This window comes from Lactuca saligna, chromosome 8, assembly GCF_052625555.1.
Source record: "Lactuca saligna cultivar CGN05327 chromosome 8, ASM5262555v1, whole genome shotgun sequence".
Classification (NCBI taxonomy): Eukaryota; Viridiplantae; Streptophyta; class Magnoliopsida; order Asterales; family Asteraceae; genus Lactuca; species Lactuca saligna.
This window is the reverse complement of record NC_136424.1, coordinates 237,735,347-237,807,435: the sequence shown is the minus strand read 5'-3', so window position 1 is coordinate 237,807,435 and position 72,089 is coordinate 237,735,347. Positions and strand designations below refer to the sequence as shown.

At 38.4% G+C, this 72,089-nt stretch overlaps 2 protein-coding genes across 3 annotated transcripts; one reads left to right on the top strand and one right to left on the bottom strand.

Annotated features, from left to right (window-relative positions):
- Positions 1-47,765: 47,765 nt before the first annotated feature.
- Positions 47,766-51,889, bottom strand: LOC145011168 (uncharacterized). The gene is made up of 6 exons (XM_078969808.1): positions 51,766-51,889; positions 49,718-49,973; positions 49,527-49,575; positions 49,116-49,223; positions 48,953-49,008; positions 47,766-48,874 (listed from the first exon to the last, which is right to left on the bottom strand). Exons 2-6 carry the CDS (start codon positions 49,843-49,845, stop codon positions 48,769-48,771), a joined length of 447 nt encoding a protein of 148 aa, XP_078825934.1. The 5' UTR covers positions 49,846-49,973; positions 51,766-51,889; the 3' UTR covers positions 47,766-48,768.
- LOC145011167 (ELMO/CED-12 family protein) lies at positions 51,819-54,864 on the top strand. Of its 2 annotated transcripts, none has more exons than XM_078969807.1 (8): positions 51,819-52,081; positions 52,561-52,674; positions 52,800-52,864; positions 53,057-53,227; positions 53,323-53,446; positions 53,592-53,639; positions 54,304-54,398; positions 54,667-54,864. In XM_078969807.1, the coding sequence occupies exons 1-8, from the start codon at positions 51,934-51,936 to the stop codon at positions 54,763-54,765; spliced, it is 864 nt and encodes a 287-aa protein (XP_078825933.1). In that variant the 5' UTR covers positions 51,819-51,933; the 3' UTR covers positions 54,766-54,864. The 2 variants fall into 2 exon arrangements, with proteins under 2 accessions (XP_078825933.1, XP_078825932.1); XM_078969806.1 differs by having other exon boundaries at positions 51,821-52,081; positions 52,561-52,670; positions 52,796-52,864.
- Positions 54,865-72,089: the final 17,225 nt, after the last annotated feature.

Here is a 72,089-nt window from a genome sequence, read left to right as displayed (position 1 = left end):
CTCAAGCCATATTGGCAATAAGACATGAAGATGGAAAGTTTGTGTGTACATACGTCTTAAAGATGAAGTCACACATTGACAAGATTGTTAGGTGTCGATGTCTCAAGGAAGTTGGCTGTTGACATGGTTTTTTAGTGACTTCCCGAATCATATGGTAAGTTCGTTAGAGAATACTATATGATGGACCACGACATGACCTTATTGATTTGACTCATTTGCTTATTGCTGCTGAATCAGAAATGATTTTTGCGCACTGGTCGAGCAAATTTTGTCTGATAAATCAATATCCCAACCTTCTACGGGAAATGGCAACATTGGAAGTCCAGAAAAGTTTTCTCTACGCAAGAGAAAGGTTGAGTCTGAGATAGTCATGTGTACCATTTTAGAAGAATCCATGTGTTTATACTGCCAAAAGAAGGGGTATTGGTTACGAAGCTGCCCTCACAACCTAAAAGATCTAAGAGATGGGAGAGTCAAGATGTATGACTCTGCTTTAGCTAAAATTCACTATCTAACTCCATTAAGTTCCTATTTGGAGATTCTTAATACATGATGTGATAAGATTACATTTCGATGTTTTGAAGGATTGAAGAAAAGAAAGGAAGCTTAAAGGAAGGAGCGAGTTGGGTATGATCGCGAAGAAATGGATTACGATTGCATAGATTTGAAGATCGAATTTTTTAGCTGCTTCTTAGAGTTATGGTAGATTGCTTAGGAATATGAAATAGCGTAGTTTTCATTTACATTGTAAGGATATATATATATATATATATATATATATATATATATATATATATATATATATATATATATATATATATATATATATATATCGCAATAAAATAAATTTTGATATTGTCTTATTTATATTTCCTTGTATTGGCAATTGTGAAAATTGATGTTTGTATGTTTCTATTATAAGCAATATAAAGTGGATGTGATTCTTAGTTATGTTATTTTCTAAGTAAGGAAAGATTCTCATCGCCTAAGTTTCAATTGTACAAAAGCATGCAATCATATGATTTGAATCATGTGATGTATGGAAATCTTGGTACTTAGAAATTTTAAGGCTAATTCCTTGACAAAGAGTCAAGTGAAAGACTAGGAGACCGAGTTCACAATGTTGTGCACTAGTCAAGTCCACCATAAATAACAACAAGATTATTTGTCATGATTTACTAAAAGTCTAGTAAATATGATTATGCTTACAAGATTAAGTGTAATTCTAAATCATTGAAAAGTTTCAATGAATGGCAGAACGAATAAGAAGAATCAATTAGGCAGAAAGATAAAAGTTTCTCCAATCTAAGAAGAAGGGAGAGTACTTTTGTATCATGTTTTATGACCATCTTAAGAACCATATTACAATTCATCCTCTAATGACACCTTAGTGCACTAGTATGGCTAAGAAGAGGAGTCGGTAATTGTCAAAATGGGTTAAGTCAATAAGATGAATCGAACTTCGTTCCAAGATCAAGTCTTAGAATCAAACTCCAAGATTGTGACTTGAGTGATAAAATATTAAGTAGGAATGTTCTTATTTTTTCACATTTTGGTGAGTTGTGATGTGTAGAATAAGAAAAAGACCAACTAGTACCAAATTGTGTGTAGGCTTTGTCTTGATAAAGACACACACTAACTCTTGAATATTTGTTTTGTCAAGGAATGTTTCTTGACAAGAGAATCTTATATGTCAAGAGGTCAGTGGGAGTCTACATGATATTGAATAGGTTCAAGAATTAATCAAGAGTAAACCTATTATTAAACACTAGCACACGACTTGAGGTTTCTAACCTATCGTGTTGATAGATTTTTGTTTTTGTGCCATTCCAGTTTGCTCAACTATGAATATGAGTTCTATGAGCTCTCAACAGATTGCATAGGGGCAAGGAACCTTGTTCAATGGAAATTACATTGAAATGTAGGGGTGGGCTGCTCAATAACTTGGAAGCAATGGTGGGACTCTTGATGGCAAGAAATTAAGAAGAACAAGTTCTGTCCATAAGAGCTTGGTTTTGTCACTAACATTATCTTGTGATTATGGTTATGAAAAATTCACATGGATAAGAGCACATACACAATAAAATCTAAGTTTCATAAGGTTTTTCTCCTTCATGAAAATGATTGTGAGGAAACGCTGTCATTAAGAAAGATTTTAAAGATAGCATTGTGTAATTTGGATTTATCAGATTCAACTATGATTACGACATCCGTCTTCATAGTTCGAATTATGGGAAACGGAAAATGGGTCTGAACATTTTAGACCTATTGCTTTGAGTTTTAGAATCGTTTAGACACATACATACGAGTTGTCTAAGGAAAGGTGTATGAATGTAATAAGCTTAGATAAAGTCTTATCGAAGCATCTAGTATTAGAAATATGAACATAAGAAATTCAATAAGTATTGTTTACTAGAAGTTCAATTGTTTTCTGAATACATGTCAAAGCTAGTGGGAGCATAAGTGTTATGCTGGTATGAATATAATCATCATGATAGTGGGAGTATGATAATTATGGCAGGTTCCAAGTTCCGACAATATTAATTATAGAAAACAAAAGTTTCAATTCGCAAAGTTACAATGTTGAAAAGTTGTTTTGCTATAATTAAGGGAGAAAATTGTATACTTCGTTTCGAAATCTAAGAGCTTAGATCAAGAAATTTTAATCAAATTTAGTCAAATATATGAATTTCATTCTCAAAATTCGATTATGATTACGACATCCCTTTTCTTAATTCGAGTTTTGAGAACATGGCAAACAGAAATATTATGGAAAAAGACTGATAAATTATCATGTCTTCATGTAAGACATTATGCTTCGTGTTCCATACGTTTCAAGTATAGGATCGATCGCATATGCTGTAATAATTGACTGTTCTAAAATTTTCCAAATGCTTAGGAAATTAAGAGGGAAAAAGGACTAGAATCGAACATGAGTAAATTAATTAAAAAACTATCAAGAGGACAATCGAAGGTTCGCCAAGGATTGGTCGCTTATGAGTAGTTGGAAGTATAGTAACAATGGACCATACTGACATTATTTTTATTATATATGATTCTATTAATAATGAGTTGTCATATAGAAAATATGGAAATGTTTTCTTATTGGGAGTTGGACATTAAGAGTCTATATGTCTAGATTAGAAACTTTTATGCAAAAACAATGTTCACAGAAATGTACTTTGAATGTGAGACTTCATATCTATGGAGTTATCTTGCAACAATATCTAATAGAAGACTTTGTAATTTCATTGGAAAAGGTCTTTGTGACTTTGGTGTTGTAACATTACAAAAGGATCATTCCATAAAATGTTTAAATCTAACATATTCTGTAAGTGGCAAGAATTTGGTATTCTTACACTTGTGGTAAGGATTGAGAATTATGAAATGAGTGTGATTGTAAATGTTATTCAATTATACTATTTCGCATAGTAAGGACCATAGGTAAACATAGTGTTCATGCTAAAAGCACAGGACAATTGTTGTTATAATTCAAGTAATAAGTTGATTACCCAAAACATTATACAATGAATAATGTGTAATCAATATGGTGACTAAATAAAAGGAGTTTTATTTATACTCAAAAGTTTGGGACCATACTGGATTCGATTATTATTGTGTTTCACTTTGCATGTTTTGACTTCTTGAATAATTGAGTTTAAAAAAAATCGAATTATTCGAACGTTCCACAATTGCTCATACTTTGGGAGTAGGTATGAAAGAAGATTGTCATGAATTGGTTTGTAGATTGTTTAAAGTGTATTAGACATAGAAAAGGTTTGCTACAACATTTATGAGTGCTTATGAACATGATTTGAGCGTTGGATTAAACCCACGCTCACTTGGATCGCTTTATGGATTTTATCACGAGCGATTGGTGAGACGATAATATCTTATATTCGTGAAATCGAGATGTGTGAGTTGTATTCTGCAAGTTGGTTGCGCATTGATCATAGGCAAACGCACCAGTAACTTGGTGTTATAAAACATATTGTTGTGTGTGATTTAATGAGTAGGTACAAGCAAGCATTGAGTCATGGTTTATCTGTTCCTTTTACCCAGAGTGGGATAAAAGCGATATATGTGGGCCCTCGATGATTTAGTGATGACAAACGCAAATGCTCGACCGGGCCAGGACTAATTTTATTTTTTAAATTAGTCAGTTATCATGAATCGGAAATCAGGAAACAACACATAGACTAAGAGAATGATTTCAATCCATGTCTCACGTATATATGATATCTAGAATGGAGGAATATATGATCCATTAACAAAAGGACTCATATCAGATAAGATCAGAGTTGATAGCGACTTCTGAAAGCTACAATTGTTGATCAGGATCTAAAGTCATATGCATAATAGTTATTAGACTTATCCAAGTGGGAGACTGTTGGATTAGTGTCTAAGTCCATAACTATATTTGGTATGTACTTCACCCGGTTGTAGCATGGTTCTTTTAGGTTGCCTTCACACTGGCGACTAGACAGGATGACTACTAAGGAAAGAGGCTGATTTATTGTTAAGAATAATCAATTAGGGTGTAAATATGATTTATTAATATATTATAAGAATAATATATTAAATAGGAATCATATTATTAATTTGTATTTAATCAGAAATTAATTAGGAATTAATTTTGGTATTAAATGAATTAATTAAAAGTACAGTGGCTGTTTTGTAATTATTGATAGTTGAGACTTTGGGCCATTGGATCACCTTTATTAAGGCTTGAACGAAAATCCTAGAAGGATTTAGGAGTTTTCGTCCAAGGGCTTAAGGAAAGGAGTCCATGGACTTGCTTAGGCCCTAAGCTAAGGGATTAGGGTTTCCACCTTGAAACCTTAGCTAGCCTTAAGTATAAATAGCCCCTAGGCTTAGGAATTCGCCCATCCCTTGGGAAAACCCTACTATAGCCTAATTTTGGAGCTTAATACCCTTCCTCCTCTCTCTCATATTCATCCTCTCACCTAAGTGTGTTTGTGAGCCATTAGAGGTACTACACTTGTGGTACTTGCTTTCAAAAGCTAAGGAGATTCAAGGAACTATTTGTTATTACTATATAATAACAAGAGGTATGTATTCTATTATTCTATTTGGATTTCAAAAATAGTAGTAGCATGCAGGTTTCTTTTTGTGTTCATAAAGTTGTATGTCTAATAGTGAAAAAATAGATCCAACTCTAGGGTTGCTTGCACACATAGGATTATTTGTATAAAACCTAACACCTTGACCATCAATCTCTTATATTTTGATTTGGGACTATTTCTACCCTTTTTATGAGCATAGTGAAGCCATAATCGGATTTTGTATGTGTGCTTGGTGTTGCACTTCAGATCTGGAGCTATTAGGGGTCCATATGGCATAAAGGTGCCAACTTTGTTGCCATAATCACTTCATGCATCTTTCAGACCTCTTTTTATGGCTTTTTGAGCGAAAGGCCCCATGCATGGACATCAAGTTTGTAGCTTTACATATAAAATGGACCCTAGGAGGCCAGATCTATGGTTTTGATGCGTTAAGACCCATTATAATCGACTGTATAGTTTTGGACAAAGAGGGACTTGGCGAGTCGTTCATGGGACTCGGGGAGTAGGGGCGTATTTTCCACCAAATCCTTTCTATTGATCGACCAGATGCTAAGATTGAAGGTCTCTCAATTGCTTAAGCTCACTAGGGACCTGGAAATCATAAAACTCGGCGAGTGGATGAATAGACTCAGTGAGGTCAAGGCAATGTCCCAACCACATGAAGACGGACTCGACAAGTTCAAGGGGAACTTGGTGATTCATAGACTGAACACCTTCTTATGGATGAAGATGAACTCAACGATTTCATGGACGAACTCGGCGAGTCGGATGAAGATAGTCCGATGTGTTGTTGAAGGCGAACTCATCAAGCTCTTCCTAGAATCGACAAGTAGGGATGGGATTATGGTATTTTTTGGATATGGGTGTTCGACGAGTTGGTGGACCAACTCGGCGATTTGAGTCAATCATATGTTGATTTTGACCAGATGATTGCCAATTAACCAAGGTGTTGACCATGACTTTGTCTTGGACTGGAGTTAACCCTTTGTAAGGGTTGCAAGTGTGGATTGATAAGTTAGAAAAGTTCTGTGTAGGGATCGAGGATTCGAGGATAGTTGGTATTCATATCGAGATCAGTGCAGACACTACATGACTTTGAGGTGAGTTTTCTCTTAGTAGGAGTGGGTCTATGGCCACAATCTCGGCCCACAAGTAAGAGGGTTGGTTAGATGATTGTCTTTGTGGTAATTATCTAGTGTTGATATGATATATGATTATGGTGCCCGATATGATTATTGTGCTTGATATGTTTGTTACGCTTGATATGTGTTAGAAGTAGTTGGGGTGAAATAGTCCTTGGTTACAAGTTGAAAGATATCAAAGGGGAGGGTAGCTCCCAGTTACCAGTTGAAAGATATCGACAGGGAGGTTAGTTCTCGGTTACCGGTTGAAAGATACCGAGGAGGAGCCCAGCTTCTGGCTATGTTCGATACTTAACGATTAAAAGATTCCGAATATTATGCATTATTTGGTATGAGTATGATGGGTGAACTCACTAAGATTTGTGCTTACTATTTTTAGTTTTGGTTTCAGGTACCTCTTCATCTAACAGCAAGGAGTCGATGGGGTAACAGTGCATCACACATTCACACATGATATTCCGCATTTGAGAAACCTAGGATTGTACTATGATATTACACTATTTACTAATATGGTTTTGAGACTTGTGATTTGTGACTTTATGTTTGAAAGGATTTTAAATGTTGTTTTCCGTTGATTATTTCACAAGTAATATACTTTAAAAGAAAAAAAATGGGTCTCTATTTTGGGATGTTATAGAAATAAAATACTATAGGGGTATTTTGGCATTTTATTTATTTATTTTCTTGTGCTTATATTCTCATACAGTGGCCATGGTGGTTTTTCACCATCTAGGAGATCCTTACTTCGCTAACTAGGGGAACGAAGGATAGATAGAGGTGGATCCTGAGGAGGATCCCGAGGAGGCCCTAGAGGATGAATCGGAGGAAGAAGTTGAAGAGGAAGTACGGGAAAAAGAGGAGAATGAGTTGGACGCGGAGTCCTAAGTCATCGACCCTCCCTACATGGCTAGGGTACATGTACACCGTTGGGGCTATAATGGCCATATGCCCCCTGGGCATATGATCTTGAGAGATAGAGCCGGCACTAGAGGCAACACCCACCTTTTGGGATGGAGCAAGGATTTTATGACCTTCGTCATGGAGGACCTGCTGATCGAGCCCTTCCTATTTTGATTCGATGGATCTCAGACATTGGTGATCAGGCTCAGATGACGACGAACCAATTCAGGGAGATGAGAGTTGTCATGGAGGTCACTGACGTATGCACACGAGACCTCGAGAGGGATTACTACCCTATGGAGCGACTCATCGAGTACCTTACTACCGTGTGAGTGGAGGTAAGGGAATATCAGCAGAGGCATGCAACACTTGAGGAGAGAGTGACCGTCGCTGAGTGTTGATTAGCTGAGCTTCAAGGTGCCTCTACTTCATCCCAGGTACCACAGTAGACTACTCATCGAGAGTAGGATTCATTCTACTCACCACTTGTCATAGACTAGGATCATGGGTATGCATTGGTGCTACCTGACTTTTTCCATTTTATGTAGGACCGACCCTACATCTAAGTAATTACATTATTCAGAGCGTCGTTATGTTGTTGGATTGTTATCTTGATGTATTGTAGACCTTATAACGGTCAATTTTCCAAAAGTTATGTACCACTACTCTATCATCTATGAAACCAACATGTGTTTTATTTATGGATGTTGTTATCTGCTATGTCTTATATGTTCATCTTTATTTGGTATAACAGGATTTCAATTATATGTACAAAGTAACACTCAATAACCACTAACCTTGACATACATAAATGTAATGTTTCATTACAATAATGTCCAAACATAACTCTTATCAAATACTTATCGTCAATTCCATCTGTGGCAATAAAATGTCACCCTGAAAGTACAACAAGCGTAAGTACACCACATCACCACCACCACTACCACCACCGCCTCCACCACAAGTGGATTCGGCTATGTTTTAGACAGCGGTAACAGCCGCAGAGACTGCTGCTAGTATTTTGGGTTACCAACTTGTATTTGTGTAAGTGGATGAAGTACATCATTTGGGTTATACATACAGATAGTTTGACACTTATCTTCAAGTACCATATTATGCAAAATGACACAAGAAATCATTACATTATTTATTTTCTTCTATCATGTGCTTGCATCAGGTGTCATTTTTTATTGAGCACACCAAAAACCCATTCAACATCCTTTATTGCCGATCCTTATGCGAACTTGAACAATTTCCTTTTTTTCATCTTGTGGATATGTTTATGAATTGACAAATGTAACATACTCCGGATATATTCCATCTCCAAGGTAATAACCAAACTTGTATTCATTGTCATTCACAACATATGAAAAATCGGAAGCTTTACCCTGCAAAATGTCATTGAATATCGATGATGCACCTAGTACATTTAGGTCGTTGTTTAACCTTGCCATGCTAAATAAATCATGACAAAACCATAAACTGTTTGATAATACTGCTTCTAGTATTATAGTCGGCACTCCATGATCACCCTTGTGAATTGTTATCGTTATGCATTTCGATAGTTTCCCACTCCAAATATGTACAATCAATGCTACTGAACATTCTTCGAAAACCATGTGTACTTTCATATGCAGAGTATGTTGGATTAGATGTCTAAGCCCATAACTATTATTGGTATGTACTTGACCAGATAGTAGCATGGTCCATTTGGGTTCCATATCATCAGAACAATTTGTTAGGATAGACTCTTGAGAGAAGGTTATATATGATTTATTAATATATTATAAGTTCTAATATCTTAATATGAAATCATATGTTTTAATTATTATTGATCAAGAATTAATTTGGAATTAATTTTGTGATCAAAAGAGACTAAATTAAATCTATGGGGATTAATTATGGGAATTAGTTATATTTATATGTGTTGGGCTTATGAACCATGTTGGACCAAGTTTATGCATGGATACATAAAGAGTTGGGCCACATGAACTATGGATCATAAAACCATGGGTATGGTTTTGGGTTTATCCATGACCTTTGGAATTCCACATATAAATATGTTACTTCAAAGCCAAAATCACCTACTAATGTATTCTTGGAGGATATAGACAGTTTTTGGTGTGTATGAAATCTCTCTCAAGTTTCATCCTTTGTCCATGATGTGTTGTGACTTCATATGAGGTTTCCAAACTAGTGGGGTTAAGCTCTTTAGGCCAAATACATCAAGACTTCAAGCTACACAAAAGGTATATTACCCTAACTAGTATCTTGTATGGTATATGAAATTGCATGCTAGTTATAGGTTTAATACCTTGGAAACACAATTGCATGTATAATTAGTGAAAACATAGATCCAAGGTATTTAGGGTTGTATGTGCACCATAGGATGTTGTAGTATACAAATCACATCAATAGTATCAGATCCTAGGCTTGGTTTTCAATTATACTTGATCCAATTGCTGAAAAAATCAATTTTCTGGCTGTCTGGACTGTAGACACGCTGAGTCCATAGGGGGACTCGCCGAGTCCATGAACAAATTCATCCTACTCGTCGAGTAGGTTCATACACTCGAAGAGTAAGAGGTCCTGAGTGCAGATTTTCGACTTTTAAGGCTGCAATTGGACTATAATCATTACCCTAAGCTGTTTTTGAACTTATAAACCTATTTTTGATGTGGTAATGATCACTCTAATCCAATTCAAAAGATAATTGTCAAAAGTTTCATGTTTTGTATTAGTTTAATGGTTAGGCTAATTACATGAAAATTGTATGATTTGAATTATCTTGTTATTATGAGTTAGTTTAGATTGATAGAAAAATTATGCGATAATTGTTTTCGATCCAAATTGATCTAAAAGTTGTTCATAATATGTGTTTTTGTAACTTGTCCTCAATTTATATGAAAAGTCTCATTTATGAATTTTAAAACTCATAAAATTTCCATAAGTTATGAAAATGAAGATTCTCGTTTTTTAAATGTTTTTAAAGTCTTCCATAACTTGTCCTCAAGTTATGGAACTTGAACAGTTTTCCATTAAACTACCTTAAACTCGTAGGTTTTGGAAACCAAAAGTTTTTGAATTGTTCAAAACTTGCCCTCAAGTTTTGGAATTTGTAAAGTTTCCCCCCATGAATACTTTAGTACCAAGTTAAACGCTTAGAATTTTAAAGGTTAAAATTCAACCCTTATACTATTATAATATTAATAGTTAATATTTATCTATATGTATAAAAACAAAGTCTGTCTTACCGTTAGTAGGCCTCATTCACGAAGCCAGTCTATAAGGGGGGGGGGGGGTATAAAGTTATTGCCTATAAAATGGTTGTTTTATTGGTCTTTACTCCCACCCACAACTTACTTGACTGGGGGAGGTTCGTTAGCCGAACGGGTAGGACAAGGAATATAATTTTCATTAAAAGTATAATGATGAATATAAAGTAACTAAACCTTTTAAAAATTCCCAATGTTAGTTACTTTAGGAAAATGTGAATTTGTTGCTAACCAATGAAATTACACCTTGTACCTTACCAAGTCGTTGGTGGAGCGTGTGTGGGTAACCAACACACTAACATGGACTAGTAAGAGTGGAAAAGGGTAACTTAATGTTTATCATAGATCGGTGGAGCGCGTGTGGGTAACCAGCACATTAATTAGGCGATAAAGATTAAGGATACCAAGTTAATTTGCATGGTTATTCACACCTTGTTTGTGATCCTCAACATCTCAGTCACAAACTTGAGAGGGCACAATCAAGATTTAAACATGCCATTGAAGAGTTCAATGAATCTCAAAAGATCTACGAGTTTCAATCCAATTAAAACCCAATACCCTTGCAACGTCGTAAATTTTCAAAACAATGTTTGATTCTTAAAACACAACATAGCTCATAAGGTAAACTCAAAGCATCAAATGTATCAAAAGTTATCTCGGAAGAACCATATCCCAGAATCTCAAATACATAAAGCATAATACTCTATCACTGTGTACAGATCATGCTGTCACCTTCCCGCGATCCTCGTTGGTACCTGAAACACATATCACATAACACGGTAAGCATAAATGCTTAGTGAGTTCCCCAAAATACCACATACAACACATAAGCCACTCGAGCCTATAACTTGGTAAGACCCTCCAGTCTATGTGTCCCAACGGGACCCTCCATTCCCATAGCTCGTTGGACCCTCTAGTCCAGCCTAAATCGTTGGACCCTCAGGTCCGGTCTGATTGAGGACCCTCCGGCCTTGTAAGTCGTTGGACCCTCCGGTCCGGTCTAATATCACATAGCATACATAAATCATAAAGCACATAATCTCAAGCAAGAACATAACACATAAGACCCTCAGGTCTGCACATAGATACCACTCTAGGTAATGTATAGTGAGAATACTCACCTCAGGAAATCTCGAAAAGTCTCGAAATCGAAATATTGATCTTGCCTCCGCCTAATCACATAAAGTAGTTATATCAAATCATTAACGGCTCTCAAGGCTAGACTAAACCCTTCCCATGTTCTCTCAGAATGCTAAAAGACCATTTTACCCCTCTAATGGTCCAAAATTCCACATGTTGACCAAACCTTAAAAGTCAACAAAAGTCAACTGTAGGGAGGTACGCTTCGCGTATCGGCTCTGTACGTAGGGCATACTCTGTGGCCATCGAGAATCGGGGAACCTGACCCCCTACGTGGTGCGTACTGGGCTTACGACCAGCGTAAGTCCCAATTTCATATTTTCATGATTTTTGGTCTGAATAGATTAACACATAAGCTCATATCTCAGATCCAGGCACTCTACTACATGGCTGTAAAGGTCACCAATCATATCAAACACATATACTCTTTCCCCATTAAGCCCTAATCTCATGCATGACTCAATCTTAACGTCCAAGATTGGATTATTATGGATTTATAACACAAGATACACTGAAATGGGGTAGATCAAGGTCCATGGAGTTCCTTTGTTCAAAAAGTCTCCACCTTTGGGACTTAAACCCTAAAATGCTCCTATATGTTGCTCATAACAAAAGAGTGGTAAAGTTTGAAGCTTTTTACCTCTGAGAGAAGCTCCCCACTCTGTTTAGCTTAGATCTAGAAACCTGGACTCCAAACCTTCCTCTTCAAGATCTTCTCTTCTTCTTCACAAGCACACAAAGACACTTTCAAGCCCAAAAACACACACACACAAGCTTAGAACGAAGGTTTAGCTCACTTAGGGTTTCACTCACTGGAAATGGTGGCTGGGATGGAGGCCATAGCATTCCTTTTATAGTACTCGTATATCATTTAGGATTTTGAGTCTGGTCCCAGTACACCTCACATTCACTTTGTTACGCCCCACGTACTGGGTTGAGTCTGCGTCAAAGGCACGCCTATAGGTACGCGCAGCGTACCCTTTAGTACGCCCAGCATACCCACTTGTCACCATTTTCTATTTTTGGCTACTTTTGACAACTTGGAAAAGAAGAAGGATTAAATAGATATACCAAATTTTCAGGATGTTACAATTCTCCCCCACTAGAATCAAACTTCGCCCTCGAAGTTTCGTGCCACAAATAACTTCGGATGCTGCTCCCGCATCTCCGACTCTGTCTCCCAAGTCAACTCGGACCCTCTCCGATGTTGCCACTGGACCTGAACCAGAGGCACCTCCTTGTTCATCATAACCTTGATCTTCCTATCCAGTATTGCGATTGGCCTCTCAATGTAATTCAGGCTCACGTCCACTTAAATATCCCCCAATGGTACAACTGTCACCTCATCGGCCACACACTTCCTCAACTGGGATACGTGGAAGGTTTTATGAATCTGACTCAACTCCTTAGGTAGCTCCAAACGGTAAGCTAGCTTGCCCACCCGAGCGGCCACCCTAAAAGGACCAATGTATTGGGGTCCCAATTTGCCCCTCTTCCTGAATCAAATCACTCCTTTCCAAGGAAATACCTTTAGGAGTAGAAAGTCTCTAACCTGGAACTCAAGCTCGGATCTCCTTCTATCCGCATAACTCTTCTGGAGGCTCTGGGATGTCAGTAACCTCTGTCTGACCTGTTGTATCTACTCAGTCGTCTTAAGCACTATCTCAGTACTACCCATCACTCGCTGCCCTACCTTTCCCCAACAGAGGGCAGTCTGACACCTCCTCCCATATAAAAGCTCAACGGGAGGCATAGCAATACTCGAATGGTGGTTGTTGTTGTAAGAAAACTCAGCCAAAGGTGGGTATGTGTCCCAACTTCCCCCGAAGTCCATAACATATGCTCGAAGCATGTCCTCGAGCAAATGAATCGTTCGCTCACTCTGGCCATCCGTCTGTGGGTGGTAAGCAGTACTGAAGTGTAATCTCGTACCCAACTCCTCATAGAACTTCTTCCAGAACCTGGAAGTGAAACGTACATCTCAGTCTGACACAATCGAGATTGGCACTCCATGTCGCGACACTACCTCTATAACATATATCTCTGCCAGCCTCTCCGTAGAAAAGCTCTCACTGATAGCAAGGAACTGAACGCTCTTCGTCAGCCGATCCACAATCACCTAAATTGCATTAACACCCCTCGCGGTCCTCGGCAATTTAGTGATGAAGTCCATAGAAATATGTTCCCACTTCCACTGGGGAACCTCTAGTGGCTGCAACTTGCCATGCGGATGCTGGTGCTCGGCTTTAACCAGACGACCGTCTAGCACCTCTCTACTACCTACGCCACATCCCTCTTCATACAGGGCCACCAATAATCTCTCTTCAGGTCCAAATACATCTTAGTGGCCCCGGGATGGATCGAGAATCTCGATCTGTGTGCCTCCTCCATCATTATGCTACGTGCCCTACCCATAAACGGCACCCAAATCCGACCATGAAAGGTCATAAGCCCTTGACTATCGGTAACAAACTCTGTTACCCGCCCAATCACCCGCTCTCTCTTGTGGTTCTCCGGTCTCATAGCCTCTGCCTCGGCCTCTCGAATGGTATCCAACACCGAAGTCATTACCGTCATCCTTATACATATATCTCAAATCGGGGCACTCTCTGCCCTGCAGCTCAAAGCACCGGCTACTACGTTAACCTTGCTCGGGTGGTACAGGATCTCACAGTCGTAATCCTTTATGACATCCAACCATCTCCTTTGGCGCATATTCAGGTTGGGCTAATCCATCAGATACTTCAAACTCTTATGATCCGTGTATATGTTACACCAAACCCCATACAAATAATGGCGCCATATCTTGAGCGAGAACACCACTGCCCCCAACTCCAAATTGTGGGTGGGATACCTCATCTCATGAGGCTTCAGCTGCCTCAATGCGTATGCTATCATGTGCCCTCTCTGCATAAGCACCGCACCCAATCCTAATACAGACGCATCAAAATACACAACAAAATCCTCATTACCTCCGGAAGGGCTAACATCGGTCCTTTGCATAATCTATGTCGAAGAGTCTCAAACGAGGTCTGCTGCTCGGGACTCCAAGTAAAACCAATGCCCTTCTGGGTCAATCTGGTGAGGGGAACGGCAATCTTGGAGAAATCTCTGATAAATCTCCGATAGTAGCCGACCAACCCTAGAAAACTCCTGATCTCGGTGGTTGATCTCGACACCTCCCTGTTGGATAAGGTGTCTAAGTCCATAACTATTTCTGGTATGTACTTGACCCGACCCGGCATGGTCCATTTGGGTTGCATGGCACCATGCAATTGGATAGACTAAATGAGAGAAATAACACTTGGAGATTATTAATATATTATAAGTTCTAATATATTAATAATATTATTTGATTAGTTTGATCAAGAATTAATTTAGAATTAATTAAGTGATCAAAAGATAACTAATTAAATATATGGGTTGATTAAGTAAATCATCCATATCTTGTATAGTGGGCTAAAAGGCTCCATGGATCATCAAGTTGGGTTCCACCCATAGGATGCTCCATGGATGCTCCATGGGAGTTACAAACCCATGGGTCATGGAAATGAAGAGTCATGACACATTAGGGTTTAACCCTAGATGTGTCAACACTATATAAGTAATATGATCTCCTCCCAAATTGGTGACACACAAAAAGAAATAGAGGGCTTGGCCGGTTTTTGTGAAGTAAGTATTCTCTCATAAGTTCTTCCAAGAGCATTTGGTGTTGTGTGAAACATTTGAGGCATCACACTTGGGGTGCTAGGCTCACAAGGTTTCAAGGAACACAAGCAACAACAAGGTAAGTTATTCTATCTATACTTTATGTTAAAATTGTTCCCCATGTATGCTAGATAGGAATATAACCTTGGAAATCAACTTTGCATGACAAATTAGACAAACATAGATCCAAGGTTATTAGGGTTGCATGTACACTTAGGAAGTGTTAGAATGCTCAAAACCCATCAGTGGTATCAGAGCCTAGGCTTGTTTGTTCTTATTTGTGCTTAAAAGTTGAAAACAGAATCGGAAATTTGCTGTCTGCGAATGGACTCGTCGAGTCTATAGGGGGGACTCGTCGAGTCCATGTGTATCTTCAACCAACTCGGCGAGTCATGTTCATGCACTCGGCGAGTAGGGTCGAATGAGTGCAGAATTTCGATTCAGTTGCTGGAAAATGAATTAGAAACATTACCCTAAACTGTTTTAGTAAATGTAAACTTGTTTTTGGTGGTGTAATGTCTTGCTAATTCATTTACAACAACTAGTTATCAAAATTACAAAGTTTTATGTAATTTTTGATTGTGTTCATATTCATGTTCTTGTTCTTATGATGTTTTAGATGATCTTAGGAATTATTTGTAACCTATTTGGTAGCTTAATTCTTGATCATAATGTGTTTTAATGGAGTTCATAACTTATCCTTAAGTTATGGAAAACCAAGAGTCACACTTGAGTTAAAACCATTAAGAAAAACACAAGAGTTATAAAAATGAAGAGTCTTCATTTTATGACTCTATTAAACTCATAAGTTACAAGAAATGAAAAGTTTTGAAAGTTACAAAACTTGCCCTCAAGTTTTGGAACAAGTAAAGTTAAGTTAAAACTTTAGTTCCAACCCCTAGAATTTTAAAAGTTAAAATTCAACCCTTATACTTATATTATGATAATTTAATAATTATATATATATGTATAAGAATAAAGCCATCTTACCGCTAGTACGCCTCATTCACGAAGCCGGTCTATAAGGTGGGTATAAGGTTGTTGCCTATAAAATGGTGACTTAATGGGTGAATATTCTCACCCACCGCTTGCTTGACTGGTGGAGGGTCGTTAGCCGAACGGGTAAGACAAGGACTTATAAATTCTCATTCAAAGTATGATGAATATTATAAAGTAACTAAATGTTTTATTAAATTCCCAATCTTAGTTACTTTAGGAAAATGTGAATAAGGTGCTAATCCATGAAATTACACTTTACACTTTGTCTGAGTCGTTGGTGGAGCGTGTGTGGTTAACCGGCACACTAAATTGGACTTAACAAGGTAGGTAAAGGGTGACTTAAGGTTTATTATAGTATCGGTGGAGCGTGTGTGGTTTACCGGCACATCGATTGAGTGATAAACTTTAAGGGTACCAAGTGATTTGCATGGTTACTTCACACCTCGTTTTGTGATCGTCGGCATCCCAGTCACAAAATCTGGAGGGCACTCCCGAGATTGAAACATGCCTTTGAAAAGTTCATTGGATCTCAAAGAATCTAGGAATTTCTAAAACCAATAAAAACTAAATATTTAATATTTCGGTTTTCGTGGTGGAAATTGGTGAATCGTCATTCACCTACCTTTCAAATATGGTATAGCTTAGATTACGGCATACCTCTTCTAAGTTATATTATATTGTGATTGGATCCTAGCCTTAATATTACATTTGGGTGTTTTATTAAGGACTCTCTTAAATCTAAACTAAACTTGTTCTTCTTTTCAGATGTCTTCAACTAATGCTTCTGGCTCGAATCCTAATGGCTCCTTTACTCTTATGAGTCTATGTGGGAAAGTCACCTTTGATGGATCCAACTTCAATAAGTGGATCAGAAACATCAGGATGATTACCCGCTACGAGGACAAAGAATATGTCCTTGACAAGGAGCTTAAGGAAATTGACGAGTCCACTGCAACTCCCCAGGAGATCGCTGACTTTCATACTCATGAAAGAGATGCAACCAAGGTGGCTTGCATCATGTTAGCCACCATGACAGCTGAACTCCAAAAGTCTTATGAAGACTTCTACCCTTATGAAATGCACCAAGATTTGATGGAAAGATACCATCAAAGTGCACGACAAGAGAGGTACGAAGTCATCTGCTCCATGATAACAACCATGATGAAGGACGGAGAGTCCGTCACGAGCCACATGCAGAAAATGCAAAGGTATGTGGATCGGTTGCTGAAGCTCAATGTGAACTTCCCTGAGGAGCTTGCAATAGATATCATTTTGCACTCCTTACCATCGTGCTATGATCAATTCCGCATGACATATCACATGAACAAGGAAGAGGTCACCCTCAGCAAACTTCAGGGACTTCTCAAGACCGCAGAAACAGGTCTTAAGGGGAAGTCGGTTGCTATCACTCCTACTCCAGACTCAACTCCGGTCTTGGCAATCGGTCAAAGTCGAGGGAGGAAGAGAAAGAGATCATCGAAAGGTACCAAGGCTCGGACCCTTGATGGCTCTTCTTCAAGTGGAACCAAGAAAGGTTTCATTACTCCTTCTTCTGACCCAAAAGAGGCTGAATGCTTCTATTGCCATGAAAAAGCTCATTGGAAGCGGAACTGCCCAAAGTACCAGCAAGATGTGAAGGATGGGAAAGTCAAACCCAACCATGCAGGTATTTACACTATCATTTCTAATAACTCACCCCATTCGAAATCTTGGGTCCTTGATACAGGTTGCGGTATTCATATTTGTTGTGACTTGTAGGGACTAGGAAGAAGTGAGAATGTGGAGCAAGGAAGAATAAACTTAATCATGGGGAATAGGAAAGTTACACCTATCACCAAGATTGGAGTTTATACTTTATCGCTAAGTAGTGGGTTAAATTTAGATTTGAATAAATGTTGTTATTCGCCAGAAATGGCAAGAAATATTATTTCCTTTCATGCATTGTACAAACAAGGTTTCACCTTTTCGTTTGATAATGAAGTTGGTTCGATTAATGCTTTCTTTAATAATGTACTTTATTTTAAAGCATTACCTTGTGATGGTGTGTATGAAGCTGTATCTATTGTAGATAACTTAGGAAATAATGTTTTGTGTATTGATTCTAATAATAATAACTTGGATAAAGCATCATTATGGCATTGTCGTCTTGGACATATAAGCAAGAAACGCATAGGCCAACTCCAAAAGGATGGAGTCTTGGAGTCGTTTGACCTAAAGTCAAATGATAGTTGCGAATCATGCTTACTTGGAAAAATGACAAAGTCACCCTTCACAGGCTCATGTGAAAGGGGTGAAGGTTTGTTGGACCTTATACACACGGATGTGTGTGGACCATTCAAACATGCCACAAGAGATGCTAATCGTTATTATTTGACTTTTACCGATGATTACAGTAGATATGGATATGTCTACTTAATCAAGCATAAGCCAGAGACTTTCGAGAAGTTTAAGGAATTTAAACAGGAAGTCGAGAATCAATTGGGCAGGAACATTAAGATGCTTCGATCCGATCGAGGTGGTGAGTATCTTAGTTCAGAGTTCCTAGACTATCTAAAGGAATATGGGATTGTCTCACAATTGACACCTCCCAGGACACCGCAGTTGAATGGTGTGGCTGAGAGGCGTAATCGAACATTGTTGGACATGGTTCGTTCCATGATGAGTCGAGCTTCGCTACCAATCTCATTCTGGGGGTATGCCTTAGAGACTGCCGCCCATATCCTTAATCTAGTCCCTACAAAGAAAGTTGCCAAAACTCCTCACGAGATGTGGACTGGTAAAGTACCTAAACTAGACCACATCAAGATTTGGGGCTGCGAGGCTTTTGTGAGACGCGAGACTCATGATAAGCTCGAACCCCGAAGCGAGAGGTGTATTTTCATCGGCTACCCACAGCAATCCTTTGGTTACCTCTTCTACAGACCTAGTGACAATGTGGTCTTTGTAGCAAGAAGAGGAGTCTTTCGAGAAAGAGAGTTTATAAGCCAAGGAGACAGTGGGAGGCAAGTTGATCTTGAAGAAATTAAAGAATCAAGTGGTGAAGAAACTTCAAACTCTAGCCCTCAACTTGAGGAGGAAACTCCTGTTGAGCCAATTGACGAATCTGTACCTCTGAGGCGTTACACAAGAGTTAGAAGTGCACCTGAGCATTACTATGGATTCCATATTACTGCAGAAGGTGAGACACTTATTAGTGATGAGACACTAGTAAGTCAAGATGACCCTAACAGCTACGAGGAAGCCATGGCAGTCCCCGAGTCTGCCAAATGGAAAGAGGCTATGGATAGCGAGATACAATCCATGTATGACAATCAAGTTTGGAACTTGGTTGAGAATGTACCAGGTCGAAAGACTGTAGGGTGCAAATGGGTCTTCAAAAAGAAGACCGACATGGATGGTAAAGTACACACTTATAAGGCTAGACTGGTTGCAAAGGGCTTCTCTCAAATTCCTGGAGTGGACTATGATGAGACCTTTTCTCCGGTAGCCAAGATTAAGTCTATTCGGGTTCTGTTAGCCATAGCCGCATTTCATGACTATGAAATTTGGCAAATGGATGTCAAAACCGCTTTCCTTAATGGAAAGTTGGCTGAAGATGTTTACATGAGTCAGCCAGAGGGTTTTGTCAGTAACGAGTACCCTAATAGAGTGTGTAAGCTTGAGAAATCCATTTATGGATTAAAGCAAGCACCTCGCAGATGGAATCTTTGTTTTGATGAAAAGGTCAAGGAATTTGGCTTTTCTAGGAGTGAAGATGAATCTTGTGTATATGTCAAGGCTAGTGGGAGTATAGTTAGCTTTTTGGTATTGTATGTGGATGACATACTACTCATAGGAAACGACATTCCAACCTTGCAGGAAGTAAAGTCCTGGCTTGGAAAGTGTTTCGCTATGAAGGACCTTGGTGAAGCTACCTATATTTTGGGGATAAGGATTTTGAGAGATCGGAGTAAAAGACTAATTGGACTTAGTCAAAGTACCTACTTGGAGAAGATTCTGAAGAGATTCAGAATGCAAGACTCCAAGAAAGGAGAGTTGCCCATCCAGAGTAACGCCAAACTGAGTAAGACACAAAGCCCTAGCACTAAGGCTAAGATAGCAGAAATGAGTCGAATACCTTATGCTTCGGCTGTAGGTTCGATCATGTATGCTATGACGTGTACTCGACCTGATGTAGCCTTTGCCTTGAGCATGGTTAGCAGGTTTCAGGGGAACCCTGGCAAGGCACACTGGACTGCGGTAAAGACTATTCTCAAGTACCTACGAAGGACTAAGGACTGGGTCCTTACCCTCGGTGGGAGTGATGACTTGAGAGTTGTAGGGTATAGTGATGCTAGCTTCCAGACTGATAGGGATAACTTCCGCTCTCAGTCGGGCTGGGTCTTTACCCTAAATGGAGGAGCAATTTCTTGGAAGAGTTCCAAGCAAGAGACAGTGGCAGATTCTACTTGTGAATCAGAGTATATTGCAGCTAACGAAGCAGCAAAGGAGGCGTTATGGCTGAGGAACTTCATTGGAGACCTTGGAGTTGTACCAGCTATTAAAGAGCCGATGGAAATTTTCTGTGATAGTGAAAGTGTTGTTGCCTTAGCCAAGGAACCAAGGGATCACGGGAGATCCAGACACATCGACAGAAAATACCATTTCATCAGACATCGGATCGAAGAAGGACTCCTCGTGGCAAAGAGGGTATCATCGGATGAGAACCCAGCAGATCCCCTCACGAAGGGACTGACTCGGGTTAAGCATCTCCAGCATGCTCGGAGCATAGGGCTGAAGGATGATATTAGATTTAGTAGTTAGATAATATCGAAATTTGTAAAGTGTAATTGACATTTGATGATGAATAAAAGTGTTTTATTTATGAGTAAAGTGTTACTATCTCTTGTCGATCGTTTACTATATTTCTTTTGCATGTTTTGACTTCCAGAATAAATTTGTTTGGTATAACATATTATTCAAACCTCCACAGTCGGTCATATATCGGAAGTAGGTATGAATCAAGACTGTCATGTTTGATTGTAGAGGTCTGGGACAAGGCTACAACAATCATGAGTGCTCATAAGTTCTAAGCATTGGACTCAACCCTCGCTCACTGGAATCACTTCATGGAATTCAATCTCGAGTGATCGTGAGACGGTAATATCATATAAGTCTTTAAACCTAGAGATATGATTTGTTACTTACGAGTTGGTTATGCATTGATTGTACGAAAAACGCATTGGTAACTCGATGTTATAAAATCGTGCTCTTATGTGTAATTCAATGAGTAGTAGAACAAACATATGAGTCGAAGTTTATCTGTTCCTTCTTGGATTAGAAGCTGATATCTGGGCCCCTCGATGATTTTGTTTTGACCTATGTACCGGGCCCGGTCAGAACTAAATTGATGTGTTCAATGAAGTTCTTTGTCAAACAAATCGGAAATCGGGAAACAAATGTTGGACAATAAGTAAGACATTGTTCCATGTATTTGTCCGACTGATATCTAGAACAGAGGATTATATGATCACTTATCTTAAATGGCGTACCATCATCTTCTCAAGTTTCGAGAAACCTTGTAAAGAGCTACGATTGCCGATCGGTTCTTGAAGTCATACTTGCAGTAATAGTTACTAGACTTATCCAAGTGGGAGACTGTTGGATAAGGTGTCTAAGTCCATAACTATTTCTGGTATGTACTTGACCCGACCCGGCATGGTCCATTTGGGTTGCATGGCACCATGCAATTGGATAGACTAAATGAGAGAAATAACACTTGGAGATTATTAATATATTATAAGTTCTAATATATTAATAATATTATTTGATTAGTTTGATCAAGAATTAATTTAGAATTAATTAAGTGATCAAAAGATAACTAATTAAATATATGGGTTGATTAAGTAAATCATCCATATCTTGTATAGTGGGCTAAAAGGCTCCATGGATCATCAAGTTGGGTTCCACCCATAGGATGCTCCATGGATGCTCCATGGGAGTTACAAACCCATGGGTCATGGAAATGAAGAGTCATGACACATTAGGGTTTAACCCTAGATGTGTCAACACTATATAAGTAATATGATCTCCTCCCAAATTGGTGACACACAAAAAGAAATAGAGGGCTTGGCCGGTTTTTGTGAAGTAAGTATTCTCTCATAAGTTCTTCCAAGAGCATTTGGTGTTGTGTGAAGCATTTGAGGCATCACACTTGGGGTGCTAGGCTCACAAGGTTTCAAGGAACACAAGCAACAACAAGGTAAGTTATTCTATCTATACTTTATGTTAAAATTGTTCCCCATGTATGCTAGAATGCTCAATCTTGGCCGGATCGACCAATATCCCATTCTGATTAACGAGGTTCCCCAAGAACTGGACCTCTCATAACCAGAAATCACACTTGGAGAATTTGGCATAAAGCCTCTCCAATCTCAATACTCCAAGGATCTCTCTCAGATGCTCCTCATGTTGCTATATGGATCTTGAATACACTAGAATATCGTCGATGAACACAATCACCAATCGGTCCAACATCGGTCTGCACACTTGGTTCATGAGATCCATGAACGCTGTTGGTGCATTGGTTAGCCCAAAAGACATCACCACGAACTCGTAATACCCATAACGAGTCCTAAACGTCGTCTTCGGGATATCCTCATCATGCACCCTCATCTGATGATATCCAGACCTCAAGTCTATCTTGGAAAACCAAGATGCACCCTACAACTGATCAAAAAGATTGTCGATCCTCAGTAGTGGATAACGTTTCTTGACCATCAACTTGTTCAACTCCTGGTAATCAATGCACATCCAGTGTGAACCATCCTTTTTCTTAACAAAAAGGATAGGAGCTCCCCATGGCGAGCTACTTGGTTGGATGAATCCCTTCCCCAGCAGCTCCTGATGTTGCGAATATCATTCCTGCATCTCTGGTGGCGCAAGGCGATTAGGTTCCTTGGAAATAGGCACTGCTCCCGGAACTAAATCAACATCGAACTCCACCTGCCTCTCCAAAGGCACACCTGGCAACACCTCGGGAAAAACATCCGGGAACTCACGCACTATCGGAACCTCATTGACAGAACTCAGCCTCTCTGCGGAAACTCATGTATCCATCACATAGGCTACAAACCCTCTACATCCATGTTATAGACTATGTCTCGCCTAGGTAGCCGAGCAAAATGCTGACCTAGATCGGACACCCTTGCCATATACCGTAAGTACTCCCCCACTAGGGTCTCGTATGGTCACCAATTGACGCTCCCAGTCAATAATAGCTCCAAATCGGCTCAACCAATCCATGCCCACGATGACACAGACATCCCCCATTGCAATCGGTACCAAATCTATCAGGAACTCAACACCGAAAATCTCGAGTACACATCCTCGAATCACATCAGTAGCAAAAACTGCTCGCTCGTCAGCTATAGAAACTTGTAGAGATCGACTCAACGCCTATCATCGAATACTGATGTGCTGACTAAACGCTAATGACACGAAAGATCGACTCGCACCCGATTCAAATAACACCAAAGCAGGTACAGAATTCCCAAGAAAAGAACCTAAGCATACCACAATATAAGCACAATATCTCAAACATAGTAATAGTAAATAAAATAATACATACCAGCCACGACATCGGGTGCTGCGCGGACCTCCTCCGCTGTCAACTGGAAGGCTTTCCTGCGAGCCTTTGGTGCCTCGGCCTTTGCTGGCTGTACCTCGGTAGCCCTAGTAGCAGGTGCAGATCCCTGTGCTGATCCCTGAAGTAGCTGTGGGCACTCGGCCTTCCGATGGCCAATCCCTCGCAAAATGTCCCTCCTTGCCACACTTGTAGCACACCCCTGCTCTACATACTCCATCATGGCTCTTGCCGCACTTCCCATAAGTGCAACCCTTATGTCTGTCAGATCTCGAATCAGCGGGCTTTGCCCACTTGGCTGTCGGCTGTGATTGCACCGGTCGCCTGTTCTTCCTCTGAGACTCGACCTCCTCCCTGGCCTGGGTCTCCAACTCAATCTCCCTCTTTCTGGCATTTTCCTAGAGCTCGACAAATGTACGGTATGTTGAGTTCGCAACGAACTCATGAATGTATCTCCTCAGTATGCTCAGATATCGGCTCATACGTGCTTGTTTGATAGACACGTGCTTATGGCAAAACAAAGCCCTCTTATGAAACATTCGTGTAATCACAGTCACGGACTTCGTCCCCTGCTTGAGGGACAAGAACTCCTATGCCAACCGTTCCCAGTCCACCGAGGGAACATACTCATCTCGGAACATGGTGATGAACCTCTCCCAGGTCACCACTGTAATCTTTGTAGGAGTGAAATCAGCCATCACAAACTTCCACTAGTCCTTCGCTCCCAAGCGAAGCTGGTTCAGAGCGAACCATACCCTCATATGCTCTAGACAAGAGCAAGTGTAGAAGCATCCCTCAATGTCAGAGATCCACCTCATCGCTGCTATCGGATCCTGAGTCCTGTCAAACTCTGGTGGCTTCATGTTGCTGAACTCTCGGTACAGCAACGAGTCACCCCCTCGTCGCCTTGTAGCAGCAACAGCGGTAGTGGCTGCAGCAGCAGCCGCCTTAGTAATTGCAGCATATATCTCGTCAAACGTCTCAATCAGCATGGTCTTGATAGACCTAAACATCTCCGGGATGGCCTCCCGGATCGGTGCGGCCACCTCGTCATAAATCATCCGACGAATCTTCTCGCCGCTAACGCCGCTGCCCCCTGGTGTGTGGCGTGTCCCAACCATGATGTCTCTGAAACACAACATAAAAGAAATCAAAGACTCGCTCGAGTATACCTGCACCTGATATTCAACCCTACTTGTTCCTTAGTACCTTAGGGATTCTTACTTGGACTACTCACTGATCTAGTGTTTCCAGTAGTACGGGACCTATAATACCTTCCATACCACATTAGTATTCACCCCAAGTCCTCCTACTAGGATCCCAAATCACAAGTACTCTATATCTTAATAAACACAGGCTACCCTCCAGTAGACCACTTATAAGCTCCTCGTTGCTACCTGCTTACTCTCGAAGTAACTCATAGTAGTAGTAATCTCCTAGGCTAATGCATCACAAATCAGGCCACTCTAGTCCCATATATGAATACCTAGCCTACTCTAGCATGCATAGGATATCACATAATATCTCATAACACATAATGTAAGGGTATTTTGGGAAATCACCGTTCGGGCGTTGGCTGATCGTACACACTGCTCCATTCTGCTTTTCTCAAAATCTTTTAATCTTATAGAAAAATTGTTTATTTTATGAAAAAATTTCTCAAATCCTCAGTTTGAGTCCGGTTACGCCCAAAGGTGCATCCGAATCCCTCAAACGAAGGCTCTAATACCAACTTGTAACATCGTAAATTTTAAAAACAAATTTTCACTCTTAAAACATCGAATGTATCAAAAGTTACCTCAGAATAAACATATCCCAAAATCTCAAATACATAAAGCATAATACTTTATCAGTGTGTACAAATCATGTTGGCACCTTCCCGCGATCCTCGTTGGTACCTGAAACACATATCACATAACACGGTGAGCATAAATGCTTAGTGAGGTCCCCAAAATACCACATACAACACATAAGCCACTCGAGGCTATAACTCGGTAAGACCATCCGGTCAATGTGTCTCAACGGGACCCTCCATTCCCATTGCTCGTTGGACCCTCTGGTCCGGTCTAAATCGTTGGACCCTCAGGTCCGGTCTGATTGAGGACCTTCCGGCCTCGTAAGTCGTTGGATCCTCCGGTCTGGTCTAATATTACATAGCATACACAAATCATAAAGCACATAATCTCAAGCAAGCACATAACATGTAAAACCCTCCAGTCTGCACATAGATACCACTCTAGGCAATATATAGTGAGAAGACTCACCTCAGGAAATCTCGGAAAGTATCGAAATCGAAATACTGATCTAGCCTCCGCCTAATCATATAAAGTAATTATCTCAAATCAATAATGGCTCTCAAGGCTAGACTAAACCCTTCCCATGTTCTCTTAAAAGGCTAAAAGACAATTTTACCCCTATAATGGTCTAAAAGTCCACATGTTGACCAAACCTTAAAAGTCAACAAAAGTCAACTGTAGGGAGGTATGTTGCGCATACCAGCTCTGTACGCAAGTCGTACTCCGTGGTCATCCAGAATCGGCGAACTCAACCCCCTACGCGACGCGTACTGGGATTACGCCCAGCGTAAGTCCCAATATCATATTTTCATATTTTTGGTCTAAATAGATTAAGACATAAGCTCATATCTCAGATCCAGGCACTCTACTATCTCTTAAGACATAAAGTCAAAACCTTTAAGCCTTTGCATGGCTGTAAAGGTCACCAATCATATCAAACACATATCTTCTTTCCCCATTAAGCCCTAATATCATGCGACTCAATCTTAACGTCCAATATTGGATTTTTATGGATTTATAACACACAATACACTTAAATGGGGTAGATCAAGGTCTATGGAGTTCCTTTTCTCAAAAAGTCTCCACCTTTGGGACTTAATATTGGAATAGTGTCTAAGACCGAAACTATATTAGGCAAGTAATTGACCCGATTGTGCATGGTCCTTTTGGGTTGCCTTCACCATAGCAACTTGGTAGGATGATTTATTATGAGAGAATAGATATTATTAATATATTATAAGAATAATATAATGAATAATAATATTGTTATTTGATTAATATAAGTCATAGATTAATTAGTATTAATTTGGTGACTTAAAGAGATTAATTAAATAAGAGGGTATAAACTGTCAATTGCTTGATAGTTACACTTTAGGCTGTAAATCCTTAGAGGATATGGGTTGGACGAATTCTAGGGCTTGGGATAGCCTCAAATTCATCCATGGCTTATCTATGGAAGGGATTGGGATTGCTTAGAGTCTAAGTTATCCAATTAGGGTTTAAGGGTGAAACCCTAGGAGCCTTACAAGTATAAATAGACCCCTTGGGATAGGGAAATCAGCACCTCCTATACAGCAAGGATACCCTGGCCGATTTCCTTCTCTCCCCTCTCTCTCAAATCATTCTCTTTGCTAGTTGGTGTTTGTAAGCCATTAGAGGAGTGACAATTGTGACTCTAAAGCTCCAAGAACAAGAAGATCAAACAAGTGTTTCAAGCTATGCTTTTAACTCTAGTTTTGTATTGTTCTTATACCTAATTAGCCATTAGGAGTCTTGGATTCAATGCATGTTTAATTAGAGAAACCTAGATCCAAGCATTAGGGTTTGTATGCACACATAGGAATGTTCTTATGTTCAAAACCCATCAGTGGTATCAGAGCCTAGATTAGTTTCTATTAAATTGATGCTTAATTGTTTGAATGCTAACTGCAAAATTCGAATTTTGCGTTTCTCAGTCATGGACTCGGCGAGTCCCATAGTGGACTCGGCGAGTCCAGTTTGGGTACTCGGCGAGTCCGAGCGTTAGGAAGAGCAAAAAACGGGATTCTTTCATATTTATCTTATGGAAACTTACCTTAATCATATTAGATCAACCCAAATCCGATTTTATGATATATATGACTATATTTTTGATCTAATTGAAGATATTTATCAATTAATAAAATATTTAATTTCCTTATATGATAATTATTAATTATTTTGATTAAATTGGTAAATTGTGTTTCAAGAAATCAAATATGGATAATTATGTGATTAATTGTTAATTTGAATTATTTGTTATTTGATCCTTTATGTTTTAAATGTTTAAAACTTGCCCTCAAGTTTTGAAATTTATGTTTTGTGATTAAAAGTTTAATTTAGACAATTTAAATTTCAAACCCTAGAATTTTACAAGTTTAAAATACAACCCTATACTAATATAATATTACAAGATTAATATCTATATATGTATAACTTAAATGCTAGTCTTACCGTTAGTAGGCCTCATTCATGAAGCCGGTCTATAAGGTGGGTATAAGGTTGCGGCCTATAAAATGGCGCTTAATGGGTGTACACTCACACCCACCGCTTGCTTGATCGGTGGAGGGTCGTTAGCCGAACGGGTGGGATAGGGCAACCTCATCCTCTCATTAAAAGTATAATAAGAAATACAAAGTAACTACATGTTTTCTTAAAATTTCCCAATCTTAGTTACTTTAGGAAAAGTGAATTGATACAATCCCATGAAATTACACTTTGCACCTTGCTAAGAAGTTAGTGGAGCATTTGTGTTTTACCGGCACACTAATTGGTTCTAAGCGAAGGTGGCAAAGGGTGATTCATTGTTTATCATAGTTCGATGGAGCGTGTGTGGTTTACCGGCACATCGAATAGGTGATCGTTACAATGAAGGCACCATGTGAATTTGCATGGTAATTCACACCCTCTTTGTGATCCTCGGTATCCCAGTCACAAACAAGAGGGGCATATCGAGATTTAAACATGCCATTGAGAAGTTTCAATGAATCTCATCCGAACCTAGGAATTCTCAATACATTTAGGACTTAAAGTTATGTTTTTCATGGTGGAGAATTAGTGAATCGTCATTCACTTACCTTCAAATTGTTTGCATGTTAGATTACGGCATCCCTTTTCTAATATGTAAATATTGTTGTTGGATCCTAGCCCTAATTTTTTCTTATTGGGTGATAATTAGGGATTCACATTCTAATCAATCTTTGTCCTGTCTATTGTAGATGTCGAACGCTAACAACGTTGCTGCTAGTTCATTCACTTTGATGAGCCTTTGTCAAAAGGTCATCTTTGATGGAACGAACTTTAGCGAATGGATAAGATACATTCGCACGATTGCTTGCTATGAGGATAAGGAGTATGTCCTCGATGAGAAGCTCGAGAAAATCAACCCTGAAATCGCTATTCCCGCCGAAATGACCGCTTTCGAAACTCACGAGCGTGATGCAACGAAAGTACATTGCATCATGATCGGAACTATGAACCCCGAATTCCAAAAGTCCTACGAGGACATGTATCCGTACGAAATGCACCAAGACTTATTGGAGAGATACAACCAAAACACGAGACAAGAGCGTTATGAGATTTTCACTAACATGATTTCCGCTAAGATGGGTCATGGAGAGTCTCTTACCGTGCACCTGCAAAAGATGCAAAGGTATGTCGACCGCCTTCGCAAGTTAAATGTTGACTTTGGCGAAGACTTGGCGATCGACATGGTGCTTCACTCTTTGCCTCCAAGCTACAATCAATTTAGGATGACCTATCACATGAAAAAAGAAGAGGTCACCCTAAGCAAACTCCAAGGTCTCTTGAGGGTCGTTGAGAGCAACTTCAAGGAGAAGTTTGTTGCACCAACTCCCAATCCGCCCGCCACTCCTGTCTTGGCAATTGGACAAGGAAAGGGAAAGAAGAGGAAGGCTTCGTCAAAGAACTATCGCAAGGTAAAAGCCTGAGATGGTGCCTCTTCTAGTGGGACCAAAGTTGATCCCGCTAAGCCATGCCCTAGCCCGAAGAAGGCAGAGTGCCACCACTGCCACAAGATAGGACATTGGAAGAGAAGCTGCCCGGAGTACCTACAAGCAATCAAGGAAGGAAAGATCAATCCATCTTTCGCAGGTACATACACAATTAAATCTAACGATTCATCTCATGATACTTCTTAGGTTCTTGATACTGGTTGTGGTTACCACATTTGTTCTAATGTGCAGGGACTAAGAAGAAGTAGAGATGTGGAGCATGGAAGAATAGATCTAATCATGGGGAACAGAAGATCGTCGCCTGTGACCAAGATTGGAGTGTATTATTTAGTGCTTAGGAATGGTTTATCTTTAGATTTGAACAATTGTTGCAATTCCCCAGAAATGGCTAGAAACATCATTTCATTTCATGTTTTGTTTAGACAAGGTTTTAGATTTTCTTTTAATAATGAGAATGGTTCTATTTTAGCTTCTTTGAATGGTGTCTTTTACTTTGAAGCTATACCATGTAATGGAATTTATGAAACTGTTATGATTGTTGATAACTTAGGAAATGATGTTTTATGCATGGATTCTTCCAATAGTATGGATAAGGCATCCTTATGGCATTGTTGTCTTGGACACGTCAACAAGAAACGTATAGCCCAACTCCAAAAGGATGGAGTGTTGGAGTCATTCGACCTTAGGGAAGATGACACATGCGAGTCTTGTTTACTTGGAAAGATGACTAAGTCACCCTTCGCTAGTACATGCGAAAGGGGTGAGGGTCTATTGGACCTCATACATACCGATGTGTGTGGACCGTTTAGATCTACCACGAAGGATGGAAACCGCTTCTACGTGAATTTTACCGATGACTATAGTAGATATGGGTATATATACTTAATCAAGCAAAAGTCAGAAACTTTTGAAAAGTTTAAAGAATTCAAGAATGAAGTGGAGAATCAATTGGGCAGGAAGATCAAGATGCTTCGATCCGATCGAGGAGGAGAGTACCTAAGTCTTGAATTCCACAATTATCTCAAGGAGTGTGGAATAGTTTCACAATTGACGCCACCTAGGACACCACAATTGAATGGTGTGGCAGAAAGTCGTAATCGAACCTTGTTGGACATGGTTTGATCTATGATGAGTCGTGCTTCGCTATCTATCTCCTTTTGGGGGTATGCCTTAGATACTGTCGCCCATATCCTTAACCGAGTCCCTACTAAGAAGGTTGCCAAAACACCTCACGAGATGTGGACGGGGAAAGCTCCTTCGTTAGCACATATCAAGGTTTGGGGTTGCGAGGCTTTCGTAAGACGAGATACTCACGATAAGCTCAAACCTCGTAGTGAGCGATGTATTTTCATAGGCTACCCGCAGAAATCCTTTGGATATCTCTTCTATAGACCGAAGGACAATGTTGTCTTTGTTGCGAGGAGAGGAGTTTTCCGAGAACGGGAACTCATAAGACAAGGAGACAGTGGGAGGAAAATCGATCTTGAAGAGATTCAAAAGTCGATAAATGAAGGAACCTTTACCGCTGGTGCTCAACCCGAGGAGGAAACTCCGGTTGAACCGATTGACGTTTCATTACCTCTTAGACGTTCCGAAAGAATTAGAGTTCAACCCCAGTTGTATGGTTTTCATATTACTACCGAAAGGGGACACGTATATTAGTGATAGTACACTAATAAACCTTAATGAACCTAATAGCTATAAGGAAGCCATGGCAGGCCCAAAGTCTGCAAAGTGGAAAGAGGCAATGGATAGCGAGGTCCAATCCTTGTATGATAACCAAGTTTGGAATTTGGTTGACAATGTGCCCGGACGTAAGACCGTTGGGTGCAAATGGATCTTCAAGAAGAAGACCAACGTGGATGGAAAGGTACACACATATAAAGCACGATTGGTTGCGAAGGGCTTTACTCAAACTCCCGGAGTTGAATATGAAGAGACCTTCTCACCAGTTGCGAAGATAAAATCTATAAGAGTGATGCTAGCTATTGCCGCATTTCATGATTATGAGATTTGGAAAATGGATGTCAAGACCGCTTTCCTTAATGGGAAGTTGGCTGAGGATGTTTACATGGCTCAGCCAGAGGGGTTTGTGGATCCGAAGCATCCGAATAGAGTGTGTAAGCTTGAGAAATCCATTTATGGACTGAAGCAAGCATCTCGCAGATGGAATCTTTGCTTCGATGAGAAAGTCAAAGAGTTTGGATTTGTACGAAACGAAGATGAATCGTGAGTATATGTCAAAGCCAGTGGGAGTGTACTAAGCTTCCGCGTTCTATATGTCGATGACATATTACTCATAGGAAACGATGTCCCGACTCTGCAGGAGGTTAAGTCCTGGCTCGAAAAGTGATTCGCTATGAAGGACCTCGGAGAGGCTTCCTATATTTTGGGAATAAGGATAGTAAGAGAAAGATGTAAGAGACTAATAGGACTTAGTCAGAACACTTACTTAGAGAAGGTACTAAAACGTTTTAGTATGGAAAACTCGAAGAAGGGAGAATTACCGATACAAAGAAATGTCGAGTTGAGTAAGACTCAAAGTCCGAGTACCGAAGCCGAGATAGCGGAAATAAGCTGAGTTCCATACGCTTCCGCAGTTGGCTCAATCATGTACGCTATGACTTATACTCGCCCTGATGTAGCCTTTGCTTTGAGTATGGTTAGTAGATATCAAGGGAACCCTGGCAGATCCCATTGGATTGCGGTGAAGAATATCCTTAAGTACCTTTGGAGGATGAAGGAATGGTTCTTAGTCCTTGGAGGGAGTGATAACTTAAAGGTGCGAGGGTATAGTGACGCCAGTTTTCAGACCGTCAGAGACAACTACCGTTCGTAGTCGGGCTGGGTCTTTACCCTAAATAGAGGAGCAGTAACTTGGAAAAGTTCCAAGAAGGAAACCGTAGCTGATTCAACGTGCGAATCAGAGTGCATTGCAGTGAGCAAAGCGTCGAATGAGGCAATATGGCTGAAGAACTTCATTGGTGATCTTGGAGTTGTACCTACCATAAAGGAGCCCATGGAGATTTTCTATGAAAATGAAGGAACGGTTGCCTTGACCAAGGAATCAAGATATCATGGTAGATCACGACATATCGACAGAAAATATCACTTTATTACACATCGTGTAGAAGAAGGACAACTCGTAGTGAAGAGGATATCATCAGAAGATAACCCAGCAGATCCGCTTACGAAGGGACTGAGTAGGGTTAAGCATTTGCAGCATGCTAGGAGTATTGGGCTGAGGATGATATTAACATAGATTAGATAGTATTAGAAACGTATAATAGATAAATGTAATTAACATTTGATGATTAAATAAAGGAGTTTTATTTATGAGTAATGTTACTATCTTATGTTAATTGTTTAACTATTGTTTCACTTTGCATGTTTTGACTTCCAGAATAATTGAATTGTTCAAATGGTCCACAATCGTTCATATGTCAGAAGTAGATATGAATGAAGATTGTCATGAATAGGTGTGTAGAATGTCTAAATGGTTTTAGACATAGCAAAAGATTGCTTCAACGTTCATGAGTGCTTATGAACTAGTTTTGAGCATTGGAACAAACCCGCGCTTGCTGGAATCACCTTATGGAATGTGATAAAAAGGGTGATCGCAAGACGATAATATCATATAGTCTTAAAACCTAGATATATGGTTTGTTATTTGTTAATTGATTGTACATTGATAATGCGAAAACGCATTGGTAACTCAATGTTATAAAACGCATTGTTGTGTATAGTTGTTTAATGAATATGTAAATGCATATAAGTCGAAGTTTATCTATAACTTTTATCCTAAGAAGGAAAAAGCGATATCTCGGTTGCTCGATGATTTGATTTGACTTATGTGTCGGGTCCGGTCATAACTGAATTGATGTGTTCGATTAAGTTCTATATCAAATAAATCGGAGATTGAGAAACCAAATTCTAGACTAATCATTCCATAGAATTGTCAGCATGATATCTAACAGAGGACTGTAGGATCCCTTATCTGAAGGACAAGATTGATTAGATCAGAGTTTGACAGCGTCTTTGAGAGCTACGATTTCAAATCGGATTTTACTTGTACAAATAGTTACTAGACTTATCCAAGTGGGAGACTGTTGGAATAGTGTCTAAGACCGCAACTATATTAGGCAAGTAATTGACCCGATTGTGCATGGTCCTTTTGGGTTGCCTTCACCATAGCAACTTGGTAGGATGATTTATTATGAGAGAATAGATATTATTAATATATTATAAGAATAATATAATTAATAATAATATTGTTATTTGATTAATATAAGTCATAGATTAATTAATATTAATTTGGTGACTTAAAGAGATTAATTAAATAAGAGGGTATAAACTGTCAATTGCTTGATAGTTACACTTTAGGCTGTAAATCCTTAGAGGATATGGGTTGGACGAATTCTAGGGCTTGGGATAGCCTCAAATTCGTCCATGGCTTATCTATGGAAGGGATTGGGATTGCTTAGAGTCTAAGTTATCCAATTAGGGTTTAAAGGTGAAACCCTAGGAGCCTTACAAGTATAAATAGACCCCTTGGGATAGGGAAATCGGCACCTCCTATACAGCAAGGATACCCTGGCCGATTTCCTTCTCTCTCCTCCCTCTCGAATCATTCTCTTTGCTAGTTAGTGTTTGTAAGCCATTAGAGGAGTGACAATTGTGACTCTAAAGCTCCAAGAACAAGAAGATCAAACAAGTGTTTCAAGGTATGCTTTTAACTTTGGTTTTGTATTGTTCTTATACCTAATTAGCCATTAGGAGTCTTGGATTCAATGCATGTTTAATTAGAGAAACCTAGATCCAAGCATTAGGGTTTGTATGCACATATAGGAATGTTCTTATGTACAAAACCCATCACTTAAACCATAAAATGCTCCTACATGATGCTCATAACAAATGAATGGTAAAGTTTGAAGCTTTTTACCTCTATGAGAAGCTCCTCACTCTGTTTAGCTCAGATCTAGAAGCCTGGACTCCAACCTTCCTCTTCAAGATCTTCTCTTCTTCTTCACAAGCATACAAAGATACTTTCAAGCCCAAAAACACACACACAAGCTTAGAACGAAGTTTTAGCTCTCTTAGGGTTTCACTCACTCGAAATGGTAGCTAGGATGGAGGCCATAACATTCCTTTTATAGTGCTCATGTCTCATTTAGGGTTTTGATTTTGGGCCAGTACGCCCCGCGTACTAGGTTGAGTCTGTGCGCCCATAGGTACGTGCAGCATACCCTTCAGTACACCCAGCGTACCCACTTGTCACCATTTTCTATTTTGGGCTACTTTTGACAAGTTGGAAAAGAAGAAGGATTAAAGAGATATACAAAATTTTCAGGATGTTACAACCCTATTAGGTTTTCATGGTTGAAATTTGTGAATCGTCATCCGCCTACCTTCAAATATTTTATAGCTTGGATTACGGCATCCCTCTTCCAAGTTATAAAATATTATGTTGGGTCCTAACCTTAATATCTCATTTGGGTGTTATATTAAGGATTTAAATCAACTAACTTGAATTTCTCCCATTGTAGATGTCTAGTTCAAACAACTATGATCTTCCCAAATCCCTTGGAACAAGCTTTCCTAATGAAGATGATGTCTCGTGATTGGATCATGGAAATCATACTTCTCTTCCTCCACCTCTTCCAATAATTCTCCCTAACCTACAAGTTTAAAGACTTGAATAGTTCAAGGTCACTCAAACCTGTTGTCAAGTCTATGTACACTTACATCTTGGAGATGAAGTCACATATTGACAGGCTCAGATAGTTGGGTTTCAAAGTATCAAGGAAGTTGGTTGTTGACTGGGTTCTTCAGTCACTTCCTAAGTCACATAGTGAGTTCTTTAAGGACTACTATGTAACGGACCATGACATGACCCTTATTAGTCTTACCTATTTGCTTGTTGCTGCTGAATCAGAAATGATTTAGGGCACTGGTAAAGCAAATTTGTTTGGAAGATATACTTCCCAAACTTTCATGGATATTGACAATGGAAACACTGGAAGTCCAGAAAAGTCTTCTCTTCCCAATGGAAAAGGATTGGCCATAGTCAACTCGGTTGACCAAATGGTAAAGAGAAAGGCTAAGTCTAAGATAGTCCCATGTACCATTACCAAAGATTCCATATGTTTATGTTGCCAAAAGAAGGGGCATTGATTGTGAAGCTGCCCTATTTACCTGAAAGTCCATAAGGATGGTAAAAGTCAACAAATTTGACTATGTTTCAGGTAATGTCCATTATCTTACTCTATTAAGTTCCTATTTGTAGATTCTTATTACATGATGTGACTAGGTCACATTTTGATGTTTTGTAGAATCAAATAAAGGAAACTTAAAGGAAGAGTAAGCTAATTCCGATTGTGAAGAGATGGATTTCAATTACATGATCTGAAGATCAGAATTTTGAGCTGCTACTTAAGAGTTATGATATATTGCTTAGGAATAGATAACAAGTTTTCATATGCATTTGCATTGTAAGGATAAGTTTTTTCCACAAGTTTTAAATAAAAGAAAAGTTTTGATTTCATTACAATGGCATCTATGAAAAATTGTTGTTTATATGATTCCATTGATAGCAATATTGGAAAATGGATTTGATTCTTTCGTTTGTGGTAGTGTCAGAATTTACCAAATAAGGAAAGATTCTCATCACCCAAAATTCAGTTGGATAGAAACTTGCAATCGTGCAACTTGTATTGTATGATGAATGAGAATTTTTCATCTTTGGAAAATTAAAACTAATTCCTTGTTCACATGTTCGTGTGAGTCAAGTGAAGGACTATAGGATCGGGTACACTTGGTTGTGCACTGGTCAGGTCCACCACAAAGATCGATAAGGCTATTCATCATGATCTACTAAAGTTTAGTGAATATGGTTATACTTACAAGTTTAAGTGTAATTCTGAAACATTGGAAAAGTTTCAATGTAAGGCAGAACGAATAAGAAGAATCAAATTAGGCAGAAAGATAAAAGTTTCTCCAATTTGAAAAGATGGGAGAGTACTTGAGTATCGTGTTTTATGATTGTCTTAGTGATTATGAAACCATATCACAATTGATTCTCTAAGGACATCTTAGTGAAATTTTTTGGCTAAGAAGAGGAATCATGAATTGTTGAGATGATTAAGTCAAAAGATGAATCATACTTCATTCCAAAAAAAGGTCTTAGAGTCATACTCCAAGATTGTAACTTGAGTGACATAATCTTAAGAAGGTTTATAACACTTGTCAAATGTAGAGTAAAATGTTTTCTTACTCTTGTACATTTAAAATCGGTAAGTTGTGATGTTTTGGATAAAACAAAGACCAACTAAGACCAAATGTGTGAAGCGTTTATCTTGATAAGAATCCGCACTAACTCTTGAATATTTGTTTGTTAAGTAATCTTCCTTGACAAAGAGAATCTTATATGTAAAGAGGTCAGTGGGAGTATTAAAGATCTTGAAAAGTTTCAAGAATAAAACCTGTTGTTTATCACTAGCACACGACTTGAGGTTTATAGCCTATTGTGTTAACATATTCTTGTTTATGTGCATACTCCAGTTAGAGTTAACTATGAATGTGAGTTCTATGAGTTCTCAGATGTTTGCATAACTACTTTGAAGCAATGGTAGGCCCTTATGCTGCCAGGTGGCAAGAAGTTAAGATTAAACAAGTTCAGTCCATATGAGTTTGGATTTGTCACTAACATCCTTTTGTGATCATGGTATTGACAAATTCACATGGATAGGAACATATACACCATAAAATCTAATTGTCATAAGGTTTCTCTTCGATTCATGAAAATGATGGTGAGGAAACGCTTTCACTAAGTAAATTTTAAGTAGATAGCAATTGTGATATTTGCATTCTCAAAGCCGTTAGGGAGCGTGTGTGGTTAATCGACACACTAACATTGACTTGCGAGAAATGGAAAAGGTCTAAACAATTGAGACTATGATTACGACATCCCTTTTTATAGTTCTAAAAAAATTGCTTAGACACACATGTAAGCTATCTAAGGAAAGGTGTATGATTTTGATAAAGTTTTATCAAAGGAACTCGTATCAGAAATCTGAACTTTGGTAAGAAAATCAACAAAATATTGATTTCTAGAAGTACAACTGATTTATAGATACATATCAAAGCTAGTGAGAGCATAAGTGTTATGCTAATAATTATCATGTTAGTGGGAGCATGATTATTATGTTAGGTGTTGCAAGTTAGCAATGTTAATTATAGAAAACAAAAGTTTCAATTTGCAAAATGTACTTTGCAGGGTTTGAAAAGTTGTTTTTTTATAATTAAGGGAGGAGAAATTATACTTCATTTCAAATCTAAAAGCATAGATTGTGAGATTTTAATCAAATTTGGTCATGATTACATTATTTGTGTTCTAAAATTCGATTATGATTACGGCATCCCTTTTCATAATTCGAATTATGAGAACATGGCAAATTACAAGAAATATTTTAGCAAAAGACAAGTCAAGTACAATGTCTTTATGTGAGACATCATGAATCGTGTCCCATATGCTTCAGATATAGGATCGAGTACATGTGCTATAATATTTATCCTTTCTAAATTTTCCAAATGCCTAGGGCATTAAGAGGGGAAAAGGCCTAGAATTGGATACGACTAGAATGATTAAGCAATTGTCAAGGATAATCTGAGGTTTACCAAAGATTGGTTACTCAGGGATAGTTGGAAGTATGGTGTAAAGTTTTGGAAAAGGACCATATTGACATATTCTGAAAGGAGGCAACTCTTATTCAGAATTGCTATCAGAATGGGAATATGGAAATGTTTCATAGGTGGAACTTATTCATTAAATCTATATAAGATTAAAAAACTTAATGCAACAAGGATGTTCAAAGGAATGTACTTTGAATTTGAGACTTTGTTTCCATGGAATTTCTATCCATTGGAATACTCTGTAATGTTTGTTGACAAGCCTTTGTGATTTTGGGCATAGTCATTACAAGAGGATCAATGCATATAAGTTTAGAATCTAACAGATTTCGGTAAATGGCAGGAATTCGGAATTCTTACATTTACGATAAGGATTTGGGATTGTGAAATGAGAATCATTGGAATTATGTTCAATTGATCTATTCTACAAAGTAAGGATCATAGACAAACATAGTGTGCATACTTGGAGTATGACATCGCTATTGTTTGGACAAACATAGTATGCATGCTTGGAACGTGGCATGAATATTGTTTTTGATTCAAGTATAAAGTTGATTATTCGAAACATTATACAATGAATAATGTGTAATCAATATGGTGTTTCAATAAAATGTGTTTTATTTACTCTCAAAAGCGGTTTGGGGCCATATAGGATTAGTATTATTCTTGTGTTTCACTTTGCATGTTTTGACTTCCCAGATAACTAGGTTATTCAAACTCTCTACAGCCAACCATATTTTCGAAGTAGGTATGAATCAAGATTGTCATGAATTGCGCTTGTAGATGTCTAAAGTGTTTAGACATAGCAAAAGTTGCTACAACATTTATGAGTGCTCCTGGAATGAGATTCGAGTATTGGATTAAACCCACACTCATTTGAATCACTTCATGGATTTTATCACGAGTGATCATGAGATGATAATATCTTATATTCTTCAAACCTAGAGATATAATTTGTTGACTATGAGTTGGTTATACATTGATTGTACGAAAACGCATCAGTAACTTGATGTTATAAAACATGCCTTTGTGTATGATTCAACAAGTAGTTAGTATAAGCATATGAGTTGAAGCTTATCCATTCCTTTTACGCTTAGAGGGATAAAAGCGATATCTATAGGCCCATCAATGATTTACTGATGACAAACGTAAGTGCTCGGCCGGCCTGGACTGATTTGATTTGTTCAATTAGTTAGTTGTCATAAATCAGAAATCGGGAAACAATAAATGGACATAGATAATGATTATAATCCATGTCTCAGTCCATATGATATCTAGAATGGATGAATATATGATCCCTTATCTAATTGACACGTCATTGATTAGGTCAGAGTTCGGCAGCGGCTTTTAAGAGCTACGTTTGCTAGTTGGGTTTTGGAGTCGTACTTGCAATAATAGTTTAGACTTATCCAAGTGGGAGATTGTTGGATTAGATGTCTAAGCCCATAACTATTATTGGTATGTACTTGACCCGAGAGTAGCATAGTCCATTTGGGTTGCATATCATCTAGACAATTTGTTAGGATCAACTCTTGAGAGAATGTTATATTAATATATTATAAGTTCTAATATATTAATATGAAATCATATGTTTTAATTAGTATTGATCAAGAATTAATTTGGAATTAATTTAGTGATCAAAATACACTAATTAAATATATGGGGACTAATTATGTAATTAGTTATATTTATATGTGTTGGGCTTATGATCCATGTTGGACCAAGTTTATGTATGGATACATAAAGAGTTGGGCTACATGAACCATGGATCATAAACCCATGGACATGGGTTTGGGTTAATTCATGACCTTTGGAATTCCACATATAAATATGTTACTTCATAGCCAAAATCACCACTAATGTATTCTTGGAGGATATGGACGGTTTTTGGTGTGTATGAATTCTCTCTCAAATTTTATCCTTTGTCCATGATGTGTTGTGAATTCATTTGAGGCTTCCACACTATTGGGGCTAAGCTCTTAAGGCCAAATACATAAAGACTTCAAGCTACACAAAATGTATGTTACCCTAACTAGTATCTTGTATGATATATGAAATTGCATGCTAGTTATAGGTTTAATACTGTTACATCCCCAAAATCACGGCCATAAAAGATCGGTTTTGTTTATACTTTATTTCAAAATCAGAGTAATCTTTTTAATAAAAGAGTTGCGGAATTTGTCCCAAAACAATAATATGATAAAGATTTATCAAAAGCATTTCCTTAAAAATGTATTTCGTTAAAAGACTCGGGATGTCATGTTCGATACAGTACATAAGTATAAACAATACAATATAAGCCTTACTATATTATTTCAAATCTACAGGCCTATATCCGTAATCCCTCATCCGAAACATCACATCTATGCTCATGCGCCACTACTTGTAATACAAGAAACTGAGTGGGTCAGGCTTGGGAGCCTGGTGAGCACATAGGGTTTTCAACCCACAATAAATAATTTTATTAATTTCATCAATCAACACTAACTCAATTACTTGTTCCCGTTATCCTCACTTTACGTCCCTAAACACCTATCATAAGGGACGTAGCCTAAGGATCATCATCGGGATGGACACCACTGCTAAGGGGGTTCCTTAGCAATAAATGTCCTAAAGGAAACCATGTGGGGGATGGAGTACACCGGTGAACACATCATTCACAAACACCTACAGGTTGCGAGCCTGCCAGCTTTCCACTGGACTGTCTAGAAGAGTCCATGGTCATCATCTATACTCCGCTAGATGACTAGATCAACAACAACAACATCGAGGCCTCTCATCATTTTATCACACATCACCTATTACATTTACCCATGTTTTACCCCAACATTGTCGTAGATATAAAGTAAATATACAGTTTAAATCATTGAAAACATGTATAAAAACGTTCATCCAGCATAGATAGCAAGTATTCAGATAATATGCACACATAGCACGTAATTTATATAAAATACTTCATATCTACGTATAAGCTGAAAGTAACTATGCACTCACTTGAAAGGTGGTGACTCAACACTCGGACAGCGCTTCGATACTCTCAAAACAATTTTCCTTCGATAAAACCTGGTACCAATACCACTAGGGTTTAGTATAACGATAACCGCAACAAATTAATTAGTCTGATTATTATTATTATATAAGCATTAATAACACTCAATATAACTCATAATAATAGCCCAAATAATTATTTTAAGGACCTAATAACATTCCTATAATTATTTGAAATCTATATTAAAAATTGTGTAAGCGTAGCTCACTTACAGCGGATTTTAAGGAAAATGGGCTTTATTTGGAGCAACATTTCAAAACCGAAAGACTTTTTTTCTCGGGACACCGAGAGCCTCGGGGTTTCCTTAGGGTGCTAGGGGATCACCTAGGCTTAGGGGAGGGTTTGGAACCTTAGAAAGAGAAAGATTTTAGAGAAAGAATGAGAAATGGTGTGAAAAGTAAATCCTCGCAGCTATTTATAGGGGCCGAGGCTCAGAATTACGCTGGGTGTACTCTCGGATAGGGTTGCCACCCCGGATCCAGCTGTCTCGCATTCGTCGGAAGGATAAGGCCGGAGGGTACGCTGGCCGTACCAAACTCGGACGCGGGGCGTAGGGAGAAGCGACGTGTCCTTCATCCGATGCGAGCCGTGATCAGCAAGCAACAGTTAAGATTGAGCCACGTCATCCTCCTCCTCGCAGATTTCGCAATTTTCCTTTTCGACTTCTAAAAATCATAACTTTCACATACGAGCTCCGTTTTCGATGATCTTTATATCCACGCGAAGGTGGGAACGTACTCTACGACTTTTGTTTAGACTCTGTCGGCTAATTTTGACTTTATTTTAAAAGTTATATTATTAATAGGCCGGGACAGGATTGGTCCGTTAAATTCGCATAACTTCTTCATCCGATATCCGTTTTCTCCCATATTTTTCTCGTTACGCTACTCTTAACGAGATCTTCAATTCTTGTTTAGGTTGTATCGGCTAAAAACCGCTCAATCTAATATTCGAATTTCGGGTTGTACACTGCTAATCCGAAACTTCGAAAAATCATAACTTCCTCATACAAAATCAGATTTGGGCGTTCTTTTTATCGACGCCCTTAGTTTAACATACACTACGACTTTATATAAAGATATCGGGCTTATCTCATACTTTAATTTTGATGCTTATTTTTATTCATTATTAATTATACATTTATAATTAAATAATAAACACATAAATACACATAATTCACATAATACTCAAATATTTCATCTTTATTACTTCAAAAAGAGTTACAATAGTTGACCTAGCCTATTACATCGTCAAAAATACTTAGCCCTGAAACTCGGGCGTTACAATTCTCTCCCCCTTAGAATGATTTCGTCCCAGAATCATGCATCAGCAAACAGATGTAGATAGCAACTCATCATGTCATCCTCTGTTTCCCAAGTGAGATTCGGCCCATTCGAATCTTTCCATCGGACTAGCACTAAGTCGACCATCTTGCATCGTAACTTCTTAGTCTTACGGTCAACAATTACCTCAAGCTCTTCGATCAGCCTTTTATTCTCATCCATCCTTAACTCTGAGATTGGAATTATGTCGGGAACTTCTCCCGTGAACTTCCTCAAATAACACACATGGAAGGTGTTATGAATACCATCGAGTTCTTTGGGAAATTCCAGCTTGTAAGCTTGGTTCCCAATCTTCTGAAGAACTTTGAGTGGTCCAATAAACCTTGGACTCAACTTTCCTCATTTCCTGAATCGTATAAGTCCCTTCCACGGTGAGACTTTAAGCAAAACGAAATCCCCAACTTCGAAGGTTATCGATCGTCTTTTCATGTCAGCATAGCTCTTCTGACGATCCTGAGCTGCTAACATTCTTTCCCTAATTACCTTCAACTTCTCAGCAGTCTCATAGACTATCTTGGGGCCCATAAACTGCTTCTCTCCGGCTTCAAGCCAACAAGACGACATACAACACTTCTTTCTATACAAGGCTTGATAAGGTTCCTTCTTGATGCTCGAGTGGAAACTGTTATTGTAGGAGAATTCTACCAGAGGTAAGTGCTCGTCCCAGTTCCCTTGGAACTCGAGGTTACATGCTCTCAGTATATCTTCCAGTGTTTGAATCGTTCTTTCGCTCTGGCCATCGGTTTGTCGATGGTAAGCAGTACTCAAACACAACTTTGTACCCAACTCCTCTTGTAGACTCCTCCAAAACCTCGACATGAAACGACTATCACAATCTGATACAATCGTAAGAGGAACACCGTGAAGTCTTACAATTTCCTTCACGTAAGCATTTGCGAGCATATCCATAGACCACTTCTCGTTGGCTGCTATGAAGTGTGCACTCTTAGTGAAACGATCCATGACTACCCAAATCATGTTGTATCCGTTCTTCGTCCTGGGTAGTTTAGTCACAAAATCCATGATGATGTCTTCCCATTTACCCATGGGTACAGGCAAAGGTTCTAAACTCCCATATAGTTTATGATGTTGTGCCTTAACTCTCGCACATGTTACACACTCGGCCACATATTTCGCAACATCGAGCTTCATCATCGGCCACCAGTAGTAGGGTTTTAAGTTCCTATACATTTTAGTGCTACCGGGATGAACTGAGTACATGGTCTTGTGTGCTTCTTCTATCAGAAGATCTCTTATTCCTCCCATCTTAGGTACCCAAATTCGATCTTGGAATACCTTCAGTCCTCGACTGTTTGCACCGAACACTAACATTTTGCCCAAACGTTCTTCCTTTCGGTCATTCTTCTCTAAAGCTTCTTCTTGAGCTTTCCTGATACTTTCCACAATCGTCGAGACGACTTCAATTCTCAACGCTCTTGGCCTTTTCCTTTCAAGGTTGACTTTCCGACTGAGAGCATCAGCAACAACATTTTCTTTACCTGGGTGGTAAAGTATCTCACAGTCGTAGTCCTTGAGTAGTTCTAGCCAGCGTCGTTGCCTCCTGTTCAATTCTTTCTGATTAAAGAGATACTGGAGACTCTTATGATCAGTGAAAAGCTTGCACTTCGTGCCGTAGAGGTAATGCCTCCATATCTTTAAGGCAAATACTACCGCTGCCAACTCCAGATCATGAGTGGGGTAGTTCTTTTTGTGCTCTTTCAATTGTCGAGATGTGTATGCTATCACCTTTTCTCTTTGGGTCAGAACACAACCCAACCTGACTCCAGATGCATCACTGTAAACCACAAAGTCTTCAACTCCATCGGGTAGAGAAAGTATCGATGCTTCACATAACTTCTTCTTTAGCTTCTTGAATGCCTCATCGTGTTTCTCGCTCCACGTATATGTAGCTCCTTTATGAGTCAAAGCTGTCAATGGAGCAGCTATCGAAGAAAAGCCTTGGATAAATCGTCAGTAATATCCGGCTAATCCTAGAAAGCTTCAAATCTCCGTGGGACTCTTTGGACGTTCCCACTTCATTACAACTTCGATTTTTGCAGGGTCAACCATTATTCCCTCCTGGTTAATCACATGACCCAAGAATTGGACTTCTCGGATCCAAAAATCACACTTGGAGAACTTAGCGTAAAACTTCTCCTTTCTTAACACTTCCAACACTTCCCGTAGATGCTTGCCATGCTCTTCTTGGCTTTTTGAGTAGATTAGAATGTCGTCGATGAACACTATCACGGATTTATCGAGGAATGGTTTGCAAACCCTATTCATCAAATCCATAAATGTTGCTGGAGCATTGGTTAGTCCGAATGACATAACCAAGAACTCGTAGTGTCCATATCTCGTTCTAAATGCAGTCTTCTCAATATCCTGCTCTCTTACCTTCAGCTGATGATATCCTGACCTAAGATCGATCTTTGAGAAGTAGCTCGAACCTTGCAGCTGATCGAATAGGTCATCAATCCTCGGCAATGGATACTTGTTCTTCACCGTTGCCTTGTTCAGCTCTCGATAGCTATGCACATCTCATGCTTCCGTCCTTCTTCTTCACGAATAACACCGGAGCTCCCCAGGGTGATGAACTAGGACGAATGAAACCGTTGTCCAACAGCTCCTGAAGTTGCGTTATAAGCTCCTTCATCTCCGTCGGTGCTAATCGGTAAGGTGCTTTTGCTATCGGTGTTGTTCCTAGAAACAAGTCTATACGAAACTCCACTTGCCTATCAGGTGGTAATCTGGGTAGATCTTCGGGAAAGACTTCCGGATAATCACACACAACCGGTATATTTTGAACCTCTTTCTTTTCTTTCTTAGCATCGATTACGAATGCCAAGTATATTGCACATCCTTTGGACAAACATTTTCTGGCTTTCATCATGGAGATGATTCCATAATTCACTATGCGTTTGTCCCCGTACACCATAAATGATTCTTTTTCGGGTGGGTTCACCCTTACTATCTTCTTTCGACATAATATATCGGCATCGTTGGTGCTAAGCCAATCCATACCCAAAACGATGTCGAAACCCTTTAACTCTATGGGTAATAGCTCTTCGCGGAATTCGTTTCCGTTTAGGTCGATGATGATGTTCCTAATACGATTACTAACAGGTACAAATTTGCCACTGGAAACTTCTACAATTAGGGCATTATCAAGTTTTTCTATAGGTAATGCTAGTTTCCCACCAAATTTACACGACACAAAGGAGTAGTTGGCTCCAGAATCAAATAGTATATTGGCAGGCAAACCATTTACAAGAAAGGTACCTGAAGCAACGTCTGTTGCCTCCTTCGCAGCCTCGAGCATCATTTGGAAGGCTCTCGCCTTCGGCTTCGGTGGTATGTTGGGTCTTCTCGTCTCCTTCTTCTTCGGGCAATCCCTTGAAATGTGCCCCTCCTTGTTGCACTCATAACAGACCTTCTTAGTGAATGTGCATTCGTTGGCATAGTGCCCAGGCTTTCCACATTTAAAACAAGTGACCCCTCCGTCACACTTCCCAGAGTGCTTTTTCTTGCACTTGTCACACCACTTCGCTTCTGATCCTCCTCCTCTCGAACCAGACTTCGAGAATCTACCCTTCTTACCGAACCTCGAGGATCCGTCAAATTTCCTTTTCTCTCCCACTCCCGCTCTCTCCAGACCTTTCTCTCGTATCTGGGTCTCCACATTCTTAGCAGCCCAGATGGCGGCCTTCAGAGTGGTAGTTTGCTTGACCATTGGACCGAAGTCCGCTGGTAATCCGAGGGAAAATTTGTTAACCTTGGAGAGTTCATTTGGGACGAGGTGAGGAACAAGCTTCATTTTCTCAGTAAAGCTTGCAGCGTATTCAGTAACGCTCATTCTTCCCATCTTCAGATTCTGGAACTCGTTGTTGATCTCCAGAAGATCCTGCTCAGAGAAGTATTGCATCTTCAACTGTACCAGAAAATCCTCCCATGACATCTTGCTTGCTTCACCTTTGGGCATTGAATCAGCTAGTAGCTTCCACCAGCTTAGTACTCCAGATTTCAACAGAGGAACCGCGAGAGCGGTCTTCATCCTGTTGCTACACTCGCAACTCTCAAACATCGCCTCCATCTCAGAGATCCAGTTCATGACTTTGCACCGGCGTCGGGCTTCCGGATGGACTCGGTGGTTTGGATGCCATGAAATCCTTGTATTTGCATCCACGTCCATCATTTCCTCTATCCTGGTGGCTTTGCCTAACTATCGATGGGTTGGCTTGACCAACAGTCCCACTATAGTTTCCTTCCTCAGTCTGCCCTTCGTTCAACTCAGGCTGTTCGATATGAATAGTCGCTTCCTCTCGATTTTGCTGGAGCAAACGCCTGGTTTCCTCCATTTTACGATCCAACATCGCCTGGATCATTGCTTGCACTCCGGCCATCGTTATTGGCCCGACAGCAGCTTCCACAACTGGTATTTGCTCAATCACTGGGGGTTGGTTTCTGTTCCCATTTGCATTCACGTTTCCGCTACGGGTCCTTGCCATCTTGATCTATACACTGAATAAGGTGAATTAAGATCTTTATTTAGGACTGATGTTCAAATCATCCTTATCTCTCCGAAACATTTACATGCTAGTTCTAATATCGTAGTCGTACGTTTAGAATCCTAAACACATAAGGTTTCCAGATCCGGTCAGCAAGAGACCATAGATCCGAACAATTAAAAGCATATCAGGCACAAAGCATTTAGCACATAAAAGCATTTTAGGCACAATTCCTAAAATAAGCTAGTGCTCACACCTCACAATCATCGCTTAACATTCTAAGTTTAAGTCTAGAAATCCTACAAATTCCTAGTTCACTTAAACTAATGCTCTGATACCAACTGTGACATCCCCAAAATCATGGCCAAAAAAAGACCGGTTTTGTTTATACTTTATTTCAAAACCAGAGTAATATTTTTAATAAAAGAGTTGCGGAATTTGTCCCAAAACAATAATATGATAAAGATTTATAAAAAGCATTTCCTTAGAAATGTATTTCATTAAAAGACTCGGGATGTCATGTTCGATACAATACATAAGTATAAACAATACAATATAAGCCTTACTACATTATTTCATATCTACAGGCTTATATCCGTAATCTCTCATCCGAAACATCACATCTATGCTCATGCGCCACTACCTGTAATACAAGAAACTAAGTGGGTCAGGCTTGGGAGCCTGGTGAGCACATAGGGTTTTCAACCCACAATAAATAAGTTTATTTATTTATTTATTTTGAAAAATTGCCAAAAATGTCATATTACCGTTTTTTATTTCTCTCTCCCTTGTATTGAAGCGTAGCAACACTCGTGAAGCCTTACACTCATGATTCATGGGAGCGTTGTTGGTTAACTTCTTACGATGCACATGAAAATGCTATACACTCCATATAGCGTAACCAAATCTATTAGGAGCCAAACTATTTAATATCAAATATAGTTATATAACATATTTTCTCAGTTATTATACGATATTGATATGAACTAGATGAGGAGCCTCGCGTTGCGATGATAGATCTAAACAGATATGATTATCTAAGACTGATGTTAATAGAACAAAAAATTTGCATTCTTGATCTCCTTATGTGCAAAAGATAGAAATACCCTTCTCATAAAAGACTACAATACCGTGAGAGCAGCTAAAGGTGAACCATCAAAGGCTGAAACAACAATCTCACTGCTCAAAAAGGCTTCGTGTAGTTGTCTCTGTAAATTAAAAAGGATAAAAAGAATATGAGTTGAATTTTTATATAATAATGAATATAAAAATAGTTAATGTAAGTACCTGACATTTGGATAATCTTAACCAAACAATAATCTCATTCTTTTTAGAAAGCTTGGCAGTGTTTGTAGCATCATTATCACGAAAAACTACACTTTTTAAAATGCCTGAGAAGATAGGGTTGAATGCAATTTCTTAAATCTTGTTTGTAAGTTTTGATAAATGTTAGTTTTTTTATAGTTTTAATCATATCAAAAGGTTATTTCCTTAATATTTATGAACTATTTTTTCATTTAGGGAAATATAACTAATAGCCTGTGCAACAGCTGAACCAATGCACTTATCTCTATCAGATGCATTTTTGTCATTTCCACGTAGGATTGACAACTCATATTTTTCCTTAAAAATGAAAAGAAATAGACATAAATAAGTAAATAACATAAAAATAAGAAGAAAAAGAAAAAAATGAAATCTTACCATTTCTTGTCTCCCAAAAACTTTGGAGAACAGAAGTTAAAGAAAGCCCAAAGTTCCTGAATTATATAAGAAAGATGATCAATAAAGTAGCTTTTAAAGCATTAAAAGTATAAAACTATTGTGTAATTCAAATTCAAAAATGAAATGATATAAAGATGCATACTTTTAGGTTATTTTGAAGTGGAGTGCTACTTATTATAATACGATGACCACATGGTATTGCAAGTAAACTTTTTGCCCTTTGTGTGCTAGGATTCTTTTTGAGATGCCCCTGAATATTAATGTTCAATATTATTATTGTTTTGTTGTGATAATAGATTCATAGTTACCTTAAGATCGAGTAGTTGTGTTAACTACAATAGTGCTATAATCAAACATATTTCATGTTCAAACAATGTTTTGTTAGTTTCATGTCCCTATGTTTATGATATAAGTTAAAGCCACAAAGAAATGAATTTCCATCAATTGATAGAATTTACTGCAAATAGGAAAAAAAAAGTATGTTTATACTTTATGGGTATTTTGGAAATTTTTTTCTTTATTAAAAAAAAGGAAAAGGAAAAGAAACCACTACATCATATGTTAACCCCTCATGTTGATCCATTCTCTTAGTCAAGTAATACCTGCAAACCATAAATCAATTTTTTCAAGTTACCAAATAATCAATCCAATAAGCTATTACAAAATTTGGTTATGGAATCATAAAGTACATGTAAAGTGATGATAACAAAATAAAAGAAGCGACGTAGGCATTTCATCGAATACCTGGTGGATGCTGACCATAAGTTCATCCATAACAGTAAAAACATAGATATTATCTCCAAATCTTCCTGACAGAAATAGAAAATTACAGAGTAAAGACCCAAAACAATAAACCCTAAAGAAACAAACATAGAAACTAATGTTGGTGCGAGAAGATGTCAAAAGCTTTCTATGAACTGTATCTTCAACTTTCACCCAGGTGAATCTACTCTCACTCCTAATCGAACATCATCATACAAATGAGAAAACAACCAAGTCCCTGTGACAAACAAAGTAAGACAAAAAAATCTTTGTAACAACCAACAACCAATACTTAGAATCTTATGTAAGGTACAACTTGTATCAAATCTATTTGTGTCAATGTATTATGCACGTGTGTCTCGTCAATCGGACCTTCAGATAAAAAAAAAAAAAAGAAGGTAGGAGATGCAATTAGTTGGAGGAAAGTAGTGGAAGTGTTGAGAGTGAAGAATCGGAAGGAGAGAGTGGACGGGAATTCGAGGATTGCGAGTGCAAAAAAGAAGCAAAAGAGAAAATAAAACACCCAAGACGTAGACGAAAGTAGTTGTTGTCAATGTCAATGGCAGTGGGCGGTGGGTTGTTGAGGATATAACAGTCGACGATTAACCTCAACCACCACAGCAGCCAACATTGTCGCACCATCACTAACAAAAGCGTTGATGTGTGTTGTTGCTTCATTGCAGAATCATCACAAAAAAAAAAAAAAAAAAAAAAAAAAAAAAAAAAAACAGTCGACCGACGGCTCTATTAGGGTTGTTCTAAGCAGCCTTTTTTTTAAGCGGTGTAAGGTATATAAGATGGGGAGGTGAAGGTGACCAGATGAGAAAGCATGGAAGAGGAAAACGTAACGAACCAAAGCATACGGTGGTGATGTGGTGCTCAATCGGTTCTAAAGAGACGCCCTCACAAAGGGTGGAAGGATTGAGATGAAGAAGCGGTGGGCAGATAAAAGGAAAGACAGTCGAAGGATCGGGAAGAAAAAGAAAACGTAATGGAATAACAACGGTGATAAGAGATGCCGTGGGAAGGATCAGGAAGTGGAAACCACGGTATAGAGGAGAGTAACCTGAGGAACAATACCCTGGTTAGGTATTGTTCCTTACTTTGGTCCTTTTTTATATATATATATATATATATATATATATATATATATATATATATATATATATATATAATAGCGGGTAGTTGAGTATTCGGTTGGTACAATATTTAGGCTATGTTTGGCATACTAGTTGAAAAGCTAGTTGTTAATAAAAAGCTAGTTGTTAAATAAAAAACTAGTTGGTAGCTTAAAAGCTAGTTGATAAAAAATAATGTTTTGTAAAACTAGCTGAAAGATATAAGATGATAGAAAATGACATTTAAAAAGATGTGTTTTTATAATTAATTAAGGGGTACATTTGGAAAAGTTTAAAAAAAACTCCTAAAAAGCTAGTCTAAGGCTATGCTTGGCATATTAGCTGAAAAGCTAGTTATTAAATGAAAAGATAGTTGATAACTGAAAAGCTAGCTGATTAAAAATATCATTTGGTAAAACTGGCTGAAAAGATAGCTGAAAAATATAAAATGACATTTAAAAGAATGTGGTTCTATAATTAATTAAAGGGTATATTTGAAAAAATAAAAAATAAAAAACCTCCAAAAAAACTAATCTAAGTAGCTTTTTAAAAATTAGTCGATAAGCTACATTTTCTCTTATCAAACATGACAACTTAAAAAAAAAAACTCGAAAAATAAGATAGTTGATAGCTTATCAGCTAGTTATGACAGGTCGTACACAGACTAAGTAGCTTTTTGAAAAATTAGCTTATAAACTATTTTTAAGCTTGCCAAACATAACAACTTAAAAAAAAACTCGAAAAATAAACTAATTAACACCAAACACAACTTTTGAGTGAAAAACATCCTTATTCTGAATGAAAAACATGGTAACTTACCATGTTCTCCGTCACAAAAAGGCATATCATTCAACAAACAATACTATTTTAATTGGGTGAATTTGCTTAGGCTTTACAAGGAGAGGTACTAACCTTGTCAACATCAATAAATTCGAGGGGTATAAACGGCTTGGCCGGAAACAACACGATTAACCCAATTCACCACACCGAGTTTTCTAAGAGCCACGGAGCACGAAGACGGACCCCTCTCCATCTCTCTCTCTTTCTCCCTTCTGTCCCTCGCCCTTCGTTCATGGATGAATGTCGGTGACCCTTAGCCTGCTAAATCTATCAAATTGGGAGCAGAAGGAAATGAATCGAAGATTTGGAGGAGGAAGCTGCATTGCTATCCGTACAGGTCATTCGATTTCTTCTAGATTCCACCACGCTTCTGCTGCTTCTTTTTCGGGTACTTTTCGATTTTCAAACGCAACCATTCCTTTATTGTTATCATTTCCTCGGCTCTAGACAATTGTGGAATGTAGACTATGCTTGTACGCGTTAAAAATCGATTTTTTTGTGTGATCTACGCGTTAGTTTTGCTTTTAAGTCGTTGAAATGCTGAAAGTAAAATTAGTTTCTTGGTTAACAGGATTCGTGAGATTGTATATATTCGATCGCATATTAGCTTGTAGTTCCTTTTGGAGATGATGTTCATTAAGTTGTTTCTTGTTATGGAATCTTATCATTTACATTACATAATGCAACAATAAACATCAATTGGTGAAACCCTTAAGCTTGGTTCTTGAGCGTCAAGAAGAGAAAGAAAAAGAAAGAGTTGTGATATTATAAGATAAACGGCTATAGCATAGTGTTTGGATGATTAATAAAATGTCACCCTCTTGTTCAATTTCATTAACTAAATGTTTACTGTATATGTCGTTATAGATCCTGCAATTTGTGGAGCTTCTACGTGGATAAGGAAGGGCCTTCCTTGTGTGTGTTTTAATAAAAAAGCAAGTTATGCAAGAATTTTCATGAACGTGACTCCTCTTCAGGCAAGTTTACAGTTAATATGATTAAATAATAAAGTGAAGTGACTAAAACTGTAAAAGTATCGATATTTTATTCAATGATAACAATAATAACTTCTTCTTTAAATCCTCTTTGATCAATCTTACAGGAAGAAAGACTAAAAAGACTAAAAAACAGGACAAAGGTTTATTACGATGCTACCAGGCAAGAACATCAGGTAGTTTAATTTCAATTACAAGAACGAATCTTTCAGTAGATTTTTACCTTTTTAATATTAATGAAGTTTGAATAAGAGTAAATGACCATTTTACCCTTACTGTAAGTGGAAAAGAAACAACACATGTATGTTGGAGGAATGAAAAATTAGAGTTGAAAAAATTAAAATGACAACATTTTTGTAAGAGAACAGGAGGCTCTGAGGGCATTATGGTCATCTGCATTCCCAGGACAAGAATTACATGGGCTGATATCAGATGAATGGAAAAAAATGGGATGGCAGGGAAAAGATCCATCAACAGATTTCAGGGGAGCTGGATTCATCTCCTTGGAGAATTTGCTCTTTTTTGCAAAGACATTCTCTGTAAGATTATTTTACATTAATTCAAACTCTATTCTATAACTTATTTATTTTAGTTGAGACAATTAATTATATTCTAAAAAAAAAAAAAAATGCAGATATCTTTTCAGCATCTGTTGAGAAAACAAGGGGCTAGGGGAGTTGCATGGGAATATCCGTTTGCAGCCGCTGGTGTAAATATTACATTTATGCTCATGAAAATGCTTGATCTAGATACTACTAGTAAGCTTTTTTTTTTTTTTTTTTGAATATTTCATTTCTATGGTTATTTTTCGTAAGTTACTGTCTTTTTGGGTTGTACAAAAAAGTACAACTTTTGTCGCATGTATTGATGATATTGGCTAACCAATTAGCGTTAATGTTTCAGCAAAACCCAGGACACATGTGAGTGCTGTTTTTGTACATATTTTGTCAGGTAAAATAAAAAAGACTCATCTACCCTAAAAAAATTTCAAAAAGGAAAAATGCACGCTTTCACCATTTTAACTTATTTTCCGTAGTGAAAAATGTTTTTTCTTATATGGTAAAAAAAGCAAAGTGGTTTAGATACTAAAAAAAAGAGTAAATTACACGATGGTCCCTATGATTTAGGGTAATTTGCACTTTTGGTTCCTAACTTATTTTTTTAACTCAGAAGGTCCCTACCGTTTGTTTTTGTTATGCGCTTGGTCCCTATTTTACCTAAAAAGACTATTATGCCCTTGATTTTTTTAATTTATTTAAATAAACACACCCCTAATCCCACCCCTCATCTTACCTCACCTACCCCATTATTTTTTCCTTTTTAAATAATAGTCTTTTTAGATAAGACAGAGACCAAACGCGTAACAAAAATAAACAGTAGAGACCAAATGCGTAACAAAAACAAACCATAGGGACCTTCCGAGTTAAAAAAATAAGTTAGGGACCAAACATGCAAATTACCCCAAACCATAGGGACTATTCGTGTAATTTACTCTAAAAAAAATGTAGTTACGTGGCTAAAATGGTGATATGTGTTTTTCAGTATTTTGCCCGTTAAAAATAAATAATGTGATTTCATATACTAACTAGGAATAGGATTTTTGATGAATTTTCAGAAAACGAGTGGGCTTTTGATCTCCTTTATTGTATTGCATTTGTTGTTATGGACAAAAAATGGATGGAGAAAAATGCAACCTACATGGAGTTTAATGTAAGTTATCTATAAATTTTTGTCCACAGATGTTATCTCTATTAGGGGTATTTTAGGTATTTGACTAGTAAGTAATATTATCTACGAAACGTTATAACAACCTCAAACAAGCAAGAGAAAACTTTTTGGGACAAAATTACAATTTACAAAATTACTCGAATCAAAATATGCCCAAAAAGTGTATATAGCAAGCAAGCATCAAAAGTGATTTGTAACAAATTTAATAATTTTGTACTGATTATATAAATAAATAATTATTTATTTATAGGAGGTATTGAAATCAACAAGGGCACAATTGGAGAAAGAGCTACTTTTGGATGATGTTCTAAGGATTGAAGATATGCCATCTTTTCGTCTTCTTCATTAAGTATTAAAAATAACAGTGGCCAATAGCCATGTAATTAATTATGTAAACCATGTTCGATGGTTGATCACATGTGTTGATTCCTGGTAGCCATTTTTTTAATATCAGGATCATATTAAAATTTTAAAAACACACAAACACACACAGAGTTTTGGACTTGGGACTGGTTTCAGGTAATTGAGACCGGTCCAACTCAGGATCGAGAACCAGACCGGCGGTCTAATGGGATGTGTAGCGTGAAATGTGAGGCCGTTACAAATTGCATTAATTGTAGTTTAAGGCCCTTTCATTCTGTCGGTCCAAATATTATAAAATTTGAAAAACAAGTAATTTTCAAATTGTTTAGGATTCCGTTTGGTTTTGGAATAATCTTTACTTTTTTAGATAAAAATTTTCTGATAAAAATAAGAAGTTACAAAACATTTTCGGTTTGATATAATAATAGTTGTTTTTCATATTTTTTTTATTCTTAAAAAGGATATGTTATTACTACCCTTTTTTTATTATTATACTTTCTCAATTATTATTTTTTAGGTAAAAATAATTATTTTTAAATATATATCTTTCTCTATACTAATAAAAGAGTAGTTCTTTTGTCAAATGTTATCATGTTAAACATTGTAATTGATATCATATCACTTGTTAATCTATTGATTTTCCATTTTAAATTTTAAATTTTTCATTTTAATTATATTACATTAATAACATTAGAATAAAACATAAAATAAAATTTATACAAATTATAAGATGATATAGTTTTATTTATTTATTTGAATCAACGATTATAATTTTATATATCATTAAAGAGAATATCTCTTAATTAATAATTCATTTAAAATAATTAATTAATAGTTTTGAGTTTTTATTTAGAAAATTTAATTGATTTTGTAACCATGTTTCTCATGGGTTATAAACTAATACTATAATATGAAAGATATATCTATTCGTTTTTTGTTTGATATAATATTATTGGATAAATTATAAAAATCATTTTTTTAGTTTAGCTATTGTTTTTTTTTAATAAATAAATGTTGTTTCCTACACTTTCCTATTTCCAAGTGTTTCACTTGGGTTTTTTCAAATATTCCAATCTTGATCTTCAAAATAACTATAAGGACGGCGAGTTAAATATATATTTTTTATTATTTAATATTGGCATAGCAATATTGGCCATCGAAGTTTGATAAGTGAATTGGGTTATAGTTTGCTTATAGCTAAAAATTATTTTGTTTGTCCTGCTAAAAAAACAAATTATAGTTAAGATATACCAACCAATATTTTAATAGATTTTTTTTAAACATATAACTTATTTTTCTTTTAAAATATATCAAACTCACATGTTTTAATAATGTTTACTAGTACTATACAATTTTTTGGCTGCTAGGCTATTTGATGGCTGCGAATTAACATTTTCATACCATATGTTTAATGATGTTTATTAGTAAAGGTAAAATTTTGAATTCATTATATATGTGAGACACAATAAGTTAAAAAAATTGTTATTGTGTATATATATATATATATATATATATATATATATATATATATATATATATATATATATATATATATATATATATATATATATATATATATATCATACTTTATAGAATTAAAAATATAAAAACTATTTTAGTAAATAGATTTACAAATATTTATGTATCTTTTAAAAATTAACATAGATAAGTTATCTATAATTAAACCAAATAAAAAAATAATATTTAATAAATAGATTTATAAATATTAACTAATTATATATTAAAAAACATTAAATAATAACTATGTAATCATAATTTAATTGTTAAATTAACTAAAGGTAGTAATGATTAGTAAAAAAAAAGTAAAATAATTAGTAAAAATAATGATTGAAAAAATGATTAGATGGTAGATATAAGTGGAGATGAGGTAGGAATAAATTAAGTCATCATTATCATATAATTATCATATTAGGTCATATGTTATACCCACCACATACCACATATGTGGTGGGTGTCACATCAGCACCACATTCCACTACCACTAACATGGGATACTTACCACTAAACACACCACTCCACCTCATTTTTTTATTTAAATTTAATTCAAAAATACATTAAAAAAAAATTTTAATACTAGTTTTTCCATTAAATTAAAATACCAAATTACATTAAATAAAAACTAAATTAATTGAAATTAAAAAATAAAATAAAAATAACAATCAAAATAAAAATTACATTAGTTAAATTTAAAAAAAAAAAAAAAAACATTAAAAAAAACTAAAAATTCCAACCATACATAAAATAAATTACCCCCTACGCCTACGTCGGGCTCGAACCGACTCTTTCATTGCTTGGAAAAGTTCCAAGTCTTCGCCCTCAAGGTCGTCCGCTTTCATTTCAAGATTTTCATATCGGTTTTTGTTTGGAGTGTCTCTTGTGCCTCTTGAAATGATGTTTGTGCTTCGATCATTTTTTGTTCCATCCGAGTCATCACCTCGGCCTTCATTTCTTGAAGCTGCACATATCGATCAAATTTATCGCCGAACATATCCATAACACTAGAATTTGAATATGTTGACGTCGCTTTTTTTGCTTTATTTCTTCCAACGGGCTGACGAAGAGGTTGGTCGTTTTCAAGATCTATCGGATCGTCGTTGATGTCGATGTGTGTTCGGCCGTCCGATTGTTGAGAAGTTCCATTGGGGTTTCTCGAACGCTTTGAACCGGAAGATTGGGAACTTCCTTCCGTTTGCTCTTTCCATTTTGGGGAGTCTTTCAATTTTTGCCACGGTTTCATATACGGAAAGCTTTGCGTGTAGGCGTTGTTTTTTCATATTGGTCCATGTCCGCCTTGAATACATCAAAATCGTTCGAGCCGCTTTTGCGTATGTTTAGGAGATTGTTGTAGATTCCTCCAAAATCGGTGCATTTTAGTCGAATATCTCGCCATTTTGACGTAATTTGATCGGCATTTCGAGTTTGACTTTCCATTAACTCGTAAAAAATGGCTCGGACTTTTTCCCAAAAACTTTCATAAGTCTGGCTATCTCCTACAATTGGATCTTCGGAAGCCGCCGTCCATGCCTCCGCTAACTTTTCTTCTTCTTCTTTTGTCCATGGGACCCTTTCTTGGTTGGTAATGGGTCAGGCCGTTTTTTTTCCTTTTTTCTTTTTTGGTTGAGGTGGTGGTGAAGGTTGCGTTTCCGGAACAAAATCCGGCGAAAGTGGTGGTTGTGAGCTTGGTGGTTGTGAAATTGGTGGTTGTTGTTGTTGTAACGATTGTTGTTGGAGTTGTTGTAGTTGTTGGAATTGTTGAAATTGTTGTTATTGTTGTTGCATTTGTTGTTGTTGGAAAGCCGGAAAAGGTTGATATTGTTGTTGGAAAAGTGGTGTTTGTTGGATAGGGGAACCACTTTGAAGTAGATTGATAAAACCGCATTGAGGTGACTCCATAGTCGGGAATTGTCGAGGTGTTGTATCTAACGCAAAAGCGTTATCGGGTTTGCGATTTCGGTAGTTTGGAGGGGTATTTTGGTTGGGATCCATGAATTTTGGTTGTGAAGATGTAGTGTGTAGTTTGTGTATAGAGAAAGAAAAGAATGGTGTAAAAAATAAGGAGTAAAAATATGGTATTTATAGGTAAATAAATTGTTTTTTTTTTAATAAATCTAGCCGTTCAACAACGGCTACACAAACGAAACAAACGGTCAAATTCTTTGCATCGGAGCTCATTGGTCGTTTACGTCCGTTGTCCGGGACACGGAAGGCCACGACCACGACCCACCACGAACCACCGGGGTGGTGTGCACAGCCGTGGTTCGTGGCCAACTAGACCACGGTCCAGCTCGTGCTACGTATACCGGTTAGTCTTATGTACACGCACAAACTTACATCACCTTCATACACCACTAATCTTACTTTTTAGTCATTATTATCTTTGTCTTATTTTTGAAGTCATCATTATCATATAATTATCATTTGACTAACTTTTATCATTATTTTATTATAATATAATCAATAAAGCTTTATTATTTAATAATTATATTTTTATTACTAACTTTATTAACATTAATAATTATAAATTTGTTTTTTATTAAGATAAAGAAACAACAATAATAATGTTTTTATAATATAAATAATATTATAAAAAAATAAAATTCTAAATAAATTTTCATCAACCTAGTATCATTGATAGTAGGAAAAAAAATATTAGTAATATTATAAGAAAAGTAAATTCTGAACAAATCTTCATCAATTTTTTTTTTAATATTACATAACAAAAATCTAAGACAAAAATAAGCAACAACTAAATCATCTATAGTCATAAAAGATATTTCCGTAGGTTTGAATTGCTTATAAAATTCTAAACGCGACTTATACATAGTTTGTCATTCGGTTGCAGACGTGACTTACACATGGAATTTCCTCAACAATGAACGATGCTCCCCCGTTCAAATCAAACTGATACGACCGTTATTGGCCTATTGGTTCCTCATTCAAGTCAAACTGGTACGATCATTGGCCTATTGGTTCCTCGTTCGTGCCAATGAAGAATAAAATATGCCTAGGCGGTTCCTGATCCAAGTTTGAACAACTGTATTAGTGAGAAGTTTGACTTCAATGGTGATCACACTTCACTTTTATCCATACATCGTTATTTTCCTTAACCGAAGATTCATTTATCACAAATTTTAATGGATCCGTTATAACTTCCATCCTTTGCATGTCTTACTCTTTTTCAGTGTTGTAAAAATCGGTTTATGCGACCGATTAATCGGCGCCTAGCTCTTGGCGGTCCCCAACCGCCTACGAATAAGTGTTTGAGGGTTGACTAGGCGCTTTTGGTCAATATCGGTCAAAGTCGGACCAAATCGGACATAATCAGCCAACTCGGACTTCAAATCGGTCCAACAACTCCAGCCCAAACTAAAGAACTTGCCAGCCTAATGGAGCCAACTAGCCCAAAACTCAACTGTTTTTATTTTTAAAGGAGACAGATGCCCCTTTTTTATAAATTATTTGTGCCTTGTTTTATTTTCCCACCATCGATGTGGGATACGAGCAATACAATCTTTTTGTGTAAACTTCTCCTGCAACAACCAAGAACCACCACTTAGTCGATTATCACCAATTGCCAACCGCCATCACTGGAAGTGGTTCACCTTCACAACAGAGCAATCAACGCCACCGCCTTCATCCGTCATCACTACTGTAGACCATCCTCACCATAGTCCGACCGAACCACCTCAAAACAACTGGAAATCCATCGCCTGAACACTTCCATAGGACCAACCTCCTTAAAACCACAAAAACCAAGAAATAAGAAGAAAATGGAATAAGGAGGTTGGGTTGTTCTCTTTACTGCAGCAGGAAGACGGGAAAGCCATCGACATGATCCTTATTCTTGCAGGTTTCCTTTTTGAAGACGATGAATAGGGGTAATAGGTTGTAAGCTCGGTTGAATCAGGTTGGGCAGGTAGATGGGTCTGCGAAGGGAAAGATCGTGATAGCCTCTTCTTTTCTGAGGTAACCGAAAACCAAGGAATCTAATTTCTTTCTTTTTGCTTCCCTTAATCGACAGCGTCATAAAGCAATGAGATCATATATCCTTCTTTGTTTTTTCTTTCTTCATCTTTTTCTTGTTTGAGGCTTAGATTCATGTCCCAGTTCTAACAGGAAGGGAAGAAGCGGTGGTGTTGTTGGTTGGAATGAAAATGAAGAAGAAGCATGAAAGACACACACAAGTTGTTTGATGAAAATCCTCAAAGAGCTCATTGTTGTTCTTGGCTTAAGAACAGGGGTTGCTTAAACCATACTTTTTGCTAGAGTTTATTAAACATGGATGTTAATAGGAGAATCATATTAGGTTATTCGTTCAACCAACAATTTCTTACCCAATTGAATCTTGTTTACTGATTATGAACATTCTAACTCGTGATTGTGTTTATCCATCAAATTTAGTTCTTCTTTTGTTTTCAATTTTAGTATGTCTTACTAGTATGAACATTTAATGTTATATTATTTGAATTTATGTTATATTTATTAATTTTTTTAATATTTTTTTAATAATTAATGGTCCCCAATTAATCCCCGCCTAGCCGATTAATCCCTTGACCCCAGTCCACCGCCTAGCTTACGTCGAGCGTTTTCTGCAACCTTTCTCTTTTTACATTTTATGTAAAAGAATTAACTTTCATAACTATAATGGAATTTAGAATTGGTTCAACATTCATCAACACTAAAAAACGTTCACCTCACTTTTTGGATCCATGGAATTTTTATTTGCATAAGTATGCATTTATCAAAACAAACCAAAAAAATCAAGAAATATGATTATACTTGTAACACCATAAAATTTAAAACAATTTTTCATTTAATTTTTAATAAAACATTTCATTACTTAATCTTCCAAAAGTCAAACATCCAATTTTTCCACAAAATACATAACATAACCCATAGCCCAAGATCTCAAAAACATGACATTTGCAAGTGCGTACTGATCAAGTTGACACCTTCCCGCGATCCTCGCTAGTACGTGAAACACATAACGCATAACACTGTAAGCACGAATGCTTAGTGAGTTCCCCAAAATACCACATACTGCACATACATCTTTCCAGGCCATAGGATCTTCCGATCCAAGTGTCTCAGGGGATTTCCATCCAAGACTCTGTTGACCTTCCGGTCCATATCATCTTGACCTTTCGGTCCACATCATACTCATATCACATAACATAAGACCTTTCGGTCACACATAATTACCCCATCGAGTAAGGCGTAGTGAGAAGACTCACCTCGCTGATGTCGGATAATCACTCGTGCCCAATCTCCTGACCTATCGTCCTCCTATATCATAAGTACAACTCTCATTAATACTTTCCTGACTTTGTGTGATTACTACTATCAAGTCAACACTAGTCAACCCTGGTCAACACCGGTCATCGGTCAACCTTTGACCCAACTCGTTGAGTGCCTTTTGGCAACTCGGCAAGTTCCATCGCGTACTCACATCCTCTAGATCCCTTCTAACTCACCGAGTCATTCCCCAACCCGGCGAGTCACCAACTGTGTGATTTACGGGGAAACCCTAACCCTACTCATCGAGTCTGTTCTTTGACTCGGCGAGTCCATCCCATGCACAAAACCAAACTGGCCTCCTGAGGTCAGATCCGTTCCATTAATCCATAGATCCGACCTTCCCAAGCATGATAATCACGTAAAGTCCATATCTTGATGCACAAACAACATCTATTTGATCCTATATGATGTTTTACCCCATTTATCATAACCCATGGTCAAAACCCCCATTGATCTTCATAAAGCTTGATGAGTAAGGCTCTCTGGACCTCTATGGATCCATATCTAAAGCCTCATCACAAATAGGGACTAATTGGACATCAAATCTAGCCAATAAAGGGTCCAAGAAACCCTAACTCTATATGATCATCATAACAACAGAAGGGGAGCCAAAATATTACCTCAAATGTGATGCTCTAAGCTCCAAATCCACAGAATGTCCACCTCCTTTGCTTCCTCTGTCACACCCCCGAACCAGACGGTGGAAACGTCCGAGGGCTGGCGTGACTTAATTGAATACCATAACATTGAATATATATGAAACATAACATCATTCATCACCATGCATTAATATAGTACAACTGGTAGAGTTTACACTGAGTACATTGTTTTAATATTTCATTCCCAAAAATAAATTGTTCGATTATAGATAAACAAACTGCAGCCATCACTGAATATATTTCCTTCAGTTTACTTGTTACCTGAGAATACAAGTATTTTGAAAAAAACGTCAACATATGAAATGTTGGTGAGTTCATAAGTGGTATTTGAAAAACAACGTTTTGTATTGTTTTGAAAACTACCAGAAAATCCGATATTTTCTGAAAAGAGTTTATAAAAAAAAAGTTTGTGAAGATCCATAAGTATGCTTGTTTGTTTCTATAGTTGTAAAAAGTGTTCATTAAGCTTGCGTACATTTCGAAACTGTATGTATTGAAAAATAAAACCCTAGGAAAACGCGATGTTTTCCTAACACTTTGAGTTCCATGTAGTTGTTGTACCATCGCGGCATGTGAAGTCATTGACTCCAGGCGACGTCGGATTATTGCGCATGGTGAATTATTATAAACACGCGTTACACAAACGACCAGTTTACAATTATACTAACGATCCCGTAGGCGTCGTCCGTACTATTCACGTAACCCAACCGCCCTGACTTCGTGTAGCCCCAGGACCGAGGAGAAGAGAGGGCACGAAGATCTCAATAATCCCATTAGTCGGTCGAGGCTATAGTGAATGCGAAGAACCCTTGGCCCGACTCGCATTTGGTGAAATCTCGACTTTACTAGCAGTACCAAAGGACCCTTGGGGACCAATAGTATTAAAAGCCATTGAAAGTCCTTTTACGCTGTGTTGGATCATGTAAGACCCAACCACTCGTAAGGTTGGAGTCTTCGGGCCTAAAGATCAGGTCATTGGGCTAGCTAGGCCCAACAAACAAGATTTTACACTTTGGGGCCCAAAGATGGTACATCGACGTCTGTGCACTCTCACGTGTGTATTAAATTCCCAATGTTTCCATGTATCAGTCCAGTTATTGTCGTGTTAGTAGTTTCGGGTTTGTCATTGATTCGGGACCGAATCAATTCGTTTGATAACGATTTTTGGTGTTGTTGTGTAATATAATTCGTCGGTAGTCGTAGTGCTAGTATTTGATCACAACGGATGTATTGAATTAACATTTCAACTTTTCTGTTACAGCCCCTATTTTTGTTATAAATTTACTTTCTCAACCCTTTAAATAAATAAATTTCCGAATTGGTCCTTAAACCATTTTTCTTGACGTTTTAACACCAAAACTTGTTGAAATTGATATTTTTCAGCATATTTTTAGTTGAAAACAGTTTTGGTCCCTGAAAATATAGTTTTCTCGGTTGAAACCTTCCTTTTTCGCAAATTTACACTTTTGCCCCAAATTGGAAATTTTTTGCAACTTTGGTCCTTTTTAATTATGAAAAGCATTTTTAACCTTAGAAAAGGACTTGGGACACTAGTAGTCCACTGTTTTGCAGAAAAATACAATTTTGGCCCTTCAAAACAGAAAATTTCGCATATTGGGCCCTATTGGGCCAAAAATGTCGTTTTTAGCCCATTAAGCTTGAATTTATATTTTCAACCCTCCAAAAGAGTATATTTCTAGAAAATACTTTATTGAAACTGTGTTGAATCTTCTCATCCATCAGAATTCGTAATATGTCATTTTGGGCCCTTTAACTTTATATTTTTAACATTTTATGTCCAAAAATTGAGTTTTTAGCCCCAAAGAAGATGTTCTTAAACCATTTAGCTATTTTTCTTGGAATAATTTGTATGTAGAAATATATTTCATGCTAGTATCATTTAACATAAAGAATATCTCGATTTTTAAGGGCTTATGGTTAGATCCAACATCATAAACACACAAAAACACACATATAAGCATAGAAATCATACAAGGCATACAAAACACATATAGATCTACACTTTCACTTGTATTCCCCCCCCCCCCCCCCCATAAAACTTATAAAACAGAAAATAGGGAGTATGAAGCTCACCTTAGGGTGTTGTTTCGGTTTTGGAGGAGAAATGGAAAGGAAATAGGATGGTTTTCGGCCTAAGCAACCTTTTCTTGATGATCTCGAGTTTGAGAGGTTCTAAGACACAAGATTATGATTTCATATGAGTTAAGAAGAGATTTTTGGGCATAAGAAGAAGTCTAAAGTGTGGATCCAAGTTTCAACTTACCTAGATGATGATCTTTGTGGAAGAACTCCCTTGAATTCCTCTTAGATCTTCGAAAATTTGGAGAGAAATGGAGAGAGCTCCTTGAGAGAAAAGATGAGTGAAATGTTTGTGTGTGTGTTTGGGATTCGGCCGAGAGGGGGAGAGAGGAAAGAAGAGAGTGGCTTTGACAAGATAGATGCTTGGAAGTATGAGTTGCATGCATGGAGATCCATCAAATAAAAGTGAGGTGGCAATCCAAAGTCAACTCTTCCTTATTCTTAGGCTTAGGCCGAGAATGGAGAGGGAAGAAAGGATTTTTGGGCTTTTTACCCCTAAGCCCAATATTAGAGTTAGTTTGGGTGATCATTGGTCTTATAAGATAAAATTGTGATTTTTATGCTTTATTAAGCTAGATTAGGTTAATCATGGATCAAAGCTTTTAATTCATTTCATTCTAGGCCCAAAATGACCCAAAATGTTGAATTAAATTAATGTGGGTCCAATTAGAGCCCACTTAAGGGTTCTAAGCCCATAATAGTTAAATTGGAAGCTTATTGGTCCATAGAGTCCAATAAGGAAGTCCTAGTCCAAAATGGACCTAATCAAGAACTTCTAGGGTTTCCAATTGCTTGATGTAGTGAATTGAGGTTTAGTTTTTCCATTGAGTAAGCATCATACATGCTCTTGAGTTTTTTAATTCAACATTTACTTGAGTATAGTGATTACAAGACACAAAATTTCTAGTTGTGACATCATCCCCCCGTTAGAGGGAATTTTGTCCCGAAATTCTGTTTGAAAGCTAGATTCGAGTATGCTAGAATAGGTGAGGGTACTTTTGCTTCATTTGGTCTTCGCGTTCCCACGTGAATTCTGGTCCACGCTTTGCGTTCCACCGTACTTTCAGGATCGGGATGCGACTTTGCTTAGTACGCTTCACCTCCCTGTCCATGATTTCAATTGGTTCTTCAACGAACATGAGATTCTCATTGATTTCGATCTCGTCAAGAGGAATGACGAGGGTTTCATCAGATAGGCACTTCTTCAGATTAGAGACATGAAACACGGGGTGTATACCGTTTAGCTCTGCGGGTAGTTGCAGTCTGTATGCTACCGGACCTATTCGGGCGATGATTTCGAAAGGTCCAATGTATCGTGGGTTCAGCTTTCCCCGTTTTCCGAAATGTATAACCCCTTTCCAGGGTGAGACTTTCAATAGTACTCGATCCCTGACCTGAAATTCTAAGGGCTTTCGCCGTTTATCAGCGTAGCTCTTTTGTCGGTCACGCGATGCTTGCAATTGAGCTCTGATTTGAACGATCTTTTCCGTGGTTTCACGAATGATCTCTGGTCCCGTTAGTGCTTTGTCCGACGTATGTGTTTTTGCTAGCTGGGTGTCACCTACTTCAGCCCAACATAACGGTGATCTACATTTATGCCTGTACAGTGCTTCGAAAGGAGCCACCTTGATGCTCGAATGATAACTATTGTTATATGAGAACTCGATTAAAGGTAGGTGGGTATCCCAAGACTTCCCAAAGTCTATCACGCATGCGCAGAGCATGTCTTCGAGCGTTTGGATGGTTCGCTCGCTTTGACCATCCGTTTGTGGATGATAAGAGGTGCTCAAGTCGAGGTTTGTTCCCATCGCCTTATGGAGTGATTTGCAAAATCGTGATGTGAACCTACTGTCCCTATCCGAGATAATAGACACTGGTACTCCGTGGAGTCTCACGATCTCTCGAATGTACATACGTGTCAATCTTTCCATCTTTTAGGATTCTTTTATAGGCGGTAAATGGGCAGACTTCGTCAGTCGGTCAACTATTACCCATATGGTGTCCAGTCCGTCCGACGTCTTGGGTAGCTTGGTCACGAAATCCATAGAAATCCCCTCCCATTTCCACTTCGGGATTACCGGTTGCTGTAACAATCCTGAGGGTTTCTGGTACTCCACCTTTACCTTGGCGCACGTAAGGCACTTACTAACGTAGGTCGCAATTTCCACCTTCATGTTAGGCCACCAATAGTGTTGTTTAATGTCCAAATACATCTTGTCTGAACCGGGATGAATGGAGCATCGTGTCTTGTGGGCTTCTTTCATAACAACCTCCCTAAATCCTCCGATTTTTGGGACCCAAATTCGGTTCATGAAGTAGTATACTCCATTCTCCCTTGCCTCTAGATTCTTCTCCATCCCGCGTAATGCCTCGCTTGCTCTATTTTCCGTCTTAATGGCCTCCGACTGGACTGTTGCAATTTGAGTGGCCAGATGAGATTGAATGGTTATCGAGAGAGTTTTCGCGCGGCGATTAGAGTACTCCTTCCGACTTAATGCGTCAGCTACCACGTTGGCCTTGCCTGGGTGGTACTTGATCTCACACTCGTAGTCGTTTAGAAATTCAACCCATCTCCGTTGTCTCATGCTCAGCTCCTTCTGGTTCAAGATGTGTTGGAGACTCTTGTGGTCCGTGAAGATGGTGCACTTCGTACCGTACAGGTAGTGCCTCCAAATTTTCAGAGCGAAGACCACGGCTCCCAATTCTAGGTCATGGGTCGTATAATTTACTTCGTGTGTCTTTAGTTGGCGGGATGCATATGCTATCACCCTTCCACGTTGCATGAGGACGCAACCTAAGCCCTGATTTGACGCGTCGCAGTAGACTACAAAATCTTCCGTTCCTTCCGGTAGAGATAGTACAGGGGCGCTACAGAGAGCTTGCTTTAATGTCCGAAACGCAATCTCTTGTTTGTCTGTCCATTTGAATGGTACGCCCTTTTGCGTAAGAGAGGTAAGTGGTTTGGCGATCTTAGAAAAGTTTTGAATGAATCTCCTATAGTAGCCTGCTAGGCCCAAGAATTGACGAATTTCTATGGGCGTTGTCGGGATTGCCCACCCTTCAACAGCTTTGACCTTAGAGGGATCCACATGTATTCCTTCTTGGCTAACTACGTGACCTAGGAAGTTCACACTCCGGAGCCAAAACTCACACTTGGAGAGTTTTGCGTATAGCTTCTCTGATCGCAACGTTTTTAGGATTTGTCGGAGATGTTGGCCATGCTCTCCTTCGCTTCGGGAATAAACGAGAATGTCATCAATGAAGACAATGACAAAGTTGTCTAGGAATGGTCGACAGATCCGGTTCATCAGATCCATGAATGCAGCAGGTGCATTTGTTAGACCGAAGGGAATTACGACAAATTCATAATGTCTGTAGCGGGTTCGGAAAGCGGTTTTTGGAATATCCTCTTCTCGGACTTTGAGTTGGTGGTATCCGGACCGTAGATCTATTTTTGAAAAATAACTAGCTCCTTGGAGCTGGTCGAATAGATCATCGATTCGTGGGAGTGGGTAGCGATTTTTAACAGTGAGTTTATTTAACTCTCTGTAGTCGATGCACATCCTAAAGGATCCGTCCTTCTTTTTGACAAAGAGTACTGGAGCTCCCCATGGCGAGTAACTAGGTCGGATAAATCCCTTGTCCAGAGGCTCACTGAGTTGGCTGGACAATTCCTGCATTTCAGCAGGAGCCAGCCGATAGGGTGATTTAGCGAGAGGAGTTGCTCCTGGAATGAGGTCGATTCGGAACTCAACCTGCCTCTCTGGGGGTACTCCTGGAAGATCTTCAGGAAACACGTCTGGAAATTCACACGCTACCGGAATATCTTGAATGTTAGTCTCTTCCTTGGTTTTATCCACTATGTGAGCCAGAAATGCCGAATCCTTCTTTCGTAGGTGTTTTTGTGCCTTGATGCACGAGATGAGGCGAAGGTTCATGTTGGGTTTGTCTCCGTAAATTACTAGGGTTTCTTGATTTGGGAGATGAAGACGAACGGCCTTCTCGTGGCACATAATTTTAGCATGGTGGGGGCTTAGCCAATCCATGCCGATGATCACATCGAAACTCCTAATTGATACTGGCATTAGGTCTATTCGAAAGGCGTGTTGATTAAGGGTTAGGGTACATCCGATGTAGATTTCCCCAGTGGATTCGGTTTTTCCATTGGCCATTTCCACCGTATAGGTTTCATTTAGCCTTTGGGACTGTTGTTTTAGTAAATGTTTAAACTTATTGCTTACGAAACTTCGCTCCGCTCCGGTGTCAAATAGGATGCATGCATAAGTGTGATTTAGGAGAAACGTACCGGTAACAACTGAGGGGTCCTGAATCGCCTCCCCCTGACCCATGGTCAGCATCCTTCCTGTTCCTCCGTTTCATGAATTGTTGTTGTGAGGGCAGTCTCGGCGGAAATGCCCAGTCCTTCCACACCCATAGCAGGTGTGGCTAGGTCCTGCATTGTTGCCGCCGGTGATGATGTTGTTGTTGTTGCGATGGTTGTTGTTGTTGTTTCCCTGATTTTGGTTCTGGGGAGGGTAAGTCCTGTAGTACCTTGCAGTGTGTCCCTTTCGGTTGCAGCTGGTGCACTGAAAATCCTTGCATTCTCCATTGTGATGGAAACCGCACTTATTGCACTTGGGAAGATTACCGGAATAAGGTCTTGAAGCATTTGTAGCCGCTGAGGCTGGAGCATGTGGTGCGGCTGGAGCCGGTGCGGTGATAGCATTAACTGCCACTGTCTGCTGCTTTTTAGAGGTCTCGGGGCCCTGGCGCCCCTTCCTCTTATTGTTCTTTCCCTTCTTGCCATCACCTTCCTTCTTTTTCTCAATCTCCACTGGCTTCTCTCCCTTCTTGTTGTTATGGTCATACAGCTTCTTTGCCAATCTTTTTGCACTGTCAAATGTTTCGGGGTTTGCAGCTATCACATTCCCTTGAATTGGTGTTGTTAGTCCCCAGATGAATTGCTCAATCTTCTTCCCTTCCGAAGTTATCATACCCGGGCATAACAGAGATAGTTCACTAAATCTCGATATGTAGGCATCGATATTCGCGTTCTGCACAGTGAGGTTCCACAGCTCCTGCTCCATCTTCTGTATCTCGCCTCGCAGGCAGTATTCAGCCATTAACATTTCTTTCATCTCCGCCCACGGCATAGAGTTGGCTACAGGGAGCGTCATGGCTTCTACATGTCCGTTCCACCAGATGAGCGCTTGATCGACAAGAGTGCAGGCCGCGAACTTCACTTTCATCTGCTCAGGACAATCGCATATCTCGAATACCGACTCCACCTTCTCGATCCATCGCTTTAGAGTGATCACCCCTCCAGTGCCGTTAAAAGTTTGTGGTTTGACGTTTGTGAAGTCCTTGTAGGTACATGTTTTGGTGGGTCCTTGATTTGTTCTGTTGTTCGAACTTCCGGCTCCTTGTCCATTGACTCCTCCGTTGTTCCCTTGATGAATTTGCGCCATTGCTGCAATGATCGCAGCAGATACAACTGCCTGGAACGCGGCTGAGTCAACTTCGGGTGGAGTTGGTCCTGGGTTTCCGCAAGGAGGTCGGAGAGGCATCTTTCTGTCATGAAACGGAAAGATGTTGAGTGTATGTGGTTTCCGTGAGGTTGTGATCCTACTGACTAGGTGCATGGTACGAACTTAAACACTACTACCATTGACCATTCAATAATAATTTCTCAACACATAGCAATTTGTAATATCATAACAAAACACGTAAAAGTTTATTAATATTATCCGCATTTGATACATGAATATTTTGCTTGTAAGAGCATACATGAGTGACACTAGTTCGACAGCATAACGGCTCAATGAGTAGTGTAGTCACTTAAACATAGAGTCGGGGTACATAGCATAGTTCCTAACGACCTACTAAGATAAGTCTATCCCTAACCGCGATGAGCTGCGTCCGGATATAACGGTGAAATCATATGTCGAAGTGCTGAGCCAACAGCTGAGCCATCTCAGTCATGTCTACAATGACCTCATCCCTCTCATGCTCTGCTTGCACTGCGCGTGCTTCCATGGCGAACAGTTGTTGCCGCAAGTCGGCAATCTCGGCTTCTGGGGAGCGATTCTCCCTCGCGGGATTCACTGGTGGGGCGTGGTGATCCTGTTGCACTTCGCTAACAAGAGATGCGACGTGATCCATGTCCGGGGCCTGATCCTCCTCCATGTCATCATCGGTCTCCTTGAACTCGTAGTCGGTGTCCATGTACTCGTCAGGTTCGACGCCGTGGACCCCCTCTTGATTCCCTTCTGGTTCGTCTTCGAGTATCCCGTGTGCCACTAGGGCTTGGTGAAACTGAATGCCCTGATGCTCTCCATCCATGAAGACTGGGAGAAGGTATAAAAATAAGCTATCACTTTCCTATGACTCTACCGCTATTGCATAAGCTAAACAGGCGTTCTCTTTTTGGTGGTATAGGGGTATAGTTTTAGGTTCCCTAGATATCATGATTTCATCGGGACATGTATTAGTTATACCTTGGAGGGAATGTAGTTGATCAGGCTATATCCACCCCCTTGATACCACTAAGAACAGTCCTGAATTTAACCAAGATACTAGTATTATTTTTTTTGTTTGTTTGATTCGGCGTTATGTTCCTTGTTCCTACTGCAAGCAAAGATGTTTTATTGTTGTATTTTTACTTGTTTTGTTCAGAGTTAAGTTAGTCCCTCTTTTTGGTTTATAGTTGCATATCAATGTGTGGCTAGATATGCTAGTTCACTATAAACAAAGCTCTGATACCAACCTGTCACACCCCCGAACCAGACGGCAGAAACGTCTGAGGGCTGTCGTGACTTAATTGAATACCATAACATTGAATATATATGAAACATAACATCATTCATCACCATGCATTAATATAGTACAACTGGTAGAGTTTACACTGAGTACATTGTTTTAATATTACATTCCCAAAAATAAATTGTTCGATCATAGATAAACAAACTGCAGCCATCACTGAATACATTTCCTTCGGTTTACTTGTTACCTGAGAATACAAGTATTTTGAAAAAAACGTCAACATATAAAATGTTGGTGAGTTCATAAGTGGTATTTGAAAAACAACGTTTTGTATTGTTTTGAAAACTACCAGAAAATCCGATATTTTATGAAAAGAGTTTATAAAAAAAAGTTTGTGAAGATCCATAAGTATGCATGTTTGTTTCTATGGTTGTAAAAAGTGTTCATTAAACTTGCGTACATTTCGAAAATGTATGTATTGAAAAATAAAACCCTAGGAAAACCCGATGTTTTCCTAACACTTTGAGTTCCATGTAGTTGTTGTACCATCGCGGCATGTGAAGTCATTGACTCCAGGCGACGTCGGATTATTGCGCATGGTGAATTATTATAAACATGCGTTACACAAACGACCAGTTTACAATTATACTAACGATCCCGTAGGCGTCGTCCGTACTATTCACGTAACCCAACCACCCTGACTTCGTGTAGCCCCACGACCGAGGAGAAGAGAGGGCACGAAGATCTCAATAATCCCATTAGTCGGTCAAGGCTATAGTGAATGCGAAGAACCCGTGGCCCGACTCGCATTTGGTGAAATCTCGACTTTACTAGCAGTACCAAAGGACCATTGGGGACCAATAATATTAAAAGCCATTGAAAGTCCTTTTACGCTGTGTTGGATCATGTAAGACCCAACCACTCGTAAGGTTGGAGTCTTCGGGCCTAAAGATCAGGTCATTGGGCTAGC

Excerpts from the sequence above, each read along its gene's own strand:
- LOC145011168 (XM_078969808.1), bottom strand. The coding sequence starts at position 49,845 with ATGTTTGTTTCTTTAGGGTTTATTGTTTTGGGTCTTTACTCTGTAATT. Across the intron at positions 49,576-49,717 it reads TTATGGTCAGCATCCACCAG|GTATTACTTGACTAAGAGAA; the intron begins GTATTCGATGAA and ends TATGGTTTGCAG. Across the intron at positions 49,224-49,526 it reads ATGAGGGGTTAACATATGAT|GGGCATCTCAAAAAGAATCC; the intron begins GTAGTGGTTTCT and ends ATTAATATTCAG.
- LOC145011167 (XM_078969807.1), top strand. The coding sequence starts at position 51,934 with ATGTCGGTGACCCTTAGCCTGCTAAATCTATCAAATTGGGAGCAGAAG. Across the intron at positions 53,228-53,322 it reads TTTTTGCAAAGACATTCTCT|ATATCTTTTCAGCATCTGTT; the intron begins GTAAGATTATTT and ends AAAAAAATGCAG. Across the intron at positions 54,399-54,666 it reads CAACCTACATGGAGTTTAAT|GAGGTATTGAAATCAACAAG; the intron begins GTAAGTTATCTA and ends ATTTATTTATAG.